Source organism: Gossypium raimondii, chromosome 2, assembly GCF_025698545.1.
Source record: "Gossypium raimondii isolate GPD5lz chromosome 2, ASM2569854v1, whole genome shotgun sequence".
Taxonomy (NCBI): Eukaryota; Viridiplantae; Streptophyta; class Magnoliopsida; order Malvales; family Malvaceae; genus Gossypium; species Gossypium raimondii.
The window spans coordinates 31,946,206-32,018,294 of NC_068566.1; the positions used below are offsets into that span (position 1 = coordinate 31,946,206).

General features: G+C 33.5%; 5 protein-coding genes, 1 long non-coding RNA gene and 1 other non-coding gene across 11 annotated transcripts; 2 read left to right on the top strand and 5 right to left on the bottom strand.

Annotated features, from left to right (window-relative positions):
* Nucleotides 1-2,561: 2,561 nt before the first annotated feature.
* LOC105788114 (LOB domain-containing protein 27) lies at nt 2,562-3,637 on the bottom strand. Its single transcript, XM_012614848.2, has 2 exons — nt 2,853-3,637; nt 2,562-2,750 (listed from the first exon to the last, which is right to left on the bottom strand). The coding sequence occupies exons 1-2, from the start codon at nt 3,635-3,637 to the stop codon at nt 2,645-2,647; spliced, it is 891 nt and encodes a 296-aa protein (XP_012470302.1). The 3' UTR covers nt 2,562-2,644.
* A 15,383-nt stretch (nt 3,638-19,020) lies between these two features.
* LOC128036244 (uncharacterized) lies at nt 19,021-20,018 on the bottom strand. Its single transcript, XR_008193037.1, has 2 exons — nt 19,672-20,018; nt 19,021-19,387 (listed from the first exon to the last, which is right to left on the bottom strand). It is a non-coding gene; the product is annotated as an uncharacterized LOC128036244 (long non-coding RNA).
* Nucleotides 20,019-21,827: 1,809 nt separating this feature from the next.
* LOC105788115 (uncharacterized) lies at nt 21,828-27,070 on the bottom strand. Of its 5 annotated transcripts, none has more exons than XM_012614850.2 (4): nt 26,673-27,037; nt 23,872-24,126; nt 23,611-23,774; nt 21,828-22,890 (listed from the first exon to the last, which is right to left on the bottom strand). In XM_012614850.2, exons 2-4 carry the CDS (start codon nt 23,905-23,907, stop codon nt 22,566-22,568), a joined length of 525 nt encoding a protein of 174 aa, XP_012470304.1. In that variant the 5' UTR covers nt 23,908-24,126; nt 26,673-27,037; the 3' UTR covers nt 21,828-22,565. The 5 variants fall into 5 exon arrangements, 3 of the variants coding, with proteins under 3 accessions (XP_012470304.1, XP_012470303.1, XP_052483169.1); XM_012614849.2 differs by having other exon boundaries at nt 23,872-24,196; XR_001131880.2 differs by having other exon boundaries at nt 21,828-23,774; nt 23,872-25,743; nt 26,673-27,070.
* A 2,083-nt stretch (nt 27,071-29,153) lies between these two features.
* Nucleotides 29,154-37,634, bottom strand: LOC105788113 (uncharacterized). The gene is made up of 15 exons (XM_012614845.2): nt 34,815-37,634; nt 34,601-34,729; nt 34,295-34,486; nt 34,149-34,201; nt 33,732-34,014; nt 33,487-33,592; nt 33,197-33,406; nt 32,505-32,618; nt 31,575-31,732; nt 31,246-31,461; nt 30,782-31,057; nt 30,544-30,691; nt 30,318-30,451; nt 30,091-30,177; nt 29,154-30,012 (listed from the first exon to the last, which is right to left on the bottom strand). Exons 1-15 carry the CDS (start codon nt 37,389-37,391, stop codon nt 29,926-29,928), a joined length of 4,770 nt encoding a protein of 1,589 aa, XP_012470299.1. The 5' UTR covers nt 37,392-37,634; the 3' UTR covers nt 29,154-29,925.
* Nucleotides 37,635-45,300: 7,666 nt separating this feature from the next.
* LOC128039408 (small nucleolar RNA R71) lies at nt 45,301-45,407 on the bottom strand. The gene has a single exon (XR_008193910.1). It is a non-coding gene; the product is annotated as a small nucleolar RNA R71 (small nucleolar RNA).
* Nucleotides 45,408-53,860: 8,453 nt separating this feature from the next.
* Nucleotides 53,861-54,507, top strand: LOC105789559 (uncharacterized). Its single transcript, XM_012616932.1, has 2 exons — nt 53,861-54,038; nt 54,239-54,507. Exons 1-2 carry the CDS (start codon nt 53,861-53,863, stop codon nt 54,505-54,507), a joined length of 447 nt encoding a protein of 148 aa, XP_012472386.1.
* Nucleotides 54,508-55,498: 991 nt separating this feature from the next.
* On the top strand, nt 55,499-57,244 carry LOC128034083 (uncharacterized mitochondrial protein AtMg00860-like). Its single transcript, XM_052622786.1, has 3 exons — nt 55,499-55,901; nt 56,001-56,146; nt 57,224-57,244. Exons 1-3 carry the CDS (start codon nt 55,499-55,501, stop codon nt 57,242-57,244), a joined length of 570 nt encoding a protein of 189 aa, XP_052478746.1.
* The last annotated feature ends 14,845 nt before the right edge of the window (nt 57,245-72,089 follow it).

A 72,089-nucleotide genomic window follows, 5' to 3' on the forward strand; every position in this document is an offset into this window, starting at 1 on the left:
AAACAACTATGAAATAATGAAGTCTCGGAAAATGGTGAGTTTATAATAGCAATGCTAGAATTGAGGGAAAAGAAGTTGGTGTTCATGATTTAATTATTAATAAAATATATTTTCAGATTGCTAACAAAAAATATAAAGTTTTTGCTAAGATTATACGCCATTAAAGTATAGGATCTCAACACTGTCTTCATTCTCAACAACAAAAGGAGTAAACAAAAGAAAATTCCTCGTAAAGTAAAAAAAAAAAAATATATATATATATATATATATATACAAAGAAGGCTTTAGCCGCTTCAAAATAGCATCAGCTTTATACATCCTACCTTTCTTGCAATAACCAGAGATAAAGAGCATTATAGGTAATTACATCTGGCAAGACCCCCCATGCTTTCATTTCCTGAATAAACATTTACACAGTCCATTGATCACCGTATTAAAAGTTATTGCATTAACTTTAATTCCCCTTCTAATAATCTCTTTATACACATACTCCACATCTACAATCTTATCCTCCTTCACCAAAGCTCTCAATAGAGGATTACAAGATGCAGCTGACAACTTAAAGCCATAGTCACCAGCTCTCTTAAAAGCTTCAAATGCTAAATGACTTTTCATATTGTTCACATAAGCCAATACCAACATATCAGCAATTATTGAACTAGCACCAAAACTATCACCAGATACTGAAATAGCATGAAAATTAGATGAAACTGAAATGGAGTTCTCACTCTTCACAAAGCTACACAAGAAAAAAAAAACTGAAGAAAATGAAGGTAACAACAATATCAGTTCTCCCGAACTTGGACGGTTAATCCGACCCATAATCAGATCTAATTACATATCTATTTATTCAATAAATTTTCTCCTAAAAGTAAACTATCAATTATAAGTAGAGGTGCTCATGGGTTGGGTCGGGCCAGGTTCGGGCCAAGCTCAACTAAAAATTTAGGCTCATTTACTAGGCCCAAGCTCGACCGGGCCCGAAAATCCTATCCCCGACCCGGTCCGCCCATATTAATTTTTTATATTATTCTTATATAATTTTTAAATATATATAATAAATCAAAAATACTAAAAACATCAAAATAAATACTTCTCAACAAATTGAAAATAAATTTTAAAAAATATTTAGACTTAAATAACACTAAGATAAATACAACTTAACAAGCAAATGCCTCTAAAATAATAACAAAATTAACAAATGCCTTTAAAATAATAACAAAATTAACAAATGTCTTTAAAATAATAACAAAATTAACAATAAAATAAGTTTTATACAATATCCAAACAATAACAATAAAATAGCAACAACATAATAGTAAAGTGGTAGCAAAATAGGGAGAAAACAACCAGAAAATAAAGTTCAAAAACAAAAAAAAAGAGAAGATTTTTTTTGTCTTTTAGTAAATTCGGACCGAGCCAGGCCCGGGCCAAAAATACCTTACCCAAACCCTCCCACATTTCAGGCAGGCCTTCGGGTCAGGGCGAGTGGCCCGACCCATGATCAGGTCTAATTATAAGTGATAATTTTTTATTTCTAGTTTAATATTTGAATTTTGAATTTATGTTTTTCAACAATTAAGGTTTATTTCAATATATATATATATATATATATTTAGGCTCACTCCATAAAATTATATAATTCCAACTTAGTCCTTTCAAATCTTATTAATTCAATTTAATTCTTTTTAGCCTAATAAATTTTTTCTTCTAAAAATTAAAAATAATTTTAATACAAAATTTTTAATCTTAAATCTCATCACACAATTTTTGACATTGCACCTACGTTATAAGACACATATGGTGAACACAATTAGACACTCAATGATTATTCAAAAGCAAATTTATATCCAAACATATTTGAAAATTTGAAAATGAAAAATATAAAATATAAAATTATATTTATCAAATAAACTAATTATATTTAGCATTTATATTTTAAATAACATATCAAATTGATTTTATAATATTTTTGAATAAGTATGCATAATATTTTAGTGAAGATTCAAATCTTTTAAAATGAAATTTGTTAAATCAAATTTATTTAAAGATAAAAATAAAATTAAGCAAGAATTCCACAAAGAAATATCATATTCAGATACTATCCACACCAAATTAAATTAGATTCAAGTGATAAAATATCTAATAATAATAATATATGAACTTAATAAAAATTATTATAATTATTTATTTAGAGAGTTTTGGAGAATTATATTCATGAACCAAGCTATGAATAATGATGATTCATAAATGAAAAAGTTAATGGATAAAAAATTTAATGAATTAAATTTAACCCAATATCAAAGTATCCCTATCCAATATGCAACACAAATACTTACAAAAGGATGATGTAAATGGCTATAATCATCTAAACTTGGGAAAAGGAAGTTTATTATTATCTAGTGAAAAAAGAATTAACACTTATTTCAGCAGTGTGAATACTGAATGTAAAATCATTTACCAAAATTACCAAATATATATATATATATATATGTATATAATATATATTAAAACTTTACAATAAAGAAAAAAAAAACTCAAAATTGTGGGATGTGCACTATATAAGATCTGATTAAGAAAAAAGAAAAAGAAAAAGAAGAAAGGAATGGGAGTTGCAGTACTAGTTTTTTTGGGTGGCAGCTGATCAGCTGACACTGGTGAGACTGAAACAAGCAGCTGCACTTTTCAAATCTTTGCTTCCAACATTCCCCACCATTAATTGCGTTGTCTCTTTGAGTGATTCTTCTGAACTGCATTTTGCTCTATATTCATTTCTCCAATCATAAATTATGAATAAAAAAATATCGGTTTTGTCTGAATGTTTAAAGAAATTAGATGGTGGTTGTTGTTACCTGCTGGAGTCTTCGGCATCTTTGGTATCAATATAAGATTGTCTGTCGTCGATGGAATCGAAAAAGGGATGAATTTCATCGTAATCTTGAACCACTTGGTGTTGAGTATCGGCTAAGGGTTCGGAGTTAGGGACCAATAACTGAGATTGAATGGCAATGGGACTATCATTGTTGCTAGTACCGTGATTATTAGTGTCGAAAAAAAGATGTTGGATCCACAAAGAATTGTTTTCTACATTGTCTTTAGGAGGAGAATCGATGTCTGAGGAGGAGTAAGTGTTTTGCATAGTGTAGGGTTGATGAGTAACTTGATTAAAGAGAGGAAGAGCATTGTTAGAGGGTGCCATGCCGAGTTCTAACTGAGAAATGACATCGTCCGCCATTGATGAAATTTGGTGCTGGTGCTGATGTTGCTGTTGTTGTTGTTGGTGATGATGGTGTTGTCTATACATCTCGAGTTGTGTAAGTACGGTATGCATTTCCTCTTCCAACATCTGAATCTGATAATAAAGCTGACGAATGACACCCAAACAACCGTAAACCGGGAAGCGATCACGGACATTGGCTTGATATTTGATGGAACGCATTGCTTCGGCATGTTGGGAAGGATCTAAGCTTCGTAGTATCTTAACAATATTGCTAACGCCGAACAATTTATGAGCGTTTTGAAAGACTTTGGTTTGATCGGCGGGGAAATAAGGGGCAAGAAGACATTCAGGGATGCACTTACGGCGTTGGTACTTGCATGCGGCGCAGGCACTGGTGGCGCCACCCTTGAGGGTCATGGTTGCATTTCAAGTGTGTGTGTGTGTGTGTGTGTGTGTTGAGGAATCAATGAAATGGTCAGATAAATTGATGAAAGAAAAGAAGAATGAAGAAGAAGAAGAAGAAGAAGAAGAAGAAGAAAAGGGATTAGAGAGAGAGATTATTGTTGAAAGATGAAACTGAAAAGGGTAGCAAATTGAGCTGAACAGGTCTGATATCAGCGGATTTGTTGGATTGCTAAAAAAAGGACTCAGTAAAAGATGGAGAATGCTAAGTAAATATGTATAAATATATATACTTAGATTTTCAACACACCTGAAATTACATTTCATAATCAAATGCCTTAAAATTTGCTCTTACTCCCTTCACTCTATTTAATTTCACATTTCTTCTCCTTCCAATTTTAAATTTCCTTCTAAATTATAGGTGACAGGACAATTTAATCCAAATTTAAAATTGATTTTAAATAATAAAAAGTAGGATAACTTAATTTTTACAAATTGGGTAGATTTTGAAAAGTAATTCAGAGAAATTCTTTTAAACGACGAGAAGTTATTTTTAATATTTTTATAAGTGTGTCACAAATTTAAATCACAATCTATTTTTTAACGGGGTTGAGTTAATTTGAAGATTTTATACAAATAAGGATTAATATAGATGATGAGAAGTTTTTAAATTTGATTAATTTGATTTTTTCAATATTAATTTAAAATATATTTTTCAAATAAAAATAATTTGAAATTTAAAAATAGGAAAGTAAGGTGCGTTTGATTTCCGTTTTATTTTCAGAAAATAATTTTCATTTTATTTTCGAAACTTGAAAAAATAGGTTTGGTAAATAAAAATAGAAATTTGTTTTCAATAATGAAAATAGTAAAACGTGTTTGGTATATATTTTTCATACTATAAATGAAAAATAAGTAAATAATTAGACTAAGAGTGAGTATTTGATATCTTGACAATTCACTTTTTTATTCCACAACACATTCGTCTCTTTTTAAATTTTTTAAAAGTATTTTACTATATCCCTATAAGGCAACCTTGTGGGTTTAAAAACTTCACTTGGTAGTATACCAAAAATTTCTCTTAAATTAAAGTATAACTTATTAAAAGGGTAATTATTCTATCCATGGCGTGAAATTAAAAAAAAAAAAAACCTCCACAAACATGTCTAAGATGATGCCAAGTGTTTTTTTTAATTATTTAAGGGAAATTATTTGGTTTACTGCCAACAGAGTTTTTAGACTCCACAAACATGATTAAGGGACTGACAAGTGTCGTATGAGATATAGTAAAATAATAATAATAAGTGACACTAGTCAAATTTTCATGTCTGTTTGTGAAATTAAAAAGAAAGAAAAGAAACTAATATTTAATTATTATTTTACTATACCTAAAAATAAATTATATCAACCCATAGAATGTAGAAGATAATAATCCTTATTAAAAATGTTTAAAGGTTATGAAAATAAAAAGTAACTTCTAAAAGGACTCCATATAAAGTAAATTTAATGCATAATTCATTGTTTTCAACTTTTCATTTTTCAAAACATTATTATTAAAAAGAAAACATGTTCTTTTCTGTTATTCTCTGCTTTTCGAAAATTTTCATTTCTTTTTTAAAAATATTTTCAAAATTTTAACCAAATACTTCATTGTTTTTCAATTTCTAATAAATAAAAATGAAAACAGACTCTTATTTCCTGAAGCGAAACACACCCTAAGTTTTTATGTGGCAATGTTATTTTAGTGGGTTATTATTTTTCAAAATATAAATAAAATAAATAGTAAATACTCCTCATATTTTTTTATTATAATGGGAATTTTAGACTCATAAGCAAAGTAGAAAGTTGACAAATATTTTATGGGGTAATAAATATTTAAAAGAAAGACACATAAAATTTTTAAAGTTGCTTATGGAATAAAAAATAGCACATGACAATTTTTCTAAAATATTTTAGTATATCTCTATATGATATTTGTCAACCTTATAGTTTTGCTTATGAAGTCTAAAATTACATCGAGAGTATATAACTAATTGAGTTTTGCTTTTATGGAGGTATTTTCATTTCCAAGTTGGTATTACTATAATTATAGGTATTTTCATTTACGCATGAGGATTTATTGTTTCCTTATATCATCCAAAAAGAAACAAGTATAAATATATCATTAAAATCCAATTAATAATATTTGTTTTAATATATTATACTTGTTAATTATTAAATTTAAATTAAATTTTGATATATTATATTTTGTTAATTATTGCAATTAAATTTATGATACTTATTGTTGACACCATTTTTTTGATAAAACCGGGGTCGACTTGGATTTCAAAAAACGAAAACGAACACGGGAGTCGCCACCAATCCTTTTTGATAAGGTGTGATCGGGCAACCTTGAAAAATGGTTGTTTTTAATAAATAATTTAATTTTATTAAAACAACGATTTTGGTCCACGAAATTCAGAAAAACGGGTTCGGGAGTCGGTTACGTACGAGGAAGGATTAGCACCATCGTAACGCCCAAAATTGGTACCTAGTTGATTAATTAATGTCTTAGTGTCGAAGATTGAAAAGTTTAAAGAAATTCAAAATACGATCATTGTATTAAAAACTTATATAAATCAAATTATATGTTAAGACCCTCTCATTTCAGAGAGAGAAAATGACATACCTAATGAGTAAGGGTATGATATTTTACATCCTCAAAGATGAGCTTGTCCTTAAAAAACTCATGCAATAAAATTTAAAAGGATATTCAATTGTTTAAGTCAGATGAAGAAATCGCAGCCCAATACGTTAGGGCACAATTTCTCAAAATTCTAAACATTGAATATTGCTTTTATTTATTTTTTGTGTTTTAAAAAAAATTCTCGTTTCGAGAAAACAACCTGTCATATCCAATGCGTTAGGACACAACGATTGAATTCCCAATAATGAGTTTTTATTTATTTTTTAAAATACGAGCATTCTCGATTATTTAGATTCAACAAAGAAAATTGGAACCCAATACGTTAGGGCTCAATCCTCTCGAAGATCCCAAATACTGAGTAATGCCTTTATTTTCAAAATTTTCTCTTGTTTACGAGTTCGGGTAAAATTATATATGACGGAATAACAAGTATGATAATTCAAGTAAAAATAATACGAGCAAAAACAAATAAAAACAAAATAAAAATAAAACAAAACAATTATGTATATACCATAACAAGTAAATAAACAAATAAAAGTTAAAACATTTTTAGGATAATAATGGGCATATAAGCAAATAAATAAATGAACATCAAGTGAAACAATAATAAAAATAAAGAAAATAGACAAAAAATTATAAAATATATGTACATGTAAGAGAAATATACATGTATGTATATATATAGAATCATAAAAAAATATGAAAAAGATATATATATGTATATTAAGTTTTTAAATATAAGAGTATATGTAAGTATGTATATATACGTATATGTATATAAAACTATATATATAAAATATATAAACAAGTATATATCAATATTCATGAAAGAAATAAAATAAAAAATGTATATAGATATATAAATATGTACATAAACTAAAAAAATATAAAGTAAATATATATGAGAATGATAATAACTAAAATAACAAAGATAACACAAAAAAAAAGTTGGACTAAATCAGGATACAATGAGATTTAAAAGGTATAAATTATAAATAAAGAGAAAGATGACCCAATGGGAAGCGCTGGAAATGGGCGAGGACCAGATGGGCAATTATTCCCAGCCCTTTAAACGGCGTCGTTCCATGCGTTTTCCTTCTAAAACGGTCTAAGGACCAAATTGAAAGAAAAATGAAAAATCTGTGGCAAAATTAAAAAACGTAAAAAGGGATAGGACCCAATTGTAACCAGCCTCAAAAGCAGAAGGATTGGGGGCGCAAATAACCCCTTTTATCCAGAAACACGCGGATCCTAGGCGGTTTGGGTCGGGTCGGTCTGATCCAGACTAAAACGACATCGTTTTGGTGCCTAAAAGGCATGCCCAAAACTGCGTCATTTTGGGGGCCTATTTAAATAAAAATTTTCTCAAAAATTTATTTCAGCCATCTTTCTAAAAAAACTGAAAATCCTCTCAAAACTCTCTCCCTCTACTTCGGCCAGAACCCAAAAACGGCGAACAGGGCCGCCACGTCGTCGCCGCGTATGGCGATCGAACGCCAGGTAAGTTTCCTCTTTTTTATATATGTTCAACGTATGTACATATACTACTTTTCTTTTTAAACTAAAAAAATAAAGAAAAAGGCTTCGTAAAAATAAAGAGAAAGTAAAAAAAAAACCTTTTCATTTTTGCTGGTATTGTTTTTGCTATTCTTAACCTTGAAACTTTTTTCTATATTTTTTTTGAGAAAAATAAACAACAAAAACCGAGAGCCCTCCCTTTTTCGATTCAAATCCAGCGACGGCCAAGACGGTGGGATGACAGGGTGATTCAGGTATCCCTCTTCCCTTTTTTATTTTATATTTGCTTTCGTTTACGTATACAGAGAAAAAAATAAAATAAATTAAAAAATAAAAGAACAAAAATAGATATCTAAAACCGAAATCCAAAAAATCACCTTAAGGCTTTTTACTTTTTTATTTTCTGAAAAATCTTGAAAAAAAGGAAGAAGAAGCTACAAGCATTCGTTCCAGGCTTTTATAGCCGATTTACAATGCATTTTTGTTTTTTTCTACTGTTTTGCACTGTTTGTTGCGTATTTCTACTTTTTTTTCTGTCATTTTTGCAGGCGTTGATGGAGTAGGTGGTGGCAGGCGATGGCGTCAGAAGGCAACAGCGACAGAAGTCCAACAGTCAGTAGATGCGTCGCTAGGGTTTCAGACTTTCTGAAACCCTAGTTTGACTAATGGATTAGAGGGTTTTAAGCCAATTAGGTTATTGGGCCTTTTGGGCCATTCGGGTTTTGGCATGCAATTGGGTTAGGTCTGATTTGTTATTGGGCTTGTAATGGGTTTTTTGGGTAGGTTTAGTTTGGGCGTTTAATTGGTTTGGTTTTGGGCCCCGGGCTAAAATTGGGCTTGTACAGCTACCCCTCTTTACTCGTTGTCGTATAATAAGAACAGAGCAAAGACTAAGAAAAACCAATTTTGTCCGGTATCACTGATTCTTGACTCGTTCTGGTGTTTCTCTTCTTCAGGTAGCTTTATTCCAGTCCACTGTGTCTTGTTGCTTCAATCCACTCCACTGCAACTTCAAAGAGATACGACTTGTAGCTTCAATCTACTCTGTCACAACTTCTGGGAGACGAGATTTGTGGTTTTAGCCTGCTCCATTGCAACGCCAGGGAAATAAGACTTTGATGTTTTAATCTGCTCCACTGCAACTTCAGGGAGATAAGACTTATTGCTTTAACCTACTTCCTTGCGACCTTGGGGAGATAAGATTTGATATGATAAAATTTAATCCAACCCTCTGCAACTTCAAAGGTATAGGATTCATCGCTTTAATCCGCTTCAATGCAACTTTAGGGAGATAGGATTAATAGCTTTAGCCTGCTCCACTGTAACTTCAGGGAGATAGGAATTATATCTTCAACCTGCCCCACTGCAACTTCAAAGGGATAAGGTTTGTTATTTCAACCTACTCTACTGCAACTTCAGAGAGATAAGGTTTGATATAATCTGCTCTACTGCAACTCCGGAGAGATAAGATTCGATTTGATAAGATCTGCTATCTACAGTCTACTCCACTGCAAACTCAAAGAGGCGAGGCTGGTGTCTTCGATCTGCTTTGCTGCCAATACAGGAAGACAAGATCTGCTATCTTCAGTCTGCTCCGCTGCAAACTCGGGGAGGTCAGGCTGGATATGATGACTCCAATCCATCCCACTGCAACTTCAGGGGTATGGGTAACTTCATTAATCTGTTCTCTAGGAAACATGATATGTAAAATCCATTTCATGGACTTATTTATGCCTAGTGATTTGGATGTCATAATCAAAATGAATCAAATACTCTTCACTAGATATGTATGAATGATATTTGCATGAATGTAGAAATGTCATGAGAATGATCCCTCTTTAACGCTTAGGTTGCCATTGCTCGTTGTTCAATAAAGCTTTATTACCGTCAGAATGATATCTTGTCTGGTTGGTAACTCTCGTATCTTACTTAACCGGATTGCCCCCACTGTAATCTTCAAAGTTCAATCCACTGTAACTTTGGGACATAAAATTTGAACCATCCTCCTCCCACTGAGAATAAGATCTGACTCTTTCCCAATCCTCTCCTACTGCAATTCAGGGATACAGGATCTGAATTTCTTTGGTCTCCTACACCATTCCCAGGGTGTTGTACCAAATGTTTATGCATAATTGTAGAACTTTATCTTCCGAGAAACCTCTTCTTTTCACTCGGTAATCATTGCTGGTTTGTTCATTGAAGCTTTGTCACCAACACGACATCTTGTCATTTTGTTCCATCAATGTTTGGACAACAAAATCCAAAAGGATGGTCTTAATTTAGACTTTTCCTTCTTAGATATTTCAACCTTTAAACTTGGTGTGTTCTAAACAATAGTCCTATTTTAGGTCCTTATACTATTTAGAAACCTTCAGAGTAATATGTAGAACTTCTTCTGCTTGAGTATTATCAGTCCATTAATCATTATTTCAATGAAAAATGCTTGAAAAAGATTATTAAAATGGATAAGATGGAATTTTGTTGAGAGCAAAGTTCGAAATGAATAAATTAATCAAGATAACAAATTTTTCCAAGATACGAAATGAGAATAAATTGATCAAGATGGCATATTTTGCCAAAATACGAAAACGAATAAAATAGAAATAGGTGCCTCAGATATCGTAATATGAGTTTCTCTGCCTAAACTTCTTGAGGACCCTTTTGAACTTGATATGTGTCTAGAAGATTTTGTTGATGCCTCGAGATGTAGCGTCTCACCTTCTTGCTAATTCAGAGAGGACAAGGCTACCGCATGCCCCACCTTTGATCAAAATTTGAATTGCCCATTCCTGGGTTTTCAATTCAAAACCCCTTTGGTCTCAAGGCGTCCATTGCGGGTTTTCACCTTGGCCTCTACTTTTTCTTTTCTTTTTCTTCTTTTCTTTTCTTTTTTTCTTTTCTTTTTTTTCTTTTTTTAACATTCTTTGATTGAATTCGAACTCGTAGGATCAGGTAAGTCCTTGCTATCCTTTCTAGTCAAAATCAACACTTCTCTAGATAAAACCTTCCACATAAGGTCCTTTTTAGTTTGATATCCTCTTTCTTCTAAAGCCCTTTTTGTATGGGGAGGATTTTTTTCGATGCTAGGTCCCCCTCATGGAACTCTCTAAGGCTAACCTTCTTTGGTGAGCTCATGTCTTTTATTTTTGGTGCATTTGACCAAGACGGATAACTTTGAACATTTCTCTTCAATCGAGATCTGATCCAACACTCGGAGAGAAGGAATGAGCTAAACTGCGATAAGCCAATGTGTTGCCCCAGTAGCAGTTTTTCTCTCTTTTTTGTTTTGTTTTTGCTCCCACTGCACCCTGCATTTTGGGGCGAAATGTGTTAACATTGAGTAGACTGCAAACTTCTGATATCGTGCCATTGTTCAATTTTAGTGCATTGTTAGATGTGCTCCTTTTTGGCATTCCATACTGACATATGGTTTTTCGAGAATTCACAGACTGTTGACTTTACGTCATTGGCATATGAAGCAGCTTCTGCCCACTCAGTGAGGCAATTGATGATCATAAAGATAACCGTCAAAAACCTTAGACGAGATCGGTCCTATGACATTTGTGCCCCACATAGAGAAAGGCCATGGCTTCCATTGATTCTTTGTAAGGTAGGATCTTGTTCTCCCATCCTTAACAAATCAGGAGATAAGCTATAGTCTCAGTTATCTCCAAAGTCCTAAGGTTTAATTTAGACACATATTCTACTCAAAAGGAGGTTCTGAGTTAATAACAGTGTCGCTCATATTACTAATATCTAGAGACCTGTTATAGGTACGAAAGTAGATCAAAAGAATAAAAGAATCTAAGAATATTTATCTGTATAGTATGATTATGAATGAAATGGAAACAATAAAAGAATATTTGCTCAAAGTGAAGAACAAAGATGTATTTTATTGAAATAAAGATATTGAACATAAGCCTATCTCACAAAAGGATTCTTACTGCTCCTAGGCTTAGAGCAATAAGCGTGTTTTAGACATTACTCTGAGTTAGGTCTAAAAAATATAGGGATCTCTTCCACAGTCCCATTGTTCAAAACACCCCCAAGTATGTAAGGGTAGATATCTAATAAGGTCATTTTTCAATTGTGTTCTCATGTATGGCATTGATGTGAACACTTCCCTCCTTTTTCATACATCGTATTCACCCCATTATCAATGTGATTGGATAACGGATTGTCTGTACTGGATGAATCATCAAATTTGACGATGCCCATACTGATGAGCCTTTTAACCAACTTTTTAAAGGCAGTGTAATTTTCTATAGAATGCTCCGTAATTCCCGCATGATAGGCACATTGTGCATTCGTGTCGTACCATTTGGGGTACGGAGGTTGTACAGGCTTCAAGTAGAAAGGGGAAACAACATGTGCGTCAAATAAACTCTGATACAGCTCCTAGTACAACATTGGGATTAGCGCAAATTGAGGCTTCTCAATGTTTTTCTTTGTGCCAGATTCTTATCTTTGGGGGACCTGATGGCTAGTGGTTTTTGTCTTTGACTGGTCCACAATGATTGGTTTTGAGTAGCCCTTGTTATACTTGCCTGCATTATCCTCTTTATCAATTTTCTTCTTTGAGGCCTTTACAGTATCTAAGTATTCTACCCTTGCTTGTTTCGGATCATCACAGGCAACAAGTTTAACTAGATTGCTCCTCAGATTGGATCCTAAGCCCGTTGAGAAATTCACCGGTGTCGAGGTACCAGTCTGGTATTGTGGTCAGACGTTAACAGTTACTCTTTGTTGATATGTATTTGGTTGTGCCTGGATGTTTGTTGGGGTAAAGCTTGGAAAATAAGCAGGGTCTTCATCATCCCCAAAGTGAACCGCTGGGTTTTTTCCTTTTTCTAACCGTTAATTGGCTCATCAGATTTGTTTGGACATCTAGCATCTGGTCCTTCATACTTGTTGAAATTTAGTTAATTGCTCTTGCATCTGTATTTGCATTTGCTCTAATCGTTCCAATCTCTGATCCATTCCTTTAGCTTCTGTTCGGGTACCGTGAGGGCGTTGGTTTGGTAGGTTGGTTTCCATTGACTCTGAAATGTTTCGTTTGATTAGGGTCTTTTAGTGAAATTTGATGCATGCAATAAAATGTAATGCAGATGCATGAATGCAAAAAAGACGTTGACTCTAATTCAATTCCATCTAGAAAACTTTACTAAAAAACAAATTTCTTTACATAAAATGGATATTTACATATACGACCTTGTCCTAATACTCGAGGTAAATACATCGATCCTTTTTCTCAAATTCGTATGTTAAGATCGAATCTTGCGAAGTCTTCAAATGGGTATATTATCTATCTCATTTTTACTTGATCCCAGCCGCAACCCATTGGTCATTTGTCCTCGCGTTATTAGCTCTGTTAGTAGCTCTCGAATAATCTTCATCAGTTTGAATCTTCTAGCAACGAAGCAAAGTCACCACTTATCCTTCCCTCGTTACGTTTTCTCGGACTGTATTAGGACGACCGTATTATTTTCCACTTTATCAAGAAACTCATTTTCTGTGACAAGCTCTCTATTTAGTAACTGAACGTGAATCAATACCTCTTTTCTATGATGAAAATGCAATGCGATCATAACCAAAACAAAAGAAAACATATTATTACTAAACAAAAGCAAGCAAGAAAGAAACAAATTGAGCACCTACTCGGAAGACCACTATGGTTTGGTGTAATTATTTCTAAGATGGGCAATTAGGGCTCACTATATGCAGCTTGGCTCTAAAGTAAGGGTACCTGAACCGGCAGATTCCTCGATCCTCACCCATTATAGGCTCATACGGACTGAGTTCAGTTCAGGGGAATACATTTCCCTATGGCTGCACGGAGATGAAAATCTCACGAAGACATAGGTACAAATGTATCCCGAAAGTGATCCGCCATCCTGCACGGAGGTGAAGACCTCACGAAGGAAATAGCTTCTCACTCCCACTTAAAAGGGTATAATCGAACGGTTATGTAATGTAATATGCAGAAACATATCAAAAAATTCAAACCAATAGAGTGATTATAAACCGAAGTAATAACAACAAAACAGACAAAACGTAGCAAAATGATCATAGATTTACCAAGTTTCCGGTTACCTCTAGGGATTCGGTGTGGTTCTACCTAGGGTAAGGTCTTAGGGCTTATTATATGCGATTTGGTTCTAAAGTAAGGGTAACCGAACCAGCAGAGTCCTCGATCCTCACCCATTATAGGCTCATATGGACTGAGTTCAGTTCAGGGGAATACATTTCCCTATGGCCATGCGGAGATGAAAATCTCACGAAGACATAGGTACTGATGTATCCCGGAAGCGATTCACTATCCCATGGGAGGTGAAAACCTCACGAAGGCGTAGTTTCTCACTCCCACTTAAAAGGGTAAGATCGAACGATCATGTAAATGCAATATGCAAAAACTATATCGAGACTTAAACAAATAAAGCAGATATAACAAAACGATGCAGACTACGTGCAACAAAAGGATCGTAAATTTGAACCAAATTTTTCATTTTCGACAAAAAGACAAGAAATAATCAACCTGTGGCTTGACTCTCTTATTTAGTCCCCAGTGGAGTCGCCAAGCTGTTGACACCATTTTTTGATTAAACCGGGGTCGACTTGGATTTTAAAAAACGAAAACGAACACGGGAGTCGCCACCAATCCTTTTTGATAAGGTGTGATCGGGCAACCTTGAAAAATGGTTGTTTTTAATAAACAATTTAATTTTATTAAAATAATGATTTTGGTCCACGAAATTCAGAAAAACGGGTTCGAGAGTCGGTTACGTACGAGGAAGGATTAGCACCCTCGTAACGCCCAAAATTGGTACCTAGTTGATTAATTAATGTCTTAGTGTCGAAGATTGAAAAGTTTAAAGAAATTCGAAATACGATCCTTGTATTAAAAAATTATATAAATCAAATTATATGTTAAGACCCTTTCATTTCAGAGAGAGAAAATGGCATACCCAATGAGTTAGGGTATGATATTTTATATCCTCAAAGATGAGCTTATCCTTAAAAAACTCATGCAATAAAATTTAAAAGCATATTCAATTGTTTAAGTCAGATAAAGAAATCGCAGCCCAATACGTTAGGGCACAATTTCTCAAAATTCTAAACATTAAATATTGCTTTTATTTATTTTTTGTGTTTTAAAAAAAATCCTCGTTTCGAGAAAACAACCTGTCATATCCAATGCGTTAGGACACAACAATTGAATTCCCGATAATGAGTTTTTATTTATTTTTTTAAAATACGAGCATTCTCGATTATTTAGATTCAACAAAGAAAATTAGAAACCAATACGTTATGGCTTAATCCTCTCGAAGATCCCAAATACCGAGTATTGCCTTTATTTTCAAAATTTTCTCTTGTTTACGAATTCGGGTAAAATTATATATGACGGAATAACAAGTATGATAATGCAAGTAAAAATAATACGAGCAAAAACAAATAAAAATAAAATAAAAATAAAACAAAACAATTATGTATATACCATAACAAGTAAATAAATAAATAAATGAACATCAAGTGAAACAATAATAAAAATAAAGTAAATAGACAAAATTATAAAATATATGTACATGTAAGAGAAATATACATGTATGTATATATATAGAATCATAAAAATATGAAAAGATATATATATGTATATTAAGTTTATTAAATATAAGAGTATATGTAAGTATGTATATATACGTATATGTATATAAAACTATATATATAAAATATATATACAAGTATATATCTATATTCATGAAAAAATAAAATAAAATAAAATAAATGTATATAGATATATAAATATGTACATAAACTAAAAAATATAAAGTAAATATATATGAGAATGATAATAACTAAAATAACAAAGATAACACAAAAAAAGTTGGTCTAAATCAGATACAATGAGATTTAAAAGGTATAAATTATAAATAAAGAGAAAGAGGACCCAATGGGAAGCTACTGAAAGCAAGCGAGGACCGGATGGGAAATTATTCCCACCCTTTAAACGGCGTGCTCCATGCGTTTTCCTTCTAAAACGGTCTAAGGACCAAATTGAAAGAAAAATGAAAAATCTGTTGCAAAATTAAAAAACGTAAAAAGGGATAGGACCCAATTGTAACCAGCCTCAAAAGCGGAAGGACTGGGGGCGCAAATAACCCCTTTTATCCAAAAACACATGGATCCTAGGCGGATCGGGTCGGGTCGGTCCGATCTTGACCAAAACGACGCCGTTTTGGTGCCTAAAAGTAGGGGTAAGCATTCGATCGAATCGAAAATTTTCGAGTTAATCGAGTTTTCGAATCTCTTTTTATCATCCTAACTTTATTTGAAGTTTTCTCGAATCGAGTCGAGTGAGATGGAATTCGAATCGAATCGAATCGAATATATTTGTTCGAGTTAAATTTTAAAAAATAATTTTGGGTCCTTGTAACCATTGTCACCCATCGTAATAAAATTTGACCACCTTAATCAAATTTTTTATTAACTTTCATCACCTCATAATTTATTTATTAATTTTTATATACCGTTAGCTTCTTTGCTTGCTTAGTTGTTTCAATTATCTTGATTCTTGTCACTATGTATTTTGGAATTAAAAATATATTAAATGTAAAACTATGATTTTTTAATAAAATTTATTTTAAAAATAAAATGTGAAATTGATACCAATATAAAATTTTAACATGAATATTTTATGGCATAATTAATAATTCAATTTTAATATAAATATTCAATATGACTAAACAATTCAATAATATAAATAATATAAAATGTGAAATTTAATTTAATAATAGAAATAGTAGATATAAATAAAATTATTACTATTTATGCTTAGTGACTTTTTTTTGGATAATTTTGATTTTTTCTTTGAGAGTAAAGGATGAGAAGTAAAAGTTTAGGGGGGAAATAAAAAGTTTTGGGGAATAAGGGAAAGTAAATGGGGGAGTAAAATTTTGGAGGGAAAATATTAAAAAAAAATTGGAGGGGGGAGGGTTTGGGGTATATGGGAGGTGGGATGGGAAGAGAATAAAACTTTTAGGGGAAAAGTGAGAGGGAGTAAAAATTTTGGGGCAAAATAAAAGGTTTTGAGGGTTTTTGGGAGTAAAATTTTGAGAAAAAGTAAATGTGAGAGTAAAATTTTGGTGGGAAATAGATTTTGGGTAGATTGGGGGGTTGGGAGGGGAGGGGAGTAAAAGTTTTCGGGGAAAGTGGGAAGGAGTAAAAGTTTTGAGGGAAAAATAAAAAGGTTTGGGAATTTAGGGTAAAAATGTAAAATATTATAGTTTGATATTCGAATTATTCGAGTTATTCGAATTCGAAAACTCAACTCAATTCGAACTCGAAATTCGAAAAAAAATTCGAGTTGATTCGAATAACTCGATTAACTCAAATAACTCGATTCATTTAACTCGAAATTCAAATTTTTTTTCGATTTTTTCGAGTTGAATCGAGTTTTGCTCACCCATACCTAAAAGGCATGCCCAAAACTGCGTCATTTTGGGGGCCTATTTAAATAAAAATTTTCTCAAAAATTCATTTCAGCCCTCTTTCTAAAAAAAATTTGAAAATCCTCTCAAAACTCTCTCCCTCTACTCCGGCCAGAACCTAGAAACCGGCGAACAGGGCCACCACGTCGCCGCCGCGTATGGCAATCGAATGCCAGGTAAGTTTCCTCTTTTTTATATATATTCAACATATGTACATATACTACTTTTCTTTTAAAACTAAAAAAAATAAAGAAAAAGGTTTCGTAAAAATAAAGAGAATGTAAAAAAAACCTTTCCGTTTTTGCTGGTTTTGTTTTTGCTATTCTTAACCTTGAAACTTTTTTCTATATTTTTTTTTAGAAAAAAACAACAAAAACCGAGAGCCCCCTTTTTTTGATTCAAATCTGGCGACGGCCAAGACGGTGGGACGACGAGGTGATTCAGGTATCCCTCTTCCCTTTTTTATTTTATATTCGCTTTTGTTTACGTATATAGAGAAAAAAATAAAATAAAATAAAATAATAAAAGAACAAAAATAGATATCTAAAACCGAAATCCAAAAAATCACCTTAAGGCTTTTTGCTTTTTTATTTTCTGAAAAATCTTGAAAAAAGGAAGAAGAAGCTACAAGCATTCGTTCCAGGCTTTTATAGCCGATTTAGAATGTATTTTTGTTTTTTTTCTACTGTTTTGCACTGTTTGTTACGTGTTTCTGCTTTCTTTTCTGTCATTTTTGCAGGCATTGATGGAGTAGGTGGTGGTAGGCGACGGCGTCAGAAGGCGGCGGCGGCAGAAGTTCAACAGTCAGTAGATGCGTCGCTGTCTGAAACCCTAGTTTGACTAATGGGTCAGAGGGTTTTGGGCCAATTGGGTTATTGGGCCTTTTGTGCCATTCGGGTTTTGGCATGTAATTAGGTTAGGCCTGATTTGTTATTGGGCTTGTAATGGGTTTTTTGGGTAGGTTTAGTTGGGGGTTTAATTGGTTTGGGTTTTGGGCCTCGGGCTAAAATTGGGCTTGTACAATTATTATGGAAATTTTTATACATAATGCAACCCAACTATTTTAAAATTAAAAAAATGCTAAACGAGTAAATTTATCACTCAATTAAAGAGTTTCGTAAGTAGATCTACTCATTGGCTGGGTATCTGTCTAGACTTGAAGGTTCGTTTGAAAATTGAGAGAATTTAAACAAAATACGAAGTTTAAAAAATGAGCTTGGAAAAAATTTAAGGCCCGTTTTTATGAGTTGGGCCTTAGGCAAGCCTGAATATATTATGTTATAAAAATATTATATTAACTATATATGTTAAATAATAGTTATATATATTTATATTTATATTTATATTTATATTTATATTAAATCATTAACCCAATAACAATTAAACTCATTACCCAAAACCTAAAAAAAAAAACTTAGTTGACTAAATAACCTAATCCAAAATATAACCTTACTCATTGAGTGATTTCAAACTATGGAAATTCTCAATAAAAATTCTCTAAGACCAAAATTAAAATGGAAGCAACTCAAAGATAAAAGAGTAATGAAAGAACAAAAAGCCACAAGAAAGCAAAAGCACACCAAATGTTTGAGTAAATACTTAAATAGTATTTAATTACCATAAATGATTATAATTGAGTAATTACAAATAAAGGGAAAACTCTATTACAATTGAGTTTCCCTAAATCCAACGATACAGTTTACTATACATTGACGGTCAAAAATAAAACTTATCTATAATTGATATTCTTAAAGGATTGTGTCAATCCTTTAAAATTACAAAATTAAAACTTATCAAATTACAAACTTCTAAGATTACTCTTCATATTTACTGTAGAAGCCCAAATTTACTGGCCCAGTAAAAAATAAAAACAATGGCCCAAATTACACTCAACAGGCCCAAAAATAAAAAACTCTAGCCCAGGAAACTAAAAATTTTCAGCAGCAGAGAACCCTAGTAGCTACTGGCCGCCGCTCCTGCTTCTGCCCAGCCCCAGCGCTGCGTGCTCTGCCAGGCTCCCTCACGCACGCCACCGCCACCGTCACCAATCGTTGGCCCTCCACGCGTGTCAGACACCTGCAGAGAGCTATAAACACGCCAGCACAAGAAGACAACAGAAGCATACAACAGAAAAAAACAAGAAAATAGAAACAAAAAGTTGTAAAATGGCTATAAAAAGCCACAATGAACAATAGTTCTCTCTTCTGGCAATTTCACGAATATTAGAAGCAATAAAAGGTGTTGATTTAAATCTTTTCGGGGTTTTTTCTTTGTTTTCCATTTTTATTTATTTATTATTTTTACAAATCTATTTTAATAAAAAAGGTGCATAGAATAAAAAGAAAGAGGAGGGAGCATACCTGTGGCCGGGCATAGCACCACCGTCGGGAGTTCCCCTCTGCTTTTCGAGGCCGCAAAAACCCATTAGGATTTCGCTTAGGCGGCGGCCGAAGTGACAGAGGCCGAAAGGCCCTTCCTTTTTTTTTTCTTTTGTTTTTTGGTTTCAAAATACCCAAATCGGGTATATATTTTAGGAAAATGGATTTTTTTTAAAAAAAATTTGTGTTTGGGGCATTTTTGGCCCTCCGGCATGGCGGCGCTACGGCGGGGATACGGCGGAGCCACCGCGAGAGCTCGTCGGCGTGTGGCCAGTTTCTGGAAATGTTGAGAGAGGGGGAGGGAGATTTCTTTTTTTTTAAAAAAAGAAAGATCTGAAATGAGGGTTAAAAAAATTTGACTTAAATAAAGGAGTAAAACGGCGTCGTTTCAAGAGTGGCCGACCCGCATGCGCGACCCGACCCGCCTAGGGGATCCGCGCGTTTCTGTTAAGTGGGCTATTTGCGTCCTTGGTCCCTCCTCATTGTTAATCTGTTTTAATTTAGTCCTTATGCTTGTTTATTTATTTTTTAATTTGGCCCCACGAATTTTCTGCATGTTCCTTTTTAGTCCGGGTTGAAACGCTGCGTGCTGGGGTTGGGAATATTTCGCAATCAGTCCCTCCTTCTTAACGCGCGTTTTACTTTAGTCCTTTAATATCTTTTTATTTCATTTTCAAATCTGCCCCCCCAATTTTTTTTATTTTTTATTTTGTTCTTATATTACGTCATTAATATTATTATTGTTACTATTTACTTATTTATTTTTTTAAAACTTCAAATTTTGTCATATACATATACATGTACGCATTTTATAATACACATACATTTTTAAAATTAATATATATACATATTTATATATGTTATTATTCTATAATCTATATGCATTTTTATTTATATATATATATATATATATGTATATACATACGTCTTTTACATTTTATAATTTTTAAAAATATATGCATACATTCTTTGTTATAACCTATACATATATTTTATAATTCCTAAATATATATATATATATATATATATATATATTTCCATGTTTTATCATTTTAAAATATGTACATGCATACATATGTTTTATAATATTGGCATATATTTTATAATTTATATGTATACGCGTTTTTATTTTATAAAAAACTATCCACATATATTTATACATATATTATTTATTTTCATAACTTAAAATTATACAAACACATATATTTTCATATTTTCTTTTTACATAGTTTTATTTATTTTATTTATTGTAATCATTGTTACTTGATGTTTATTTATTTATTCACATACACTATTACTTTTCTAAAATGCTTTAGTTCTACTTATTTATTTACTTGCTATTTTTTTTATATGTAATCGCTTTGTCGTTTTCATTTTGCCTACTCATCATTTTGTTGTTACTCACATTATTTATGCTTACTTCGTCGTATTTGTTATTGTTTCGTCATGCATATTTTACACCATACATCAAAAGGAAAAATTTTCAAATTAAGGCAATATTTTGCGTTGGAAAATTCGAGAAAACGTGCCCTAACGTACTGGGTCTCGATTTCTCGTCTGATCAAATAGCCGAATATCCTTTCGAAATTTCAAAGTGAGGCAATATTTTACGTTTAGAAATTCGAGAGAACGTGCCCTAACGTGCTGGGTTTCGATTTCTCGTTCGACTAAATAGGCAAATATCCTCTTAAATCTCAATCCATATCATTCGAGTTTTTTAAGGATCATACTCTAAATCTCTTTAAAGTTTTCAATCTTCGACATTAAGTCATTAACTAATCAACTAGGTACCAATTTTGGGCGTTACGAGCGTGCTAATCCTTCCTCGTACGTAACCAACTCCCAAACATGTTTTTCTGAATACTGTAGACCAAAAGCATTGTTTTAATAAATCTAAACCATTTATTAAAATAATCATTTTACGAGGTGACCCGATTACACCTCATCAAAAAAGATTGTTGTCGACACTCCCATGTTCATTTTTTTATTATTAAAACCCAAGTCGACCCCGTTTTCACGAAAAAATGATGTCAACATTTACCAATATAGCCCTTATTTTCCTTAAATGTTTCACTAGGCCACCAAGACTGCAAGTAGATAGATTTCTACATATATTCCACAAATCAAGTCAGTTCAAGTGGATCAAATGAACCTCATTTAATCAATTAACCTCCATGAAATGCTCTTTGTGCATTAATCACAGACTTTGATATACAAGCCGTGACATACCTATGTACCCAAATGAAAAACAAAATTAAGTGAGACTAGACAATGTTAACAAAGCCAAATAGGCTCCAAATAAAACCTTCTAGTAATCTGTCAAAAAAGTAATTAACCAAACATTCTAACATTGATTAAAAAACAATATCCCCCCAAAAAAAAAGTAGTAAAGCTTCTAGCCTTCGCTCTTTTGTTGGCTCTTTCTCCTTTGTACCAAAATCGACCACAATGCTTTCTTCATTTTCTTGAGTTAGCTAAATTAACATTATTCCTGAATTAGTTATCCTTGGCACCCTTCTCACAGTGGTGACAATTGGAGTTTGGTTGATTGGAGGGTGTTGCTGAGTTCTTGTAGGAGCTCTCTTAAACTATACGAGTAACAATGGTTTTTTTAATTATTAAATAAGCTTGGTGGATAGTTGGAATTATTGAAATTAGGCAATTTAGTTTAAATGGACACAAGAAGTTTTTCCTTAAACCTTGTAGTATTACGTGCAGTTTCAGGTCCCTGGGTTGTAGGTTTTAGTGTATCAGTTGGAGGTGTTAAAGTTGCTGATTGAGGTGTAGCACCTGCAGCTTGAGATCCAATGACTTTTTTCTTTCTCTGAGATTTATGCGTAGTTTTTTTTCTTCTTGTTGTTACCTCAAACCTTCCCTTACATGTTCTGACATTGTGGCCCGATTGACCACCACATTTCATGCAGTTCATTTGCATGCCCTCCTCGACCATCTTTCACCAGTAGTTGAGCTTCATCTACTCCCTTTTTCCTTGCTTTGCGGGGTTTGCCTGGTGGCCTTCTAGGCACTAGAGGTTGTATTGGCTCTATACTTTGAACTTGACTCCACTGTTTTGCACCTCTGATTGGTTTGATCAAATGTGAGTAAATTGAAATGTATGTGGTCTTGGGGTAACAAGGGTCCGCATAACTTTCTAGCCTCTCTTGCAACATCATCATGATAGTTAATACATTAATGGAATTCCTTTCAAGGAAAAAAAGATTAGTTAGAAATTATGGTTTATCCACGTGTTTCAACATCATAAATTACTGGTTAGATCCTATTTTATTTATGAACAAGTATGGTCATCCAAGTTAACCACATGTTGTGGGATGGACCACATGCAACTTGGCACATCAGCCCACCAACATGCATTGGACAACACCTATTAACAAAAGTATGTTACACTTAAAAACAGTAGCAAAATCTTAGATATTTAAGAACATATGGCAAACCAACACTCAACTAAAACAAGACTTAGAAACAGTAGCAAAACATTAGATATTTGAGAACATAAGAAAATTTTGACATATGTTACAACAGTTTACAAACAGTAGCCAAAAAGTAGATATTTAAGAACATATGACAAACTAACACTTAACTAAAACAAGACTTAAAAACAATAGCAAAATATTAGATATTTAAGAACATGTGAAATTTTGGCATATGTTACACTTTAAAACATATTTAAAATGGTAGCAAATCATTATATAAGTAAGGACATATGGAAAACCAACATATAACCAAAACTACACTTAAAAACAGTAGTAAAACATTAGATATTTAAGAACATATGAAAAAAAGTAGCAAATCATTATATAAGTAAGAACATATGGCAAACCAACACTTAACCAAAACAACACTTATAAAATACTAGCCAAACAGTAGATATTTAAGAACTTAAAATGAGTTGGAACGATTCACCTATTGCACAGCTCAGTTTTGGTGTCCAACTTCTTCTGAATCTTTGGACACAATGGTTCAATGACTTTCTTAGCTTCTTTCTTTTGAGCAATCCTTTGTATAATTTTGGTCATAATGGTATCCACGCAAGTTAGGATGAGCTTATCCTTAGCACCTAGAATAAACTTGTAGACATAAACAATAAAATTGTTAGTGGTATGCAAATTAGTGAAGAAATAAATCTAAAAGACATAAAAAAAATGGTGTTAGGAGTCAACTTACCTTATTAAAATACTCTGATAGATTGTTTGACAACATGTTAGATTTGGATCTGGTGGAGAAATGAGCTTTTGACGACTAAGCTGGGTGTTTCTGAGCCAACCATTGATGTGTTGCATTTAACAAATTCTTCATTTCTACCATTACTTCAACAAGCTCTCTTCCATATGTTGATCTGGTAGCTTTCTATAAGGTACCTTTCAATGCCTTACCCTTGTGGCTATTCTTGAAGTTAGTGTATAAATGTCTAACACATGTCTTGTGATTTGCATTAGGGAATAGCCCAGCAATGGATTCCACAAGGACGTGTTTAGACATGTCATTTCCACTATCAGTTAGGAATAAACAAATAAAAAATAGTTAATAGTAAAGTAATACAAATATCTTTTGTCTGTCAGTCATAAATGTCTAATGGTTGATTTTCTGAATGTCCAAGTTATTTGCAAATAGTTCAAGGAACAAGAACCATGATGACTGGTTTTCACTCTCTACTGCTGCATATGCAATGGGGTGGGATAAATACAATCATTTGCATCAATCCCAACTGCAGACAATAGATGGCCTCCATAGTAATCCTTTAAGAAACAGCCATCAAGGCTGGTAATTGGCTTGCACCCATCTCTTAACCATTCCTTACAAGCAGCTAAACAGATGTACATTCGTTGGAACAACCTATTGTCTAGCTTACATATATGGTTGTGGTCCTAGGGTTTGTGTATCTAAGTTCCCCTAGGTACTCATATCATCCCATATTGTTTATTGTGGCTTCCTATAACCATCTCTAGTGTCGTAATCTTGGCCCTACCACATTTTCTATGGGGCACATGAATTAGGAAGTCTTTCTTCACATCTTGTTGTAGGTTACGAATGGAATATGTAGGATCAGTCTGAAACTTTTCCAGGTAATGTTGTACCAACCATTAGCTAGAAATATTCCTATTCTTGGTCTCTTTCAAGCAACTATGTCATTGTCTTCATCTGCCAAGTATTATCTTGGGGATCTTTTTTATTCATCTTTAAACCCCATAAAAACCATGGACAGGCTGACCTATACACTGCCTTTACCCTCTTCTTGCCATTCTTGTCAAACCTCACTTTTGTATCTGTTCAAGCTACCATATTGCCTAATAGCTTCCTTCAGAACCTCCCTATTAGCAAATACCATCCCAGTCTTCAAGTCAGGGTTTCCCATATCTATCCTAGTGTCGGATTTAGGGGAATTGTTTCCCTCCGAGTCAAAAGAGTGAACATTGTGTAATGACTCTAACAGCCCGCTTTTAGTGTCACTCTCAACCATTAATCCTTGATTTTCCCCTATCATCACCTCATAAATCCATTAGGTTCATTTCTACAACCTGAACAACATGAACTTCACAAACCTTCTCATTAACTTCACCGATAATATTGTTATTATCTTCAAAGTCAGAGACAAAAATCTATTTTAGTTTTATAAGCATGGTAGTTGGAATCTTTTGAATCAGATTTTGTACTCCTTGTTTCCCTACCCTCACTTGCTACCTTACCTTCCCTACCTTCATCACCTACTGTCTTTCATTGACTTTCAACACTAGCATATGTTTTATCTTCAACATATACATGGAGATAATGATTTCTAGGCATACAAGGTACCGTATTAACTGTATCACTATCAATTTTCAGTGGCCTAACGTTTCCTTCTTCTTACCAAGACAAATGAACCATATCCTCCTTCAGACTTATTCGAGACATCATGCCATGCATTTCAATCATGGAAATAGCCTCTACATGGCAATAGTCAAAGTAACCAACTGATCTTCCTTTGCATTTCATGGTTAGCGAGTTCAATAGGAGCCCATCATGATTCATGACAACTTGTAAAATAGTCCGATCTGGATTCTGTAAAAAGCATTAACTTCTAATCTATTTCTAAAAAAACCCTAATATTAAGCATAAAACTGCTTCTTGTACTCCAAAACAATAACATTTTCTTTTAATTTAAATGCATGAAACAGTAACAAATCTAAATTTCCTTATACTCCAAAACAGTATGAAAAGTATAGCGTTTGTTAACCATACTCTAATTAATTAGATACACTAGTCATACCATAGCATCACTGACCAGACACATGTTTACACCTTATTTTATTATTATCAACTTGCAGGAAGCATCAATATTCAGATACACCTTTGGCATATTTACAAACATATGGTCCAGTAAAATTGTTTGAATCCCAACTTATGAGCCACAACGACCATCAAACGTACAAGCAAACATGGAATTAACTTTTCCAGCTATCCCTTTTTGTGCTTCACCAGCAGACAACACATAGTCCACATTCCTAACAATTTTCTATTCAACAATACTGCTATACAAAGTTAACATTTCCCATCTTTCATCATGCATAAAAGCACAAAGAATCCAACATGCTAACCATAAAATGACATCAATAAGAAAGTCAACACTTTCAGGTCCTCTTATGTTCTATCTATAGATATCATTTTAAATTTCAATGCATCAAATACCAGTGCCACAATTATTTCATAGATACTTTCAACAATCAGCCCTAAAAAATTCAATCAAACAATGCAAACAGTTATGAAGGCTCAATAGAATAGAATAAATCAACAACACAAACCCAACAATCCAACATATTTTACAATCATAAACTGAAAACGTGTTACCCCAAACATAGTAGAATCTAAACAAAAAAATACACGAAGCATGGGTCAAGACTAGTTACAACCGACATTTGAACAAAACCCAAAATAAATTTAGGAAATTTTCATCAATAAATTAAATAAACATCGCAATAGACCACCATTACCGTATTTCACTGGCTATGCCCCTTCAAACGAAGCTGTCTCCTCGCCATAATGCTTTGTTGTATCCCTCACCACACCTTTGTTTACTATGCTCTCAAATCGTTTTCACCAAATTTCCTTTTCCTCTTCAAAATTTCCTCCCAAATCACTATTTTTGCAACTAATTTCTCTTCTCCCAAATTGAAATGTTTAGGGTTTTTTTTCCACCAATTCAATAAAATTCAAAAAATTATTTCGATCCATTAGGGGTTTAATTTTATAGGTTTTGTCGCTTTCTTCATTTAGCTTCACCGTTTAATCTTTAGGGGTTATTAAAGCATTGTCATTTTGGTTGTAACTGAGTGTATAATTCTTTAATTATGTGGAAAAAATTAATTACTTGTATTACATAGTTAACAATCCATTAGTGAGAAAACAAAGGAGTGATCAGTTGGAGTAATTATATTAACAACTGTGATTAAATTGAGAAAAATATTAAAGTGACTAAAATAGGATAAACTCAATTTTAGAGTGATCATAGAAATAGTTTACCCTAATTAAATTGATACAAAAGATGATATGGTATTAGAATTTCATCCCATATTTTGAAGATTACAAGCTTAATGTCATCTTTGAAATCAAAACTTGAAAATGTCATTCAAGAATCTTGTGATATTCTTTGAACTAAACATGTTTTATAAACTTAATAATTGGTATCTATAGCTATAGAGTTGTTTAGATGTATTTTGGTTGGTGTTATCCAAAACAAAACAAAATCAGATCAAATACTTATACAAGTATAAAGGTGTTTGTATTTTTTTTAAAATTTATAGTACATGAAAAAAACATTTTAACTCTTAAAACTCGTCAATATAGTTATCACAAATAATACCTAAACTACTTTTTATCTTTAGTTAGTCTCTCTCTTAGTTCAATAATTATTCAAACGATTAAGTTTATATATTTTTTTAAAATTACCAATTAAAAAATTCATGCGGCAAATTATTATTTTATTTATATGTACATCTTTTTATTTTTATATTTTCTTTCTTCCTTCCTTTTATATTGAGTTTCTTCTATGTGTGAGCATTTGAACTTCATGTTTTGATTAAGGTTGGTAGAGATGGTCAAATCGATTATGCCACTAATTTTTTATTTGGCGGATTCGTCTGGTTCAATTAAATACATTATAAAAAATTCATAAAAATTAAAAATATATATTTTAAAAATAAATAAAACCAATTCAATCAATTTTTTTACCTCAGTTCAATCGATCTGTATCAATTCATGGGCCAACCAATTCAACCCCTATCTTCAAATTAGTACCCAACTGATTCCCAAACCAATAGGTCCAACCGACTAAACCAATTTTCAAAAAACTAATTTTCATCAAAAAAAAATAACTTTTCCAATCCTGTCAAGTCAAACAAGCAACCTTCAAAAACAAAATCAATCACCACCATCTCTACCTCAAGAGGGCAAATTTCGGTCATTGTCAAACATTATAACAATTTATTATCATTTAGAATCTTTTAACAGATATAACATTTTGATGTAAAATGGGCAACAAAAGAATAATTAATATAATTTAAGTACTAATTTGTGAATCATACTTTTTTAAAATAAGCATAATGGTTGGGCAAAAAATAGATGAAGTATCACTTGTTACTAAAAAAATTTAAGTACCCAAATAAAATAAAATAGGAGTAAAATATTTTTTTTTTCTTGAATATGGTGGCTTTGTGAAAATCTAGTGTAAAGTAAGTGCGAGGTCGTATAGAAAACAGGAGGTTTTTTAGAGGTATCTTCCGATTCCAAAGCATACGAGCGGTTGGGGACAAATATCGAAATTCTAGGAGCCGAAGTAGAACCTGGAAAGTTCTAATACCTAGGGGCAATCATTGTTTATCAAATCTCATACAATACAAATTATGTTGGTATGATATTCTAAAATTAAGTTTTAATCCTAAAACAATTGATACAATTTCATATCATCATCTAATGATGAAATAATCAAAATTCTGAAATGAAAATATACACAAATAAACAACCAAACAAACATGCCCCAAGATCAACCAACCATTTTTATTTGATAGACAAATGGGTCATATGACTACACTTTCTACTAATTAAAGCTGGGAACTTTGTTGAACATGAGAGCAAAAGATAATAACTAAAACATGGTACAGAACACGACACGAAACTTGACATGAAAAAATATCTAACATAAACAAATATAATACGTATGTGTCAATTTATATAACAAGTTATTAACATATCAATATTTGCATTACGCATATAAAACTTTAAACATGATTATAACACATGGAAATACATGAGCACAACACAAGTCCAAGTGCAACTTCTGATGCACCATATATTTGTACCCATTACTGCAGATTTATATTTCAAATACTAACATAAATCTGCTTAGACATAAATGCAAAATGACTACAGCAAGAAATATATTCAGAATTTGAGAGGGAGGGGATGGTAGCTACTAATTGGGTAATTAAAACAAAAATTCATATAAATCACCATGTAATGTAATGTAACCTCATCAACATCAGGATGACAATAAAATTTGACTATATCATCAATAGTTGAATGAAAGACCCTAATAGCCCTGATGTTAATCTATACAAAACCATCTTTCAACTATTGGGGGAAACAATCTTTGGAAAGAACCCAAACCACCCATCTAAATCTACCACTTTTCTTTTTTGAATCTAATAACTTCCCACTCACCCCCCACAATTCACGTATCCTCCTAAAAACTGGGCATTCCTCTTTGCACTATTATATGCTATTTGCTCCTTCAATGCCATTCATCGTCACCCAATCGTATTAACTGAACCGAACCCAAAGCCACCTTATTGGGAAAGAAAATGAATTTGGAGGCATAAGGGCATAAGTACCTAAAAAAACCAAAACTAGCTTCATGCTCTTCCGTTTGTCCAATTTCCTCAATTTTCAAGAATATCTACTTGTTACATCATTTCTTCCCTCAAAAACACCACTTTCTCCTACAAAAACACATTTTATCCTGAAACTCTTCCTTTTATATCACATCTCAAGATTTTCTTAACAAACCAAAACTTCTCAAACTTTCTTTGATATCAATTTTGCATGTTTATACGGTATAAACAGCATTGGTGTAAGCTGCAATGTGACTATGAACATCTTACCACCAAAAGCAATCAGATGCCAAACCCTCGTTAAGAAGTTCAAGGCTATCTGGTGTATCAAATGTCGTAACAAGATTCAACCATTTTTTTAATTTACAGCTTCAAAGAATAGAACCTGAGGTTGCAAGTGCCCCCGCTCACACATTGTAATGACATCAGCCCAGCTACCAATTACCTGGACATCAAATATCAGATTGTAACACCACAAACAACAGGATACACTGGATGACATCATAAAATAGCACAATATTACCTTGACAATTTTGTCATCGTACATAATCCATCTTTCACGATCATGACTATAGGCAAAACAGTGATAGTGTTGCCCGTAATAGCAAACCTGACAATTTCAGAAGATATATGAAAAACGCAACAAAATTAAACCTTACAAACAATGTTCAAAGTTCACATCTTTCTGCATATTAAATTTGTACTAAAAGTAAAACTCAAATAGATTGGGGGAAGAATACACAAACATACCACTGAGACTAGATTATGCTTGTTTTTCGGATCAAGACCACGATAAAGGACACTAATATCTATTTCAGTGTTTAAGGCAGCAAGTGTTGCTGCTATGTCATCAGCACTTTCACAGGTATTCTGCCATCCAAGAACTGCAAGAAAAAAAATGACAATGGTTTTATAAGTATAAATCACTGAGTATGAGTGGCTAAGTATAAATCCACTTAAGACCTCTAAAAACAACCTGTCGCGAAAACACGTGGTGAATTTGAGAGAATGTGGTGGATATAGTTGAGCTTCCCACAGCCACCAGCCTCTGCATCACATGCTAACTGATGGTTCATCTCCACAAGATTTAAAACCTCATCAAAGGAACTTTCTGCACACATAACCTGAAAGAAACCAAAACTTGTTACGAAGAACCAAGAAAAATAAACTTGTTCAGGAATTTGTGAACTAAATTATTTTCTAAAGGATGATACCTTCATTGTTCGCAGTGCACTGGCATTTATATTATGAAAGAAAGTGGTGTATTTCAAATGTCTGGACTCCAGACCACAACTGTAGCAGTTCATTCGCTCAAAGATATCCATCCCGAAAAGGGAATGCACTATACAAGCATTGTTTGCACAATCCCAGGAGCCAGTGCAGTGGCTGTCCCCCGAGTCAGCATCACAATCGCTCGAACCAGAAGTAAAAGAGCGATGAAGGCAATCAAATATTACAGCCAATACTTCAGAAGCATCATTCATCTGAGCCTGTAATTGCTACTATTCATGTCAAAACTTTCCAACATAGGATCCATCTAAAATCATAACTATTGGTAAGAGATATATAACAATTAAGTAGCTTCACTTTTTGTCCAACTCATTTCCCTTTTTCTGTGTGAGTTTCAAGAATATCCTCAATCAGAAAGCCAAGTTGTAAGATAAAAAACTGAACCTACCTCTTGGAAAAAGTTACTATCTGGATACAAGTTGCTAAGAGCTATTCTAAGTGATGTAGGGGCAACAGGTTCTTTCCGTGCATCAGTAGATGCAATGTTCAGGGCAATGAAAATTTCATATAGTGAGCAGACAACACATGGATCTCCCACATGAACATGATCTGATGTCGATCTCCGCAAGAATTCATCACGAAACCGTCTCAAGTGCCATAAAGACTGATGTTATACAAAAGGCAGAAAGCAATTTAGCAAGAGAAGATTATATATAAAGCGAAGTTCAGAACAGTATGGCAAAAAAGACCATTTCACTCGTACGGGAAAAAACAAACCTGTATTATAACATTCAGAAAACAATTATATTCACCAACTTCATTCTGGAGGCCAGTACCAAACACATCAGTTTCATTCAAACCTTCATTGGAGACATCATTTGGTGAGACAATATGGTTGTTTACTTGCAAAGGTACTCTTTGTGCTTGGTAAGTGTCTAAAAAATAAGATAAATACAAGGTTATAAAGCTGCTGAACTAGCCAAGATATTCAATGAAACTGAAAACTAGGAACTTGACACCAAGTAACAGTTTGCCAGTTTCCCAGCCAAGCTGCAATAAATAAAGAAGAATGTTATAGAACTGAATAGAAACTACAGAAATTAATATGCAACAAAATTGCAACTTTAGGCAAAACTAATACAAGTCCAATTCATATAAATGGAACTTATTTCAACATGTACTGAAGCATCAATGTGAAAATATATGTGCCACTACACGATCGACTACCAAAAACACATTTATATATTACTCACAAGCGTTGAGCCAAAACAATCTAGTTAAATACTGATGCATAACTAAACAGAACTCATCGTAAAAAGTTATAGTGCATTAGACAATCAGATAGAGGACTCCAATACTTAACCCTTCTAACAAATACCCAGCAAAAAGAACTCTCACCCAAGTGAGTCACAACATAAACTGCAGAAAAGCAATACATAATGATGCAAAATGTTCCTTAAATAGATAAAACCAAAACCTCTTTTTGCCGCTAAAAAATTCATAGGTGAAATCATTTTAAGCTTGTTCATAAGATGCTATTGAGAAGATGGTTTCCCAAGAAAAATCATCAAATATACACTACAATAGTTCTTTTATGTTCAAGAAGTAAAACTGACTTGTTTCAAGACACCCAATGCCAAACATAATGCTAGAAAGTGTAGCATAACCATAAGAAGCATGTATAAGTAAACCCAGTAAGAACATTACCAAGGCTTTGGCGAACTGCCTTCTTAAGGTCAGCTTGGAACCTTTCTTCATCATCTTCCTGAGCTTGCAGTTGTCCTAAAGTCTTTGTATTGCCTTCTCCAGAGACGGAAACAACTGGTTTCACAAAGTACCAATGTCAATTTAGTTCCTATAATATGACAAAATCTGAAAAACAACCTACCATAACAAGGACATAATGCTATTGAAAGACCTGATAATGATATCCAATAAAATTTTCATGAGCATTAATTAAGACAAGAATCAAAGTGTCATGTTATTGAAAGATATAATTCCACTGCACACATAAACACATTAAATAACATGAGCAGATCAACATCGAGACAAATATCATGAAAATCCAGTTCTGCTTCCATTTTGAAGACACCCATGTGGCAGTAAAATAGGAGGAAGTCAATTAATCTCTCCTTTTCCTGTCACTATAAATGATGTGAGAAAAGAAGCACAACTGACCACCGCGACAGTTTAAATCTAAATAATCTTTCAATTATCATAGAACCATTTGTCTAATACATCCCAAGTCCTAACAAGTAAAATATAACATCATTCTTCTAGCGCAACAAGCACAAAGTAAATTTAATTTTCTAGTACTTGGAACTGCGTAAACATCAGCATAGAGTTGAGCAATGTAAAATATAACATTCTAGCACAACAAAACACAAAGTAAATTTTACCGCTATCCGTGGGGACACCATCAACATATCTAACTTGCTCTTCTACATGGACATGAGAACTTCCAACTTGAATACTTTCCTTTTCAGAAGACACTACTGGAGACTTTCCATCAAGAAATTTGTTGGAACTCTTATGTCGTCTACCCTTTCTTCCTGTCCGTCTTTCACTAGGCAAAAGACCATCCTCTGAGACTGAACCATTAGATAGTCCTGCATAATATGAAAAGATGAGATCTCCCAGGTTTGATGGTGATAATTAGCCTATTCACAAACTTTACTACATTGCCAACCTTGTTTAAATTTATTATGAGTTACTGGCACAACTGAACCATTGGCATTGCTCACCGGTATGCTATTCCAATTGTTTACAACCCCGTTCCTTCGTGCCAAATGTTCCTGAAAAGAAAGTTTATATGGTTTTCTAAATATCTCATATTCTCATTATGGTTCCTCTAAAAAGAAAAGCATAAAGCACATCTCAACATAATAGCACTGACCAACTTCCATCTCATCATGTTAAAGGAAGAGTGTTTACCTTAATATCTAGATCACCTACTTCCAAGTAAGCATCATGCAAACCATCTCGTGCATTCTTTGCATATGCTTGATTGGTTTTTTTATTTTGCTCAGCAAGATGCTTCTGTTTAGCCACATTCTCAATCCGTCTTTGATACTCCAAAGTCTCTTCAAGCTTTCTTTCCTCTGCTTCAAGCTCAATTTTTCGTCTCAGTTCCTCTTCTTGTTGTTTCAAGTCATCACTATTCACAGAAACAACTTCAGAACCTAGATGATCACCATCAGAAGCAACTGCCAAAGAACTGCAAGAAAACACACATGAAAATGCAAATTAGTAGTAGACTACGCCAAATAGTATTAATAACAGTTATGTGAAGGCAGAAAACTTCAAAATCATAAACAAGAATCTCTAAATTCAAACAGGAGGAAAACATACACTTGCTCAGCAGTCTCATCAGTAAGTATATGCAGCTCGTTTCCACCAGAAACCTGAAACAGTAAGAAAACATTAGACCTGCACAATAGAATATTACCTTAGGTCCAGATGAACTATTAGAAAGAAAAAAAGGAAAAACAAGTAACCTTTGAGTCCTTGGATTTTCGGAACTCCTTGTTCTTTTTCTTATCCTTGCTTTTATCCTGTGAATGTCTGGAATTATCATTTCCCCCTCGAATACCCTTCTTAGAGTCACGCGCAAGCTCTGCTAAAAAAGCTTCTCTTGCAGCATCAGACTTCTCAGTGGCATCTTTCTCGGCCAGATCCTCCAAGTGTACCTAATATAAAAATAATTAATAAAACATATAAAGTAAAAGCAATATCAGGATATATACATTTTGTCTAGAAGAGACAGAACATCAAATGAAAACTTTAACCGGTTTATTACATACCCTCAAGTATGATTTCACTAAAGGCAACAACACTGATTGATAATCATGCGCTGACACAGGCTCAAGTTTGACTTCCAACTGCTGCATCCCAGTAACATTTCGCATAATTCGTGCATCAATTTTGCTAAGCTGCACAAAAAATGGAACAGTTAAGAATGGCAATTTAAGAATCAATTCTTTATATTGAAAGTTGACCATAAAGTAAAAGACCGACCTCAACTGATAATTGTTCCTTCTGCCTCTGAATGGCAACCTCTATGCAGGTGTCCACTTGATGCAGATAATCCTTAGCTCCCCAGTCATCATCTTCACCAGATTCCAAGTCACATAACTGAGAAGTCAAACCAGCATAAGTATCCCCGTAGCCAAATTGATTGACATTCAGTGCTTCTGCTTCTTTTAAAATATTTGATATAGCATCCAACTCAAATCTGCCGCTGAGGAACATAACATCACTTTCATTCTCAACAAGTTCTTCTCTTCGCTTCCTAAGGACAGATTCATAGCTTCTATGAACAAATTCAGTGGAAGTCTCTCTCTTCTTACCTTCTTCAAGACAGAGATCCTCCACAGCCTGCAGTGCTTCCTCATAGCTTATATGATCACATTTCCTCTCACAGAGGCTCTGTAGGTGATAAAATTCTTTCTCCAGCATCTGAAGTATTTCAAGTCCTTGCTGCGTTTTCTCTTCTTTCACGCGCATCCATGATGCCAATTGATCCCCACTTGAGGGGCCTGCAAATATCCAGGACAGCAGAGCATCAGCATCCTGTAAAACCCCATTTCCATTGCTACCATTAGCATTGCCTTGAGTAGCATCTTCTATTGCTGCATCAGGCAATAAATGTTCATCCAGGAGTAGACAGGAAGCATCTGCACTAAGAATAATCTTCTCTTTAACCTCAAGAACCTCAGCAGCACCATTCACATCATCCATAGTAGCAGTCTTCTCAGAATATCTAGCCAGACCACAAGAATGAGATATATCCTGCAATAATTTGAGGATTTTTCTAAGTTGTGTAGCTCCTAAAAAACGAATGCACATGGGACTCTGATCTACACCGTAATTCAGAAGCTGAGAACCAGAAACCATACTCTGCAACTCATCCATTGTGAACTGTGTCACCTTGTTAAGATGGCCAGCAGCAAGGTAGTTATGTCTAATAAGCAGTTCAAAAGTAGCACGGATTCTTTCAAGCAGCCTGGCACGCTCAGCATCATCCACTGTCGGCCAACTATTCATAAGGGGATATGCTACAGAACCCTGGTTTCCATCACATTCTTTGCATTCAATGTTATGAACTTTGTCACAATCATCGCCCTTAAAACTACCACAATTGTAGGGATCCCTAAAATTTTCCTTACCACTCACATCTTTAAGGCAATTATCACTATCTTCATTATGGTTCCGTGAGTAAAAATCATGAGAAAACTCCGGCTCACCAAATTTAGGCTGGTTGCCAATCATTTTAACTGCAGCAGAAATATCCAGGGGATCCCAAGAACAGTTAAGGAGCATCTCTATCCACTCTTTATCAACACTTTGTGGCAGAACGGTCTGCATTTTAGGGATGAGGTTCCCCATATGTTCCTGAACAACATGCTGCATGTGAGACTCTGAATCCGCAAACTTCTCACTACATCTACAACAAACCCAAAACTTAAAAGTCTTATTAACCTCCGCAAATGCTAAAGCCTCTGATAAGACCTCACTCGCTAACCCATCTTTCAACAAACCAAAATATGCTTTGAGATCACTAACCCTAATCTTAAGCAAATCTTTCTTCGAATCAACACTCATTGAATTCCAAAACGATCGAACCCAATCTCTCCTTTCAGCTGTAGAACTATTCTTCCTCCTCCTATCTGCTCCTCCCCTTTGTCCACCTCCGGAAGTAAAATCCAGTCCGTTCCTCTCTCCCTCGCCCTGCAACACTGGAGAAGAAGAGGCTGCGTCAGATTTCTGCTGCTGCAACAATCTAGCAGCAGCAACTCTAACCTCAATCTCTTTCCTTCTTTCTTCTGGCGTCTTTGTAGCTTTCTTAATCTCGTTAGGTCTTCTCGCTTGTACTAACCTAACCTCCATAGGATCCTCGGGTAGTCTCCTAAGCGGAATGACCCTATACTTCTCTTCTCCACTCCCTAAATTCTTCATCCAATTAGAAATTGAAGCGATATTCGATTTCTGTATCAATGACTTCAGCTCACTCTGCACGTGCAAAATTCTTGCCTCCGCGGTTGATATTTTCTGTTGACTCTCTTCTTGCAAGCTTTCTTTGGCGGGATCTACCGGATTCTCAATGGCCAATGCGCGTTCACATTCTTGAATCACCACTTCATACTCTTTCGCATCGTTGGCTAATTCGTACAGTAAATTAGCATAAAAATGAGCAAATTCGATCGAGTTCGGAGACAATTCCACAGCTTTTTTGGCCGAATCGATAGCGTTCTTCAAATGCCGCTGCTTGGCGTTAGAGTCATCGATGATGGATGCCACTTTCACGCAGACCGTGCCTTGAACGCGGTGGATTAGCGCCGCATGAACCGAGTTCTCATGACGAGTACACGAATCTTTCATCAACCGAAGCGCTTTGGTATGATTGCCACGTCGGAGTGCCGTTAGGGCTCGTTCACACTCCCCCTTAACCGCCGCATAGGACGACGGCGAGGAAGAGGGAGAACCATAATCGGATTCAAGTGGAAGCGCCAATACATCGATCTTCGCATTATTGGGAGTCAGCTCGGGCGCCTGTTTTGATCTTGGAGCAACGTTTTTCTTCCTGTGCCCCATCTACTCTAATCTCAATAACATTAACATGCATAAATCTCTGTTTTTCAGCAAATTAATTGGAGATTTGAAGAGGATGATGGGAAGAAGATCGGCCGAAATCCAATCGTCGATCAGACTCTGATGACAGACTAAAGGCAAAAATAGAATCGCTTCGTCTGCTGCTTCTTGTTGCTTTGGTGCGTGTGAAATAAATAATAGAGGCTGAGGCTTTTTTTCTCTCTTTTTTTTTTTGTTTTTTTGAGAAATTTAATTTGGATCTAAAAGTTAGATGTACTTATATAGCTGGGGGTATTTAGGACGTGTATTTGTGTTTGATTGTTGCTTTTCCTTATTATTATTATTATTATTATTTATAACTATGTTTCGAATCGAGGCTATTCGTAGAATAGGTGAATATCAATTATTATTTATATTTTCAAAAAATAAATAATTGGTCATCAAATATGTTTCATTTGTATTAGCAGAGATAAAATTTTGATCTCATGATTAAAGGATGATGTTGACAACCACCACATTACATCTCATTGTTAGGGTTCAATTATTTTAATTTCACAAAATCAATGTTTAAAGAAAATACATTCAAATCAACAAAGTTTTGGATTCAATAATAAGGTACATTGCATTCTTAATGAAAGACAACAAATTTAAACTTTAAAAACCATGTTGGAAACTACAAACTCGAACCTTGATCATAATAAATTCTTTTAGAGTACATCAATACCGATGGGTATCAAGTTTGTAAGTTTGACTTAAGGACCTCGACATCTATGAGTGTCGAGTTTGGCTTTTCTCTATCGAAGCCAATGTAATGATTTGACTTTTTTTTCTTATGTATTTATTTTTTCTTTCTTTCTTTCTTATTATATATACAATCAACCCTCGTTATAACAGCCTTGTTTGTTTACCAAAATTTTATCTATTATAGAGAGGTGGTTGTTATACACCTATAACAGCATGCTGTTACAGAGAGAAGTGTTGTAAGTCTACCATAAGTTTCATATTATGAATTCCCATCCAATGAAAAATTGAGAATTATGTTAAAAAAAGAAACAAAGTGAGAATCAAATCAACAAAATTAAAAGATGTATAACAGATGCATGCATTATTGCTTTTATGCATCTTTTAGTTTACATTCTTTCACATAACTAATTATGAAGTTCATATATCTAACATGTTCAATTAGTCAACATAAGTTATCAAATTAAATTGATTAATTTATCATGAGTTGTTAATTCAAGTAATCAATTTATAATAGAATATTCAATTATGGAACTTAATAGTTTATTGAATTGATATCTTTAACTTCACTCATTTAATATTGTTAAGGCAAGGTGTGTTGTATTGAGTTAAGTGGCACTCGGCAGTGCCCACTACAGTCTACTATTGAGATAGTGGAGTTAGTTGTCATATTTAAGTTGGCAATATAATGAAGCTAAATCTTTGGACGAGTTATTGTGATGATATTTTGAAGATACTATGGTACATCTATGGGAACCAATCCGTGGTTAGTGAAGATTAGATTGGATTCGAATGAATTTAAGACAACCCTTGTTTTGTAGACAATTGGTCGGGATTGTGATGCTGATTTTGAAAGGTCATTATGCTTTTATTGGTTATATTGTACTAGCTTTTTTAAAGGAGTTATTGTGTATTCATTTAGTTTCTAAGTTAAAAAGTTGAGATTGATATATGTTAGAGAGGTTTGTCTAGGTTATATAAGAGAGCATATTGAGAGCACTTGATTTTGTTCATTGAGGAACTGTTTTGTGTAAGAGTGCAAACTGAATTGTAAACTTTTAGTGTTTATTGCCTAAATCCTCAATGAGAGAATTTAAAGGTGAGTGTTCTAGCCTTTAGGTGCAAAGGTGAGATCTCTATACTTGGAAGTGATAAAGTGTGATTCACTTGTTGTAGTGTGGACTAAATATAGTGGACTACATATAGTGGAATTACTCATTGAGCTAGACTCCGCAGATGTAATACCCCGAAAATTACTACAGTAAGAAAGTAAAATAATATCCTTGATATAGTAAAATAAGGAAATAAAGTGATAAAAAGGGTAATATTGAGTTATATCAACATTGGGAAGTATATTATGACATATTAATTCAAGAAAGGATTAAATTGCAAAAGTGAGAAAAGTTTTGTTGCCCAAGAGTAAATACGTAAAATTTGAGGGGTTAAAGTCTAAATATGAAAAAGTTGAAGGACCAATAGTGTAAATATTTTAAGGATGGAATAATCTAGAAACTAAGGAAAATGGATGAATTAAGACCAAATTGAAAAGGTGAAGAATTTTGAGGGACTAAATTATAATTTTACCAAATTAAGTGATGACTCAAGGATGAAATTTCAAAAGATTATAAAGGGCAAAATGGTCAAATAGAGAGAGAGAATTCTAGAAGGTAATGATGATGTTTGTGATATTTGTAATTAATTAATTAGATAAATCTTATTTAATTAATATTTTATTAAGATTTTAGTATTATTTTATTATTAAATGATTAATATAAAAGGGAGGAAAGATGATGAAAAAAATTATCATCTTTCCATGCAACCAACGTTAGAAGAGAAGTGAAGAAAGAAAGTTTTGCTTTCTTTACAATTTGGTCCTTTCACCTAAAATTCACTATTTTCACCTAGAAATCAAAAGAATTTCCATAGCTTCCAAGAGAGAAAAAAAAAATAAGGAGACAATGGGGAGATAGAATGTCAAGTTAGATTCAAGAAATAGAAGCTAGAGGAGAGAGAAAATCAAGTTAAAGATTGAAATCAATAGCACAAGGTAAGAACATCAAGATTTCAATATATTTTTAAGTTTTTTATTGTTGAAAAAGCATGGAAATGATGTTATAGTAGAGTTTTCTTAAATAAAGTCTTACGTTCTTGATATATTAGTGAAGGAAAATAAGTGAAAATGATGGGAAATATTATAGAGAAAGGGAATTAGGGAGTTATAAACTTAGTAATCAGCATCTTGCACTAAAACAGTTTTGGAAAACAGCAGTAGGTTAACTTTGAAAAATCACCATAAATTGTGGAATCGAATTAGAGGATGAAAAAAATATGGAATTAAATCTTATTAAGTCTAGTTTCTCATAGAAGAAACGGTGTAAGTAATGGAATTAGATATAATAAATTTTGTGAGACAAGGTCAGAATGAATTCGGGTTCCCCTGTTCTGAATTTGGAAAATCATAAAAAATTGAATAAAAATAATTAGAGGCTTAAATTTATATGTTTAAAATCCTCAGTGATTCTATTTTCAATAGAAACAAACGGAAACATTATCTAAATTCTGTACAAATGGATAATTAATTTTTAGTGAAGAGGGGTCAGAACTGTCAAATAGTGAAATAGGGGAAACTTTAAAGAATAAACTGTACTTATTGGATGAACCAAAAATTCTGAAAATCTTATGGCAAGAATATATGTGAGTCTAGTTTCATAAGAATTTAGCAGATCTTAATTTGGAGTTCCGTAGCTCAAGATATAAATAATTTAGTGACTATGACTCAAGTGGACAACTTTGAATTAATATATAAATAAATGGTGGAATTATATATAATGTTACATATAAGCATATTATACATTAAGGATGTGGAATGGAGAGGAGGAGGAAAATAAATGATTATTCAACTAGCATGAGTTCTCATTAAAATGACCAATTTGCATGTTTTAGGTTCAATGACTAAATTGAATAAAAGTAATATTTTAAGGTAAATTGGTAAAATGTCAAAAAGTGACCAAATTGCATGAAATGAATTATTTTATTATTTAAATTAATAAATTGAATGAAATATTAATTTATATCAAGATTGGGTGGAAATTGAGGAAAATAGAAAATTACCAAAATGTCCCTAAATTTTGGTATTTCTACAATTTAGCTCAGTAAGTTCGTGTAACTTGAATTATATTCTTAGATGATTGAAATATATATATATATATTGGATTTAGAAATTGATTTGAATTGTGAACATTAGAAATTGTGAAGTGAATGAAATGGAAATGAAGCTTTGAATTACATGAGTAAATATCGGGTCTCGTAGGCCCTATTTGTTATGAATATAATATTTCGAGGATATGTTGTAAAGAATTATAAAAGCACATTAATAATCTAAAAGTTTTAATTCGGATGAAATTTTGTAACTCGGTTTAATACGTATGCAAATGTATGTCTTCTAGTAATGCCTCGTACCCTATTCCGGCGTCGAATACGGGTAAGGGGTGTTATAATGTGACATCGCCAGATTCAGTCATAACGTTTAGACCGGGTTTGGGGTGAACTGCATAAACAAACCTTGGTCTTCTTTGTGTTTATGTTTGCACAGTTTTTTGTAGTGCCAAGCCGTAGTGACCACTATAGTCAAACACTTCCATTAATTGTTGTGTTATTTAGTAAACATCAATTGTAGGTAGCAATAAAGTTTATTTCATTTAATAAAATATTATTAATAGACTTTTTTCATGTGAAATTTAATCATTTTATTGAAATAATATTTTAATTAAGATCATTTTTCTTTAACAAATTGTAAGTAATAGGCTTGCTTATATGAAATAACTATAATTTTACTTAAAATATTAGATAATGTAGGGGATAAACCCGATTAAACAATGAACAAAGTGAAGAAAATAAGAATCGAAAAGATAGAACACGCAAATTTTACGTGGAAAAACTCCTCTAGAGAGGATAAAAAACCACGAGCAAAGTAGATTTCACTATAATAAAATAGAGTGTAAAAGATGGAGAGAATTAAAAGAAAAACCCGAAGCCCCACAAGAAAAAAAACCTTCGAAACAAAGAACAAAATTCTCTCAATCTAAATACTTTTTGTTGTGTAAAACCAAAAGTAACTAAGGCCTATTTATAGGCAGAAATTCATAGAATATATGACTACAAAAACTCTAGTTAATCAAAGTTTAAGTGGAAAACTAGAAATAGAGTTTAATTGGGAGAAGAAAAGCCAAAATAAACTTTAGTCAAAATAAGAGACATTCTCCCACAAATCACCACCTTAACTCGTATTTGGACCAACTCCCTTGTCGAGCCCTATTACAGGCTTCACTGATTCTTCGTCGAATACTTACCAATTCCAAGCAATCCTCGAACTTTGAAACTGGAAGGCTCTTTGTCAACATGTTGGTCGGATTGTGTTTTGTGCCAACTTTAGGAATTTGAACATTCTCTTGAACGATCACCTCTCAAACAAAATGATAACGAATGTCTATGTGCTTCGTTCTCTAGTGATGCATTTGATCTTTGGTGAGATGTATGGCACTTTGGCTATCACAATATACGATAGTTGCCTCTTTAACCAAATTGCTTCTTTTACTACTTTTATAATTGCCATATATTCTGCTTCAGTAGTCAACAAAGCCATTGTAACTTGAATTGTTGCTTTCCAACTAATGGCACAATTCCCAAAAGCAAAAAAGTAACTTGTGAGAGACCTTCATCGATCTAGGTCTCTTGCATAATCAGAATCAACATATCCGATTAAACCCTTTTGAGTTCTTCCAAACTCTAAGCACATGTTAGACATAACTCGTAAATATTTGAAAATTCACTTAACTGCATGCCAATGTAACTTACTGGAAACACAAAATTATATAGACTTTTTTAGCACATTTTTAGCTCTAATTCATGTAGTTTCGTAGTAATTTTTGTCGAAATTCATACTTTAATTATAAAATAATTAATTTGCACTTAAATTATTAACATATTGAATTTTAATTATTTTTATAATAAAATTTCACAAATTTGGTTTATTTTTGACAGTTTTGCACAAAAGGTGAAAATTGGCTCGGCAGTCACCTCGAAAGGCTTAAACTGTTAGGGGTAATTTTATGTATCAAGTGAATCAAAAGCAAGACTAATTAATTTTCCAGTAATGGACGGTCCAAAAATATTTATTAAACATACTTAATATTTAATTTTTATCCAACATTAACTGGGTTAAAAATTAATATAAAGTTTGAAGGAGAAATGAGGTCTAGTTGTGCTAAGTAAAGAAGATTGATCCACCAAGTAAAATTGGCAGCCCAAAATCGTCCATATAGTTGACCCAATCAGTTGATTTTAGCTTATTTTTACACTTGCAAAACAACCCTCGAACTTCTCCTAAATTCCATTCAACCGCTCCACTTTTCATGCATTTTACTTTTTGGCTCAAGCTAAAAACAACAAGTTTGAATCACTCAAACTTGCTCAATGCATGGCCGACCAAGGGAGAGGGAGTGGTTGATATTTTTTTGATATTTTTAGTAGCCATTCCCACCTATAAATACCCCTCTTCCTTTCCTCATTTCACACACCACAACTTTCCACACATCTCTCTGTCTCACTCACTTTCTTTCTTCCTTTCCCTTCTTTGTTTTCCCATTTTTCTTGTTTCATTATTCTTTTGTGTTGTTATTATTTATTTAATTAAAATGACTTAAATTTAATTCGCGTTAGATTGATATCATTCTGTCCACTTAAATTATGATAATTGTGTTTGTGTTGTTATTAAGCCTTGGTAATTTGTTCAATTAAATAAAATCATGCCTATGTTATACTTGCATTATAATTGTAAGGTAACAAATGAATTAATTATTAATCATATTGAAATTTTAATTAATTGACACAGATTTAATTGATGCATGTTTAATCTTCTAAGGTAGTTGAAGGTTAAATTAGCGATGGTATTAAGCGGTACATTAGCCTTGCATAACTTGTAAAATTATTGTGATTAAATTGTTTCAATATAGGACTATGTTGTTACTTCAATTAATCTTATACTTGCTTATGAAAATTGATTAATTTTTGAATTAGCATTGAAAAATGTTCAAGAGATTTGTTAATTTAGTAAGTGCGTATGAGCAATAGTTAGCAAATTACCTAGTTGTCGTGAAAATATCCGTAACAACATGAACATGAATTTAGTAATTCTAAGTTAATGAATGTAATTGATCTAACACAATTATTTCATCTTGATTAAAACCATCTTTTGAAATCGTGCATTGAAATTTTTATTTTATTTTATTTTACTTAGTTAAATTTTAGTTTTTAATCGCTTCCTTAAAATCAAAAAATTTTTAATTAAAATCAAAATATTTTTAATCACCAAAGTGTTTGATTTACATTTCATAAATATTTTTCTTTCACAGTCCTTGTGGGTACAATAACTCAACATTTACTTGTCACTTTATTACTTGATATGATTGTGTACACTTTCACATTTTCGTTGTTTCAAGTTTTTGGCGGCGTTGTCAGGGACTATTTTAAAAAGACACTATTTGTGAAATTGTTAATTTTGCATTTTGGTTTATTTTTCTATTCAATTCTAATCTAATCATTTTTTTTGTGATTATTTTAGGTGTTTATGAGCATTGATCGAATTATCGACTTACTCCTTATAGATCCTAAAATTGAAAGGACATTTCGACAAAGAAGAAGACAAGTAGTTCAAAGAAGGATCGATGAGATGAACTTTAAAAATCAGAATCAAGGAAAAAGAACAAATCATACTCAAAATCCTATCCTTATTGTTGATGATAGAGATGGAGACTTAAGACAATATGTCATGCCATTGTTTCACAAGCTTAATCTAGGTATTAGGAGACCCAAAATCGAGACACAATAATTCGAGCTGAAGCTAGTCATGTTCCATATGCTTCAAACAATGGGTTAATTTAGTGGAATGCCTATTGAAGATCCTCACCTTCATCTAAGATTGTTCATGAAGGTGATTGATTCCTTCAAGTTAGCCGAAGTAACCAAAGATACATTACGATTAAAGTTGTTCCCATATTCACTAAGGGACAGAGTTCGAGCCTGGTTGAATTTATTGCCACTAGATTCCATTATCACATGACAAGAGTTAGAAGAAAGATTTCTTATAAAGTATTTCCTACCTAGCAAGAATGTTAAGTTGTGGAATGAGATCACTACCTACCAACATATGGATGACGAGTTCTTGTATGAGGCATGAGAAAGGTTTAAAGAATTGTTACGAAAGTGCCCTCATCATGGAATCTCGCATTGTATCCCAACTAGAGACATTATACAATGGTCTCAATGCTCATGCGAGAATGGTAGTAAAACTCTTTTCAAAGTCTTATAACGAGGCTTATGAAATCATCGAAAGGATTGCCAGCAACAATTATCAATGGCCAACCAATTGAACAGCGTCAGGAAGATGAGTCGCTGGAGTACATGAAGTGGATGCTCTCACTGCACTTGCATCTCAGGTATCCTCGATACCCTCAATGCTTAAAAACTTTACTGCTAATGGGTTTAATAATTTTGCAGCTTAGCCATCGAATCAATTCGAAAATGTAGCATGTGTTTATTGTGCAGATGGGCACTTGTTTGAAGAATGTCCATCAAACCAATAATCTATTTATTACATGGGTAACCAGAACCATAACCAAAACTAAGGTAGGCAGGGACTGCAATCCAATTTTTATAACCCATCTTGGGGAAACCACCCTAATTTTTCTTGGAGTAACCAAAGGGCTGGACTTAGTAACACTTATGCACAACCTAGACCGACCCAACTGTCGCGTGCAAAATGATATACGATTTGTGCAAGTATACACTTCAGTTCAAATAATAAAGTGATGAGTGAGAATCATTCTCATGAGGATTGGATTGACGCACAAAAGTGGCTAGGTTATTTTAATAAAATGCGATTAATGTTATGGCAAAGTCAATGACAAATATGTAGTGGCAATTAGTGGAGTAATGATGTAAGTAATGTGTGGAATTAATGAATAACTAGAAATTCTGTGGCAAAAGTGAAAGCATAAATGTAATGGCAATAACGAGAGTGATTATCCAAATAGAATGTAAATAAAGAAAAAAACAACTAAATATGTTGGGATAAAGATACTACGACAAAGAATAAGGATATAGTGATGTTGATTCGGAAGGTCGGGATTACCCAGAATCGACCACGACTGTCAATAATGCCTTGGAAAAATTGTATCTACTTTACTGCACATAAGAGATCTAAAATGGCCTGCCTCTCACGAGGACAAAACCTAAAGTTACATTGCTCGTGTCTAGAGGCTTTTTAGATATCTTGCATGGGTTCCTTTTATATGATCGTGACTCTATGTCTAGAGTCGACTACAAGTGTCAATTGAATACTTGCTCATTCTATTTAATTTTAATCCAACCAACCTAATTGTATCGAAATTAGAATCAGTTTATAGCATGTGAACAACCTTCTATGTGTAGAGATCATTGCATTTTATTTAATAAATAAGAACAATCAAATGAAACAGCAAAGTAAATTAGATATATACAACATCTATAAAAACAATTAAAGTTTCATCAAAAGTAATCCTAACCTGAAGAGATTTAGCTCATGGGCTGGGAAATAAAATTCCAAACCAAAGTATTATCTGACATTACGTTCAACTACTTCAATTCAGTCTTTCAAAAGAACACTAATGGAAATAACGGAATAATTTCAAGAAACAACTTTCGCTTGCCTAATCCACACTTCGACAGCGCAACGTCCTATGATGGCTAAGAAGGATTGTATTGGGCTTCTTACCCTTTGCACAGCCGAACCCTTATTCACTCCTAAAGATCTTTCTCTCTCTTTTTCTTCGTCATTTATGAGGTCCCCTTCATCGGTTTTTATAGATAGATTAGGCTAGGGTTAACTAACAGCTCGTGATTATCTTCTCCTCTTTTAGGGGGTTTATCTGGTACAAGTTTGAATTTGAATTGGGACTGCTATGCGAAAAATGTTGACTTGGTCTTCCTAACATTGCGACGACATCCGTGCTGGCAAACTATCTGCACTTTGCCCTGACAAAACTTCACTCATTTATTTCCTCATTCCAAAACCTGTTCCTACCACACCAACATAGAAAAACTTCATCACAAGCGATTAAAAGCACCTAATTCCACCACAGTCCAAGTCCTAATGCCATATTAAAAATGCTAACCACAATATCTTAAAAATGTAACAAAATTTACTTAAGTACAAGCAATTAGCTAGGTCTAAAGACATGAAATATAACTCTTTTCAAGAGTTATAACACCCTTAAACCTGAGTTACTACTTCTAATTGCATCTAAATGCATGAATACACCCATCTTACCTTGGCAAAATATACTTTCTCGTACTGCCTAGCTATTTAAAAAACAATTTATACCTCCGTTCTCAACAATCTTCTCTTTTCCTAAAATTAATTAATTGTCAAAGGTTTGTTCAGCAAAAGTAGTGCAAAAATTTCACCCTAAAAAAAATTTCCTAAGTACCCATGCATTCTCTCTTTCGTCCTATAGCAAATATCTTTTTTATTTACTTAGTTCATTTGTTACCTAAACAAAAGTCATTGGCTTTAAGTCTATATCAAAATATGTTATTTTTCATATATTTATTCTTCTCTATTTTTTTTAAAATAGTAAAGTAAATTATTATTAAGGGATTTAACATGTCACAAAATTAATTGACTTGACAATCACGATGGAGCATCAAACGAATTGATGAGTACTCAATCATGTCACAATTTAAACTAAAAGTCACTCATGAAGCTAAGGCTTTTAACTAGAAAAGATGGATGGAGCATACAACTATCTCCTTAGCTACTCAATCCTTTGCTACAGTCGAATGCCCTTTAAAGTTATACCACACACTCTTACTTAGGTCCTCTATTCTAATCAATAGCATGATGGAGCAAACAAAGTGATGCTGACCTACTTAGCAACTCTAAGCATTGGCGTGCATATTTATTTAAACTAAATGACGTGGTGATTTACTAATGTTTGGTTTAAAAAATCCCTAAGGGCATTAAAAAGATACTTACTATATTTCGAAAAAAAAACATAGAGTATAGGACATCCCATTTTTAGAAATCAATTTCCAAGTAACTTAGCCTAAGTTAACTTCAACCAATCCATTGTTGCCTGTTCTATGTATATCGAAAAAATTTTAAGCTCATCACCAAACATCATAAAGAAAAACTGTACTTTTTATAGACAATGTAGTATTTCAATAGTTATTATGCCATGGAAAAATATCCTATATACCAAAATGAACATACAAAATGCAACCTAGATGCACAATACACCCCCAAACCTAAGGGATACATTGTCCTCAATACATGTAAAATCATGAACAGTATATAACAAGTATGAATATGCACACAAACAAGAAAAAAAATGCAATGCATAAGAGAAAAACAAAACTTAACCTCATTGGACTGAAACATTGGCACTTTATACAATTCTTTCTCGTGGATTTACGAGCACTGACTTTGTATCGATCTTTCTTTTACTTAGGTCGACTTTGTCACCTTCTTTGTTGGTCTCCATTAGTTCATCGATCAGTTGATCGATTACTTGATCTTGTGCAGTCATGGACATGGGTGAAGAAGTCAGTTCAGGACTTTTACCTTTTTCAATGGTAGTAGCTGGTGTAGTGGTAGGGACACTTGTTTCTTCCTTTCCTTCTTCTACTTTCTTCTCTTGGTCGGTAGAGGCTGACTTCTCTAATTCCTCCTCAACAACTTTTCCTTTATCTGTAGTGACTTTTTCAATCATGAGGTCAGTTCTAGTAGCGGGTGGAACTGGCTCTTTTCTACACTTTATAGACGAGAGCAAAGTAGTTGGGAAAGTAGGAAATTCTGGCATGGGTCTTGAATTTTTTTTCTGAAGTGATTTTTTTTAATGCCAAATCCCTATCCTTCACATACGACCAGTATCTAGCCTAGCATCCATTGCTTTGTTCCAACTTTTCAATCTTCTGGTATTGTTGCACCTCAAATAGAGACAACCTCTATTCTAACTATTTTAGGGAAGTCAAGATTTTCTGGTCATGAGAGGTGAGAGATGTTACTATGGGAATACTTGTGGTAGGGGAAGCTTGAATGTGCTGGGAAGCTACGATAAATTCGGTTTCTCGTAGTTTGGTAAAAATTGTTCGCATTATCCCACCTTTATTGAGGGTAACATCCTCAGCATCATCTAAATGTACATTTGTTGTCTTACATTGGGTAGAAATAAGGTAAGGAAAATTCAAACTCCCGGCACTCTTATTAGTACACCAATGGACCTCTTGAAAGATAATATTCCCTATATTTATCTGTCTTCCTTGTAGAACAGAATGCAACAACAACTTTCTTTCTTTTGAAACAGTCATGTTATGCGTAGACGGCATAAGACGACTCCTTAAAAAATGGTACAACACCTTCCCAATTGGTTTTAATGCAACTCTTTCAACCGTGTAACACTCTTGGCTTAAAATAATCCACTGTGTTCCTTCAATGCATAAATCCTCTAATACTCTTACCAACCCTTCATGTGTAATATTCTCAGCAAATTTAAAATGCTTATCTCTAACCTCCTCGATGCCAAACTGCGCATTAGTATAGTCTTCGTCGAATGGCACAAATTTACCCAACACATAAATGAAGGGAGAATCTAGGGAATTTACATGAGCGTAAAACTCTCTAATCACTTTACCCAACATATCCCCTAGGTGTAGACCAAATCTACTTCAGTTGTGCTTTTTCACAATCGATGATATCGATTCATAGTACCCCATGTTTGGTTCATCCTTCGGCAAAAATCCCTGTTCAAAACAAAATGACCGCTTTAGAATATTAGTGGAATTCCTTGTGGCTGCAGCAGCATTGAAGAAAATCTTTGGTTGCGGGGTGCCAGCACGCAAAGATTCTGCTGCTTTAGAAGTACTCTCACTAGCCATGAAGAAAAGGTTAGGGAAACAGAAAAGGGAAAATAATGGAGTAAAAAAATTAATAGGAGAGAGGTTGAAGACGAGAGAACTATAAAAATGTGAACTTTGTGACAAATGGGAAACATGAACCAATTGAAGAAATAAAAAAAAGGATAATGATGGCAGTTTTTAGGGAATGGGAAACATGAGGGAGAAAGTTTATGACATAGAGGAAAAGTTAAAAACTAACAAGACTTTTGGGGGGAAAATGAAATAATAAAGCCCCACATTGTGGGCCTCATACTTTGGGTTTCCTAATATTCACTAAATACATTGCCTAAAAATCTTTCCTTTGGAATTTTCTAACCAGTCAACTCTTTTAATAACACCTCATAATTCAGTTTGTCACGGCATAACGCTTCTTTGTAATGCTGCGACAATTGTTGCTCTGTATACACTGATAAATCTTGCTTTTTTTTTATTCTACTCATGTTCATAATAATAAAAACAAAAATAAAATTTTATTAAAAATAAAGAGAATTAAAATAAAAATAAAAACGGGAAATAAAACGGAAAAACTACTTATTAACGAAAACAAAAATTCAAACATCACGAAGGCTAACGCTTTGCTTGTCACACTCTATAGGAGCACCCTAGTAATGCTTCAAGCGTTGTCCATTAACGTTGAATGTAGCCCATGTTATTAGGTCTTTAACAACAACACCATGTGGATACACTTAAATTACTTTAAAAGGTCCTGACCATTGAGATTTTAACTTGCCAGGAAATAATTTGAGCCTTAAATTGAACAATAATACCTACTGTCCAGGTTTAAATGGCCTTGGTAAAATTCTAGCATCATGACATTGGTTGGTCTATTACTTATACAAATAAGCATCCCTATATGTTTGTGTTCAAAACTCTTCCATCCCATTCAATTCTAGCAATCTCTTGCCACCAGCAACAACCCAATCCGTGTTCTGCTTCTTAATCGCCCAAAATGTTTTATGCTCAAGATCAATAGGTAAATGACATGGCTTACCCTAAACAAGTTTCAAAGGTGACATCCCTAGTGGTATTTTAAATACAGTTTGGTATGCCCATAAAGCTTCATCCAATCTAGTAGACCAGTCCTTTCAAGATGGATTTACCATTTTTTCCAGAATTTGTTTAATTTCTCTATTAGAAATTTCAGCTTGGCCATTTGTCTAAGGGTGATATGCCGTGGCAATTCTATGTTTCACCCTATACCTGCGCAAGGCATTGGCCATCAATTTGCAATCAAAATGGGATCCCTCGTCATTGATAATGGCTCTTGGTATACCAAATTGTGTGAAAATGTTCTTATGCAAAAATTTCAATACCGACTTAGCATCATTAGAGGCTAGGGCTACTGCTTCTACCCACTTAGAAACATATTCTACTACTAAAAGTATGTATAGCTTGCCCACGAATTGTGGAAATGGACCCATAAAGTCTATTCCCTATACATCAAATAGTTCAATCTCCAATATACTTTGCAACGACATTTCCTGTCTCCTAGACACGTTTCCTGTTCTCTGACAACGGTCACATGAATTATAAAATTCATGAACATCTTTAAATAAACTTGGCCAATAGAATCCTGACTGGAGTACCTTGGCAGCTATTTTCATCCCTCTAGAATGTCCTCCAAAAACTTGTCGTGTGTAAAATGATATGCAATTTGTGCAAGTATACACGTCAGTTCAAATAATAAAGTAATGAGTGAATATTGTTGCCACAAGGATCGGATTGAGGCACAAAAGTGGTCAAGTTATTATAATAAAATATGATTAATGCTATGCCAAAGTCAATGATAAATGTGTAGTGGCAATTAGTGGAATAATGATGTAAGCGATACGTGGAACTAATGAATAATTGGAAATGTTATGGCAAAAGGTGAAAGTAGAAATGTAATGGAAATAACGAGAGTGGTTATCCTAATAGAATGTAAATAAAGAAATAAATAACTAAATATGCTATGGCAAAGATGCTACAACAAAGAATAAAAATAGAGTGATGTTGATTCGGAAGGTCGGGATTACCCAGAATCGACCCTCACTGTCAATAATGCCTTGGCAAAATTGTATCTACTATATTGCATAGAAGAGATCTAAAATGGCCTACCTCTCGCGAGGACAAAACCTCAAGTTACCTTGCCCATGTCTAGAGGCTTTTTAGATATCTTGCATGGGTTCCTTCTGTATGATCGTGACTCTATGTCTAGAGTCAGCTACAAGTGTCGATCGAATACTTGCTCATTCCATTTAATTTTAATCTAACCAACCCAATCATTTAGAAATTAGAATCAATTTATAGCATGTGAATAACCTTCTATGTCTAGAGATCGTTGCATTTTATTTAAGAAATAAGAACAATCAAATGAAATAGTAAAGTAAATTAGATATATACGACATTCATAAAACAATTAAGGTTTCGTTGAAAGTAATCCCAACCCTAAGAGATTTAGCTCATGGGCTGGAAAATAAAATTCCAAACCAAAGTATTATTCGACATTGTGTTCAACTACTTCAATTCAATATTCGAAAGAACACTAATGGAAATAACGAAAGAACTTTGGGAAGCAGCTTTCACTTTCCCAGTCCACGCTTCGACAGCACAGCGTCGTATGATGGCTAAGAAGAATTGCCTTCGACTTCCTATCCTTTGCGCAGCCAAACCCTGATTCACGCCTAAAGATCTCTCTTTCCTTTTCTACTTCATTTGTGAAGTCCCCTTCATCGATTTTTATAGATAGATGAGGCTAGAGTCGGCTAACAGCTCGTGATTATCTTTTCCTCTTTTAGGGGGTTTATTTGGTACAAGTTTGAATTTGAATTTGAACTGGGATTGCTGTGCGAAAAATGTTGACTTGGTCTTCTCGGCATTGCCGCAGCATCCGTGCTAACAAACTATCTGCGTTTTTCCCTAACAAAACTTCACTCATTTATTTCCTCATTCCAAAACTTGTTCCTACCACACCAACACAAAAAAAACCTCCACCGCAAGCCATTAAAAGCGCCAAATTCGACCACAGTCCAAGTCCTAATGCCATATTAAAAATGCTAACTAAAATGTCAAAAAAATGCAATAAAATGAACTTAAGTACAAGTAATTAGCTAGGTCTAAAGGAATGAAATATAATTTTTTTCAAGAGTTATCAACAACCACCTATATTTACCCAACAAGTTTAAAAACAACCTAAAGCTGAACCTTCCAATGGTTTGGAAAACCTGTTGAAGGCATACATAGCAAAAAATTATTCCTTAATCCAAAGCCAAGCTGCTAAATTGAAAAACCTTAAAAACCAAATGGGCCAGATTGCAACTGAACTTAAGATTCGACCATAGGGCACATTGCCTTGTGATACAAAGAATTCAAGAAATCCAGGGAAAGAGCATGGTAAAGCATTGACATTGAGGAGTGGAAAAAAGTTAGAGCCCTATACCGTCAAAGTTGAAGAAGAGACGGTTGATGCTTGAGATAAAGAAGAAGTTCAACCAAGTATTGAAACTCCAATATCAGCATAACCAGAATCTGCAAAATCTGATAAGGTAACTTCAAAATCAGTCAATTCTAACAAACTAACAACTTTGTTACATGCAGAAGTGCCACAGAAAAAGAATCAGCTAGTTCTAGTAAAGAATCCTCCACCACCCTACCCTTAAAGACTTCAGAAGCAGAAATAAGAAGTCCAGTTTGAGAAGTTCCTAGATGTATCCAAGCAACTTCATATCAACATTTTGTTGGTAGAAACACTTGAGTAGATGCCAAACTACGTCAAATTCATGAAGGAAATCTTGTCTAAGAAAGAAAGGCTTGAAAATTTTGGGATGGTAGCTCTAACGAAGGAATGCAGTACATATTTACAAGATAAACTACCCCCAAAGATGAAGGACCTTAGATGTTTTACCATACCTTGCAACATTGGAGCAACTTATTATGGTAAGACACTATGTGTTTGGGTGCAAGCATCAACTTGATGCCTATGTCTATATTTAAAAAGTTAGGGATAGGTGAATTTAGACCTACTACGATTACACTTCAGTCAGCAAATTGATCTTTAGCACATCTAGAAGGAAAAATTGAGGATGTATTGGTAAGTGCAGACAAATTTATTTTTCTTACTAACTTTGTTATCTTAGACTTTGAAGTAGATAAAGAGGTGTCAATCATCCTAGGAAGACCTTTCCTAGCAACTGGAAGGACTCTTATTGATGTAGAGAAGGGTGAGCTTACCATCCGTGTTCAGGACGATCAGATAACTTTTAATGTTTTTAAGTACATGCGATTTCCTGACATATTTGATGATTATTTTTCAGTATCTGAGTTAGAGGATTTAGCTGTAGAATGGGAACTCAACTCTGTTGAGGACCCATTGGAACAAGTTTTTGATGTCAGACCCACCAAGTGATGAAGAGGGAGAGGAATACTTAGCTTTGCTAGAAGCTAACCAGAAGGGGTTTAATCCATAATCCCGTTTTGAATATTTGAAATTAGAAAGCAAAAATTATGTTCAACCAAAAGTATCAATCGATGAGCCGCCTAAATTGGAACTAAAGGTACTTCTCTCACACTTAAAATATGGTTATTTAGGTAAAGCTTCGACTTTGCCTATGATTATTTTAGCACAGCTAACTAAATAACATAAAGAGAAACTTATTATAGTGCTAAAACAATTTAAGAAGGCTATCGGATGGACCATAACCGTTATCTATGGTATTAGTCATACGTGTGCATGCATAAAATTATCCTAAAAGATGGCGAGAAAGGGACGATTAATAGACAACAAAGATTGAACCCCATTATGAAGGACGTGTTAAAGAAAGAAATCATAAAATGGTTAGATGCAAGTATAATTTATCCTATCTCAAATAGTTCATGGGTAAGTCCAGTCTAGTGCTTGCAAAAGAAATGAGGTATTACGGTCATAGAGAACGAAAACAACAAGTTAATACCGACCAGAACAGTTACATGATGGAGAATTTGCATATATTACCAAAAATTGCATAAGGTGACTAGGAAAGATCACTCTCCTTTACTGTTCTTGGATCAAATGTTGGACAGACTCGCGGGGTGAGACTATTATTATTTTCTAGATGGATACTCAAGGTACAATCAGATCACAGTAGCACTGGAGGATCAACGCAAAACAATATTCAGATACCCGCATGGTACATTTGTATTTAGACGCATGCCATTTGGTTGATGTAATGCACCTACTACATTTCAAATATGTGTGATGGCTATTGTTACTAACATGGTTGAAAAGTATTTAGAAGTTTTTATGGACGATTTTTTAGTATTTTGAGACACTTACGATGATTGCTTCGCCAATCTGGCTAAGGTACTAAGACAAGGTGAAGAAGCAAACCTAGTACTCAACTGGAAAAAAGTACCATTTCATGGTACAGGAAGGTATTATTTTGGGGCATCGAATATCGAGACAAGGGATAGAAGTAGATAAAGCCAAGGTAGATGTCATTGAGAACCTTTCATCTCCAATATCTGTAAAAGGTGTTAGGAGCTTTTTGGGACTTGCCAAATTCTATCAAAGATTTATCAAAGACTTCTCCAAAATTGCTAAAGCCTTATGCAAATTATTGGAGAAAAACACAACATTCAGCTTTGATGAAGAATGCTTGAAAGCTTTTAATTATCTGAAGAATTGGCTAGTTTCGGCACCAGTTATCATCACACCGGATTGGGATTTGCCATTTGAGTTAATGTGTGATGCAAGTGACTTCGCGGTAGGAGCTATGATGGGCCAGCGAAGGAACAAGGTTTTTCATCCCATCTATTATGCAAGTCAGTCTCTGACGGAAGCTCAACTAAATTATACGATAACAGAGAAAGAGTTACTTGCTATTGTTTTCATTTTTGACAAGTTTTGATCTTATCTTATAGGTACCAAAGTGACTGTCTATATGGATCATTCAACAATTAAATACTTACTTGCCAAGAAAGATGCTAAGCCGAGATTGATCCAATGGGTACTTCTACTTCAAGAGTTTGATCTAGAAATTCAAGATCCAAAAAGGATAGAAAACCAGGTAGCAGATCACTAATCTAGATTGGAACTACAAGAAGAAACTTCTCTCCTTACACCCATCCAGGAGACATTCCTAGACGAGCACATACTCAAGGTAAATCATGTCCATAATACCCATTGGTTTGCTGATTTTGCTAACTATTTAGCTAGTGGTTTGATACCGATTGATAAGACGTATCAATAAAAGAAAAAGTTTCTACATGATGTGAAGTACTATTTATAGGAAGAGTCATACTTGTTCAAAAAATGCACAGATCAAATGATCAGGAGATGCGTGACAGAAGATGAGGTATATAAGTTTTTATATCATTGTCACACAGCTCTAAGTGGTGAACACTTCGGAGGTTCACATACTATGGCCAAAGTATTGCAAGCTTGATTCTTTTGGCCAACATTATTCAAATATGCGTATGCCTACGTAAAAAGTTGTGATGGATGCCAGAGGGTTGGAAATGTCAGCAACAAAAATGAGATGCCTCAAATAAACATTATTGAGGTAAAATTATTCGATGTTTGGGGTATTGACTTTCTTGGACCGTTCCCTTCTTTTGGCCAAAAGTATATATTAGTAACAGTATACTACGTATCTAAGTGGGTTGAGGATCTTCTTGATGTACCTTTGTTGCGATAAAAACAATTTCCCAAAATGTCTCTCTAAAAATTTCCATCCCCAAAATTTGCTTTATTGCTCCTAAATCCTTTATCTCGAACTTAGAGTTAAACATAGTTTTAAGGCGATCTATATCAGATGGATTCTTAGTCGCAATTAACATATAATCAACATAAAGCAACAAATATATAAAAGAATCATCATTAAGACATTGTAGATAAACACAATTGTCATACTTATTTCGAGAAAAATCAATACTCAACATGAAGGAGTCAAACTTTTTATACCACTACCGAGGAGGCTGCTTCAAACTGAACAAAGACTTTTGTAAGAGACAAACATGATTTTTTTTACCTTCAACTTTAAAGCCTTCTGGTTGTTGTATATAGATGTCCTCCTCAAGGACACCATGAAGGAAAGTAGTCTTTACATCTAACTGCTCTAACTTAATATTAATTGATGCAACAGGGGCTAGAAGCACCTGAATAGACTTATGTTTCACAACGAGAAAGAAAAAATCATGAAAATCAACTCCATCCACTTGATTGTAGCCCTTTTGAAACCAGTCTTGCCTTGTACCTAGTGTTGTTAGGACCCGAACCTTCCTTATTTTTAAACACCCATTTGCAATCAACGATTCTTTTACTGATGGTTGGTTTAACTAGCCTCCAAGTCTCATTTTTTTGAAGTGGTTCCATCTCTTATTCCATTGCGACAAGACATTTGCTAAAATCAGAGGCTTGAATTGCCTCATAATAACATGAAGGATCAGTTGAATCAATGCTCCTGAAAACACTTAAAACATAAGCCACTAGATTTCCTTCACAATATTTCTGTGGTGGTTGGATTTCTCGCATTTTCCTATCACGAGCCAACTTATAATTAGTTAAATAAGATGGAGAAGGTACCTAAGGGTCGAATGGAGGCCTAAAAAGATCCGAAATAGCTTCAATCTTGCAGGAATAAGAATTTTGTCATGTTGTCGCGATGTCATGTTACTCTTTTTCGTGACGAGAATTCTATTCGTTGTGTCATTGTGACATTGGGCATTTTCTCATTAGGACATCGCCCTTTTTTTGGCTTTTGACTCCACCTTGCTTAAAACACTTTGATTTTTCGTGTTTTTAAAAGTACAAGTGCCACTTTCTGATCAAAACATGACAGATTCATCAAACATAACATCTCTGCTAATAATTGGGAGGATTACCTGACCATATCTGCTTTGGAACTTTAACGTTCAATGCTCGATGAGAAGATCGATTTACCAAATAACTTGCCAGGTTTACAGCTTCAGCAAAAAAAATCCTTCCTTGAGCCTACATTAGAAAACATGCATTGAGCCTTTTCTAGCAAGGTTCTGTTCATTCTTTCTGCTATGGAATCCCAACAACGATTCGATGTTTTTCAATTCCTTCTTTTTCACAAAAATCATTAAACTCTGATGAATAGAAATCAAGACCATTATTTGTTCTCAACCATTTCATAAATTTTTTTAGTTTGTTTTTCTAACAGTGTCTTCCATTGTTTGAAGATTTCGAAGACTTCGCTTTTCTATTTCAAAAAAAAATCTAAACTTTTCTAGAGTGATCATAAATAAAAGCTAGGAAATATTTATTACCTCCTTTTGAGATGTTAGAAGATGGACCACAAAAATCAGAATGAATATCATCTAGAGTCTCATTTGTTTTGTGTATTACTAAATTGAAACTGACTCGGGTTTGTTTCTCAAAAATGCAATGGTCACAGAAACCTAACTTACCAACTCTAGTGCCTTTTAGAAGACCTCTATTGCACAAGACTATCATACCTTTCTCACTCATATGACCCAGTCGCATGTGTCAAAGTTTGGTTGAATCGAAATCAGTAGAGAAAGAGTCACGTCGTGTCATCATGACGTCAAGTTGATTCTCGTCACGACATGGTGGTGATTTCAACTTTTCTTCGATAATCGCAACCACCCTAGTAACCGTTGACCCTTGCAGAACGTGTAGAGTGCCCTTTTTTGTCCTCTCATCACAACAAGAACCCTACGAGAAACTGTTAAGCCATTACTACCCTTTTTTGTCCTCTCATTACAACAAGAACCCTATGAGAAACTTTTAAGCCATTTGACTCAATGACTATCCTACAACTGTTAGAATCCATAATTTTGAGTGAGATAAGATTTTTCTTTAAATTAGGAACGTACCCAACATCTGACAGTGTCTGAATAATTTCATTGTATACCCTAATTTACATTGTTCTAATTTCATATATTTTACATGGAGAGTTATTCCCATTAGCACAACTCCATCTTCAACTGAAATTTATGTAGAGAACCAGTCCCTGTTGGGACACATGTGATAGAAGCACCCTAAATCTAAGATCCATTCGGAAGCAAGATGAGAGCTTTCGCTCGTTGACACCAACAAGAAATCATCACCTTTATCCTCAACTACACTAGCATCAGCAACTTCAGATTTCTCCTTTGTTTTTCTCGTTATTTTTGGCATCCTTTTGATTTTCTTTTGATGTTTCCAACATTCTGCCTTAACATGACCCGCCTTTTTACAATAGCCATAATATTTATCATGATTTCTAGATTTGGACCTTACTTTAGACTTGTTTTGATATGTCTTTCTAGTTTGTTGTCTCCCTCTTACAACTAAAACTGAGGCTTGCCCATCTGATTTTTTCTTTGGGCCTAACTTATTATCAATTCTATCCTTGCTTAGAAGGTTCCCCTTCACATCCTCGAACGAGAGATGATCTCTGCCATAAACCAGAGTTCCCTTGAAAGATTTATAACAAGAGGGCAAAGAGCATCACAACAACATAGCTTGATCCTTGTCACTAATCTCTATTTTCATATTCTTTAAGTCATTAAGAAGGGTAACGCACTCGCTAATATGAGTTATAATGGTCCCACCTTCGACCATTCTAAACGTGTATAGACATTGTTTTAATACTAACCTGTTGGCCATAGATTTCATCATATAAGGCTTCTAGTTTCTTCCACAACGTAGACATTGTTTTCTCCATCAGAACCTCCTGTAACACATTATTTGTGAGGTATAATTGAATAGTGGATAGAGTGGAACGATGGAAATGTGCAAGTGTAAACAATCGCAACAAGTAATAAAGTGACAAGTAAATGTTAAGTTATCGTACCCACAGTAACTATGCAAGAAAAATATTTATGAAATGTAAATCAAACACTTTGGTGATTAAAAATATTTTGATTTTGAGGAAGTGATTAAAAACTAAAATTTAACTAAGTAAAATAAAATAAAATAAAAATTTCAATGCATGATTTCAAAATATGGTTTTAATTAAGATGACATAATTGTGTTAGATCAATTACATTCATTAACTTAGAATTACTAAACTCATGTTCATGTTGTTACGAATATTTTCACGAAAACTTGGTAATTTGCTAACTCATCGCTCATAAAAGATTAATCAATCTTCATAAGCGGATAAAAGATAAAGTGAGGTAACAATATATTTCTATATTGAAACAATTTAATCACAATAATCTTACAAGTTATGCAAGACTAATTTACTGTTTAATATCATCGCTAATTTAACCTTCAACTACCTTAGAAGATTAAACATGCACCAATTAAATCTTGTGTCAATTAATTATAATTTCAATGCATTTAATAATGAATCCATTTGCTACCTTACATTTTGTAATGCAAGTATAACATAGGTATGATTTTATTTAATTGAACAACTTACCAATGCCTATAACAACATAAACATGATTTTAATGATTCAAGTGGATATAATGCAATCAGTCTAACACAAATTAATTTAAGTCATTTTAATTAGAATAAGAACAACAACAAAACAATTATTCATATTCATGATCACAACATAAATAAGAAAATTAAAGAGAAGGGAACTAGGAAGGAAATACAGGATTTCTCCAAAGCTAGACTAGTGCGATCCTCTTCTTCTCTACTCATTATCTTAAACTGAGGCCTCCACAAATAATTGAATGATGCTATCCCAAGGTGGAAGAGGGCTCTTTTCAAGAGGAAAATCTGCAAGGGAAATGGACAAGAAAAAAAGGGAAAAATAAAGAAGAGAAAGTAAGTGAGAAAGAGAGAGAGGTGTGTGGGAATGAAGGTGTGTTGAATGAAGTAGAGAAAAAGGTATTTATAGGTGGGAGTGGCTGCTTAAAATAGCAAATAATTAGCAGCCATACACTCTTCTTGGCTGCCACACATGGAGCAAAGTTTGAATGTTTCATACTTCGCTAAATTTAGCTTGGGGCAAATCTTCAAAGGCACAAAAAGTGGACGGGTTTGAATGGAGTTTAAGGAAAATTTGATGGATATTTTGCAAGCATAAAAATCAACAAAATTCACCTGATTGCGTCAGCTTGTTGGACAGTTTTGGGCTGCCAATTTGCTTGTTGGATTAGTCTTCAATGCTTAGCACACTGGACCATTTTCTCCTTCATGCTTTATATTAATTTTTATCCCAATTAAATCTCGATAAAAATTAAATATAAAGTGCATAAAATAATCATCATTTGGACCATCCTCAGCTAGAAAAATATTCAGTTCACTTGATGCAAAAATTTCTCCAACGATTGAAGCCTTTCGAGGTGTCTACCGAGCCAATGTTCATCTTTTGTGCAAAACTGTCAAAAATAAACCAAATTTGTGAATTTTTTTCTAAAAATAATTAAAATTCAATATGTTAATAATTTAAGTGCAAATTAATTATTTTATAATTAAAGTGTGAATTTCGAAAAAAATTACTACGAAACTGCATGAATTAGAGCTCAAAAAGTGCTGAAAAAGTCTATATATTTTTGTGTTTCCATAGAGCTTTCACATCAAGCTCTCCCCATTCTGACTGATCTATATCTATGGACATTTTCCTTGTAACAGCCTTTTTTTAGACCGTTTTGAACCAGTATTGTCGTCATCCGAACTTGCCACAAACTAAAATTTGCAATTTCGTCGAACTTCTCAATATCGAAACTTGACGTTGCCATCTCTGATTGAGTTGATTGCAAAAATTGAACTAGATCTGATACTAATTTGTAGGGGATAAACTTGATTAAACAATGAACAAAGTGATGAAAATAAGAATTGAAAAGATTGAACACGCAAATTTTACGTGGAAAAACTCTAGAGAGGATAAAAAACCACGACAAAAGGAGATTTCACTATAATAAAGGAGAGTACAAAAGATTGTGAGAATTAAAACAAAAAACCTGAAACCTTACAAGAAACAAAACCCTTCGAAACAAAGAACAAAATTCTCTCAATCTAAATATTTTTTGTTGTGTAAAACCTAAAGTAACTAAAACCTATTTATAGGCTGAAACATAGCATATATGACTACAACAACTCTAGGTTAATCAGAGTTTGAGTGGAAAACTAAAAATAAATTTTTACTGGGAGAAGAAAAGCCAAAATAAATTTTGGTCAAAATAAGAGGCATTCTTCCACAAATAATATGTTGTTATAGAGAACTAATTTAATAAATAATGTACTTCATAACTCTGGTTGCTGCTTTTATAAGTGAAAATATATCATAGAAGGTTAAAATAAAATATAAATATCGGTTCTACTATAATCTTAGTTGTTATAGCAAAATGTTATTATAGCGAGTGACTATTATCGAGAGAGTTGACTATATAACACAAGACTTTAACTATAAAGCTTTGTTATGAAATTTCTTCAATAAATGAAACTCCCCAAAAGCTTGAGAAAAATATTAAGAGCTTGGCTCCATTTCTAAATGAAAGCATAAGCACACAAAAAGCTTAAAATGCTACAGAGGTTGTTGGAAATTTTCAAATTTCACCAATTCAAAACAAAAGAAATAAAATATTAATTTCACTCCAAATGGAAATATTTCATACTTGCAAAGAATAAGTGAAATTTGTAAGTACAGACTGTTCGATCTCTGACTTTAATTGTTGTTTGTCTTCAATAGAACTGTTTAGGCCGACCATAATATTAGTTCAATGCCCCAAATAGTGAAATCTTAAACAAATTACAGAGGGCTTGTTTGTATATGCATTTCGAGATAATGTTAGTGTCACTTATGCCATAGCTAAAAGATAGATGTCGAAGACGTATAGTTTGTTAGGATTTTGTACTTTTGGTGCAGTAATTTTCACATTAAGTGTATTTATTTGAACTGATAAATTAATAAAATTTTCACATGTTATTCATTATTCTATGTACATTTGTCCTCGATTGTTTATATGTAAAGAAATTGTTAGAAATAAATATCGCCTAATTAATTACCAAAGGTTTATAAGTTGCATAATAAATATTGTTTTGTTATAAAAGATAACTTATATTAATGAGTAATCTAAATTAAGTTTTTACTTTATGGAATCATTGTGAGGAACTGATTCATGTTAAGACTATTATGTTGTTTATAAGTACAAATAGGAGATAACTTATTTTGACTATCAAAACATAATTGACTCCTAAGATAGAGATTTAAATGTGATTATTTGGACCGAAAATATATTGGATTAAACCAAGATGAATTATCCTAAATCTGTTTATGAATTAATTCACTCTTGACGTTCATTGTGCAATTACTTTAATCTTGTGTAAATGAAGTCTTATGTACGCATGGCTTGCATAATTTGATATATTGAATACATATGCGTCTCAAAGTAGTAAAGAAAATATTGATCCGCTAGGTATTTAACTTATACATGATGTAACTTCACTTATAAATAGTGGAATAACTTATAACACCTGGATATCTCTATGGAGCCAAAATTTAAGGAAAGTTAGGGTTAAACTGAATTGATTGGCAAACTGTCAGGCTCCACCAAAACATTTTGAAGATTTTAGTGGTTGAATTGTGATTTGATAGATCTCAATTCTAGTTTGGTTAGGATGAAACAGGTTGGATCCATAGTGGGAGACATAATGATTAGCAGTGTTGGCTATAAAGGACTAAGGAGGCCATGCCAACTTTGGCTATATATATGCTTGTGGGGAGGAAAGCTTTCTCCTGAATCTAGTTTATAATCTCCTTCTCATCTATAAAGTCATTTTTGGTTGGTCCGAAGAAGAAGAAGAGGAGGTTCGAGAAAGCTCTGCATGAGGTGGTAAATGTGATATTCGAAGTTTAGGAAACCAAGAATTTGATAAATTTGAAAGCTTAAGCCTCCTTATTCTCTTGGTTTAGAGAAAAAAGAAGTAAGAATTCTCAAAAAATTTTATGGGTTCTGGGTTTTTAAGGTTTGAATACCTTTTGTTTAACTGATAAATGGTTGACATGCTTAGGTGTTAGGACGAATGAGGCTCTAGCGTTTGGACAAGCTAAGCTGTCAAGGATAAATGAAGCAATGTGAGTATTTGCACCTGCTTTTTAGGTGATTTTTGATGTTTTGTTGTTCTTTTAAACCACATTCATGGTTGTTTTGAGTTCTGTCTTAAACCATAGTTGTGCATGATAATGGAGGTTAAGTAAGCCGAGCATGCATATGTTTGTAATTATATTTCTTGAGTGTTATATAGTTGTGAATTGATGAATAGATGCATGATGAAACATGTGTGATAGACACTAGCTCGATGAATTGCATGAAATACATGAATATAGTGTATGTGGAGTTCGGAGGTATTTTACCTTGATGAGGGTAGATAAAGTTAGGAATATCGACAGAATGGAGGAATCGACAGATTGCTAAGGGAATATAGGAAAGTATAGTTGTGCTATAGAATGATATCATTTGGCTCGCTAGAATAAAATTGTGACAATAGTTATCGATTGGTCCTTCGAGGTGACATCGTGACGACGATTTATAGGTTCCATAGAGCAACACCGTGATAGCGATTTGTAGGCTTTATGCGATGACACTGTGACGATGATTCATAGGTTCTACGGGGCGACACCTCAAAAAAGGTTCAAGGTGTAAGGCCTTAGCTTGGCTAATGTAACCAATAAAGTCCGCAAGGATGTTAAACATGGGGTTACAAGGTGTAAGACCATGCTTAGCTATGGTAACCAATAGAGTCAGACAGGATGTTAAATATGGGGTTACAAGGTGTAAGACCACAACTCAACTATGGCAACCAATAGAGTCTGCTATGAGGTTAAACATGGGTTCAGACTGTGTAAGACCATGGCTCGGCTATGGTGTCAGGTAAAGTCCGTTAAAATTTTTTTACTAGGAAGGTGACAAGACAGGGTAAGAGAGGTTAGAGTATGACGCACTCGAAGAGTAACGTGAACAGATGAGTACGGTGTGTTTGAGAACGCGGGAAAACTAGATAGCCCAAGGATTCACCAAATTATGAAGATAAGAAAGACGAGTAGGAACACCTGAAAATGTTAACAAAAGGTAGACGAGGGATAACTACGTAAAGGTATGAGTGCACGAATCTTTAGTGAGTAAACCAAAAGTGGGTGTGATAGTGGAATGATTAAGCGGAACCTAAGTTTAAAGGTCTGCGGGTAAAGGTTTGCCAGAAACGGGACAAACCTCAGGGGTTAACAGAAGAAGACGGTCGCCAATGGCTACCTTGGATAAACAATCCATCGGGAAGCAGTAGAGGATATGGTTCGTCAAGAACTATCTACTAATTTAAAATTTCTAGAATATTGGAACAAGATGAACTAGCAACTTAGGGCTATTTGGAAATTACGAATCTGCTAGGAGGATGGGGCGTCTAATTAGTTAGCTTATCATCATGTTTGGAAGTGTGAGTTTGGACTGAAAAGAGCGTTACAGAGAAAAATTCTTAAGGTTGATCTAGTACAGGATGAACGAATCAAGGTGAGGACCATAAATTCTTTCCAAGTCCATGGTTGATTGTAAGAGAGTAAACTCATCAAAATATAAAGAAATTTGATATGAGGTAGAATCGAGCGAAAACCATACAAGAATGCTTCGTAAAGGTCACATTAACGTCCCTGATAGAGAATAAGTTCACTGGAGATGAGCCACGAAAAAAGGGCAAGTGTTGACCACTCCGGTGAAATTTGCGAAAAGGCAAAGGATAGATAGGGAGTTTAAAATCTCTTATTAAAAATTTGTTTCTTAAGATTCTAAATTTTTGCTATAGCACCGTTTTCAGTATATCACTAAGTTCATTTGAACTTATGCGCCTACTGCCTGTTTGCAGAACAAAAGTGTGACTGGGACATCAAGTGGAGGGACCAAGCTAGACGCCGCCAGAATTGTGGGTTAGGCGTGGAAGTCATACATGCGTTTAAGGGGGGATCGCTTTGAGGCCACACCTTGGGGGTTAAGTCGAATGTAAAAGCATAAATTTCAAATTTTAAAATTGTACATATTGCTAAGACAGTAAAGCTAAAATTTTCAAATGTTATATTTCTTAATATAGTTAAATGTGCAAATTGAACGTTTAAGAATGTAATATGAATAGAATTCAAAATCTCTTTAAGTTAAATGGGTCTTTGTTTCATTTAGTACCAGAACTTGATGATCAGGTCGGGTATAGGGTGTTACATAACTCATATAAAGAATTAATGATATCCTCTTAATGGTATTGTACAATTTATGAAAATGAAACATGACCATGGGTCATTTTCTCAGACAAATGATTTAGTCATTACTTTTGAAGTGATAATCATTTTCATTATAGGAGAATCAATGAAATATTGAGATAAAAGTGAACAAATTAGGTGAATGGATATGATCTTAAGGAAACATTAATACCCTACAAAGGTAATACACAAATGACAGGATCATTGGATAAAATCTTTTCAAATATACCTTTCATAATTATATATATAATTAGGAGTACTACTACGATACCTTTTAGTGATTTGATGAATGATTTAATAACTACATAATTAATAGATGAAAAGTCCAAATTAATTACATATTATTCAATCCACATTGTATATGTCAAATCAATCATAGTTCATTATAACTTTATAACGATATACATGTCAAACCGTGAAGAATGAGAAATGAAAATGAGAAATAAATTGCAGAAAATTATTTATTGAAGTAATAACATTTTTTGACATTGGAAGAGATGATCTAAGGATTAATTTAATTACTTTAGATTATCATTTGATTGAAAATAAATTAAATAATTGAGTCCAAAGTGGATAATTAAATTAATAGATTATCACTGTTAATTATTTTGGAGTTGAAACAATTTATAATTAAGTAAAATTTACATATATTCTAATACGATAAAGTTATTTTTTATTTTAACAAAATTAGAATTAGATCATGTAAAATATTTAATTATAGAAATTAAGTCTAATTTAATTAATCAAACTAATTAATTATATAATTCTGGAATTCAATTAAAGTGTTTTGGGCATGATGTTTTTATTAAATTCAAAGGGTGGTTGGTCATTCTTTATTTGTGTGTATAAAATTTATGTAAAAGTTAAAAGTTGAGATTTATTCGCAAGCATACTAAGTCAAGTAATTGTATAGTTTTATTACAATGAAATACTCTTCGAAAGTATTTTGAGGATCTTATCCTCTGGGAGAAATATAGTTAAATCCTTTACTAGAAAAGTAAAGTAGCAATCTAGTCGAATTAAGAATTATCGAACATAACCGAAAAACATTTTCATTAACACCTAACCTAAGCAGTTAAACAACTCTAATGCTAAAAACTACACTCTTAATTAATACTACCACCAACAAGTTTGGATAGTGATCGATTGATCCATCTATTGATTATGGGAAAAAAAATGCTAAATTGACTCAACAAATTATTACTAATTGTAGGTCATCATGGTCTCTTAACTCGCCTCGAACTCTAGAATTCAATACTAGAACCTCCGCTCTCACATTTTGGCCTTAGCACAGATTGGGTTTCCTGATTGGTCAGTGCTTAGTGAGGTTAATTGATTTGGCTAAGCTAAAGTCAATCTCCATTTTCTCTAGACTAAGATTTTACCCAATGTTGTCAATCAAAGGCAATTTGAGCTCATCAATCAATACAATAAATAATGTATTTCATCACTTTAACATAATAACTAATTTCACATAATCATTAAACTTAATAATCAATCACTTCAACAATTTACCCAACCATGAATAAGTAAGCTAAGACAAGATCATCAACATACATAATGATTTATCAAGTAAAAGCAAGAACTAAAATCTAAAGTACAAAAAAGAGCTTAGCCAATTTTGTAGAAACTCTTTCACAAGCTAATCCAAAAAGCCTAGCTCGTCCATTTATTTACTTGAATTCTCTAGCATCATTTGAGAGTTCAAAGACAAAATTAAATGAAAACACTTAAAATCTACTAGAACTTGTAAAAATTACAAAGTAAACACAAAGTTCGCAAATGCACACAATAATGCACCTTCAGCCTAAAAATTCCTCTTTGTTCCCCTAAGTAATCGTCAATGATTAGGTGATTGGCTTAGCAAAGTCACGATTTCAAGCATACAACATCGTGAAATTGGCCTCTATGTTGCTCTTCTTAGGTCATCAAGCTTTAAAATGTCACAACTTAGCCTTAGCCATGTCGTTGCATAAACCATTGAATTGCCACTTCCTAGTTCCTCTTCACTAGCCACGTCGTGACTTAGCCTCAACCACATCATGACTTTAGCTACTGATTAGCTCCCATGTTGATCTTTTTAGGCCAACTCCCTTCTTGCACAGGAACACTCTAATTAAGCTTTTAGTATAAACTAAATTTTAAGATACTACAAATCAAAACAAAATAACTATATTAACTATATATAATATAACTTAAATACAAAAATAGTCAAATATCACTAAAAAACAAGGAATTTCACTCTAAGATAAGCTTAAAATAAGGTTGATAAAGAGAAAAAATGTATCACAATTAGACACCTACAACTGACTAGGGGGTTACTTCCCCCTAAGTAAGTCATCGGCCACTATGAGCCCCTACGGGACTAGAACTCTTGCATCTTAGTTGTTTTCAAACCATGGAATAAGTTTAAACTCTTCCATATATTCTCTCTATAAATAAGAAGACAACCTATACGGTTAAGTATGCTAGAAAAAGTTTGGTTCAAGAACGATTTTCTAGCACAACAAAAAATAAAAATTTTAAAAATCGACCCATTTTGTGATATTTATAGCAATAAAGCCTAGACTAAATTTGTAACAGCCCAATTTTTAGTAGTGTCAGAACAGTGATTTGAGATCACTAAATCCGATGAAAAATTTAGAAAATTTATTAGTTAATAATTATAAGTTAAGCGTGATTTTAGAAATATTTCAAAAATTTAGTGAATTTTGTGATTTAAAAGAAATTATTAGGTAAATTGGGTCAAAAACGAGGTATCGAGACCTTGATATTATAAACTGAGCCGTAAATATTTTTATAAATATTTACGGAGTGTTATTAGGGTAGTATTAAAGTTTCGTTAAGAAATTTTAATGTTCCGATGGTTAATTGATTAAAAAGGATCGAATTGAAAAAAAATGTATTCCTAGGACTTCGTTCCGATAAATCGGACTCGTAAATATTTATTATAAATATTACGAAGTTAGTTGTGTAGTTAGTTAGGTTTTAATTAAGTGAATTTGCCTAAATTGAGGTTAATTATAAAAAAAGTGTTGACACCATTTTCTGGATTGAAAAAAAACGGGGTCGACTTGGGTTTTGAAAAATGAAACGGGAGTCGCCACCAATCTCTTTTTTTTATGAGGTGTGATTGGATCACCTCGAAAAAGGTTGTTTTTAATAAATGATTTGATTTTATTAAAACAACGGTTTCGGTCCACGAAATCTAGAAAACGGGTTCGGGAGTCGGTTACCCACGAGGAAGGATTAGCACCCTCGATACGCCCAAAATTGGTACCTTAGTTGATTACTTAATGTCTTAATGTCGAAAAGTTGAAAACTTTAAAGAAATTTAAAAATACGATCCTTGTATTAAAAAGTTGAAAATTTTGGAAAAAGGGGGCACATTCCACGTTAATCGAGAAAGAAAGCATCATATCCAGTAAGTTAGGACACAATGTCTCGAATTTTCGATACGCGAATGAATGCCAAAATTTTATTTATTTAAAAAAATATTTTATTATCTCGGGTTTAGGAAAGGGATCATGCCCAGTAAGTTAGGACACAATCTTTTCTTAACTCCCGATATCGTTTAAAACTTGAGTTTAAAAAAAATCGTGTAATAAAGTTTAAAAGAATATTCATTGTTTAAATCAAATGAAGAAATCACAACCCAATACGTTAGGGCACAATTTCTCAAAATATTAAACATTGAATATTGCATTTGTTTCAAAAACTCCTCGTTTCGAGAAAACAACGTGTCACATCCAATGCGTTAGGACACAACGTATTGAATTCTCGATAACAAGCTTTTCATCATTTTTAAAAGAGTAATCCCGATTATTTAGATTCAACGAAGAAAATCGGAACCCAATACGTTAGGGCTCGATTCTCTCGAAGATCTAAAATACCGAATATTACTTATATTTTAAAATTTCTTTTTAAAATCTAAAAATGGGTGTAATGAAATGATGATGATAATGTAAGTAAAAATAATCACGAGCAAAACAAAATATAAATAAGTAATGAGACTAATATATAAAAATACCAAGCAGACAAACCAAGCAAGATAAAATAACAATAGCGAAATATACATGAAGAAAATAAATAAAGATATATATATGAATTATAAAAATAATAGAAATATATAAAAACATGTATATATGAAAGTATGTAAATATATACAAATTAAAGAGTATATAAAAAGTATAGAATTACGTATATATATATGAAAATTAAGAATATGTATATAAATATATATATATATGTATATATAAGGTATAGAAAACATATATATAAAATAAGGTGCAAAGATATATAAATAGTTATATAATAGTAATATAATAGGACAAGTTTATTTAAAATTTAAATAAGTAAATATAAATAAAAATATAACAATAATAAGGAGGAACTAATAGTATAATAGTAGCGTAAATATATATACATAAAGGGAAAATATAATAATAATAATAATAATAATAATAATAATAACATCAAATTTGTCAATTTTAATAATAAATTAACCAAAGTAACGAAAAAGGACTGATTTGCACTTAAAACAGAAATCTGGGGGTGAAAATCGCAAATAAAATAAGAAAGGAGTGGCCAGGGACTGAAATAGAATGCGCCCAAAGAATGGAGGGCTGATTGAGCAAATATTCCTAAACTTTAGCGCATCATTTCGTTCAGGACCAAATTGGAATAAGCGCAAAAACCGCAGGGCCAAATTAAAAATGATAAAAGACTTGATTATAAAACCATTTAAAAGCGGAAGGGCTAAAGGTGCAATTAGCCCTTCCGTTGAAAACTTCTGTGGATCCTTCAAAGGGTCGGGTTGAAATCGGGTCAAGAGCAAAGCAGCGCCGTTTTGGTACTCGAGAAAGGCCCAAAACGACGTCGTTTTGGAAGCCTATTTAAGCCAATTTTCTAGAAAAAATTCATTTGCCTTGTTATTTCAAAAAAACTTAAAAGTTCTCTCCCCTCCCTCTTTCGGTCAAACTCGGCCTAAGGTCCGCCATGGGCCACTTTGCGGCCACCGGTCGCCGTAAGTCTTAAGGCCTACTGCGTCTTGTGACAGTGGGAGACCAAAAGTCTCTATTTTTTCCATGAATGGTCTCCTCGTCCTCCGATCGCTCCGACGTCGGTAAAAGAGGGTAAAATGCCTACTTTCTTGTTTTATTTTGTATTTGAAATAAATAAAATAAATAAATAAATAACGAGACAAAAATAAAAAGAGTGACCTTTTATTGCTTTTTAATCTTTGTTCTTGATTTCCTCCTTTTTTTTAGAAGAACCCCTTTTACAATGAAGACATTTGGCTTTTTATAGCCTAAGTTACATGTTATTTTACTATTTCTCTTGCGTTTTCGTTGTTCTTGCGTGTTTGCTCCATTTTGCGGTGATTTGAGGCAAGTGGGCGAGTTGGTGGCGGTGGGTGGTGTCGGGAAGGCGGTGGTCGTGACTTGCTTACTGGAGGTGAAGACCTAGGTGGCTAGGGTTTCTTCTTTTCTTTGATTTGGTGTTGAAATTTGCTGTTGGGTTTGGGGGTAGTTGGGCTTAGGTTTAGTTATTGGGCCTATTGGGCCCGGGTCAAAATGGATCGTACAACTGCCCCTCTTTGCTCGTTGTCGTGTAACGAGAACAAAGCAAAGACTAAGAAAGGCCCATTTTGCCCGGTCTTGCCAAATCTTGACTTTTTGGTTCCTTTTTTCTTCAAGTAGCCTCATTTCAGTCCACCATGCCTTGTTGCTTCGATCCACTCCACTACAACTTCAAAAAGAGATATGACTTGTGACTTCATTCCACTCTGCTGTAACTTCAGGGGGATGAGATTCGTGGTAAGATTCGTTATTGTTGA

Coding starts and splice junctions, on each gene's coding strand:
- LOC105788114 (XM_012614848.2), bottom strand. CDS start 3,637: ATGACCCTCAAGGGTGGCGCCACCAGTGCCTGCGCCGCATGCAAGTAC. Junction 2,751..2,852: donor GATGCCGAAGACTCCAGCAG/GTAACAACAACC, acceptor AGCAAAATGCAG/TTCAGAAGAATCACTCAAAG.
- LOC105788115 (XM_012614850.2), bottom strand. CDS start 23,907: ATGTTGTCAAACAATCTATCAGAGTATTTTAATAAG. Junction 23,775..23,871: donor TATCAGAGTATTTTAATAAG/GTAAGTTGACTC, acceptor TATGTCTACAAG/TTTATTCTAGGTGCTAAGGA. Junction 22,891..23,610: donor AAAACTGAGCTGTGCAATAG/GTGAATCGTTCC, acceptor TTTCCTTGAAAG/GAATTCCATTAATGTATTAA.
- LOC105788113 (XM_012614845.2), bottom strand. CDS start 37,391: ATGGGGCACAGGAAGAAAAACGTTGCTCCAAGATCAAAACAGGCGCCC. Junction 33,407..33,486: donor TCATAATAAATTTAAACAAG/GTTGGCAATGTA, acceptor CATATTATGCAG/GACTATCTAATGGTTCAGTC. Junction 32,619..33,196: donor TGGTGTCCCCACGGATAGCG/GTAAAATTTACT, acceptor TTGTGAAACCAG/TTGTTTCCGTCTCTGGAGAA.
- LOC105789559 (XM_012616932.1), top strand. CDS start 53,861: ATGCCAAACTACGTCAAATTCATGAAGGAAATCTTGTCTAAGAAAGAA. Junction 54,039..54,238: donor CATTGGAGCAACTTATTATG/GTAAGACACTAT, acceptor TTGTTATCTTAG/ACTTTGAAGTAGATAAAGAG.
- LOC128034083 (XM_052622786.1), top strand. CDS start 55,499: ATGGTACAGGAAGGTATTATTTTGGGGCATCGAATATCGAGACAAGGG. Junction 55,902..56,000: donor TCATCCCATCTATTATGCAA/GTCAGTCTCTGA, acceptor CTTATCTTATAG/GTACCAAAGTGACTGTCTAT. Junction 56,147..57,223: donor CAAAAAGGATAGAAAACCAG/GTAGCAGATCAC, acceptor TTGATGCAACAG/GGGCTAGAAGCACCTGAATA.